We start from the raw sequence: 72,089 nt of genomic DNA, 5'->3' as shown, positions 1-72,089 counted from the left end.
GCCACAAAACAAGCCTCAGTAAATTTAAGAAGACTGAAATCATATTAAGCATCTTTTCCAACCACAATGTTACAAGACTAGAAATCAACTACAAGAAAACAAAACTGCAAAAAACACAAACACGTGGAGCTTAAACAGTATGCTACAAAACAACCAATGTATCATTGGGGAAATCAAAGGAGAAATAAAAAAATAGAAGGAGACAAATGAAAATGAAACACAATAATCCAAAGTCTATGGGGACACAGCAAAGCAGTTTGAAGAGTGAAACTGATAGCAATACAAGCTTACGTCAGGAAACAAGGAAACAAACAACCTAAAAGAACTAGAAAAAGAATAAACAAAACCCAAAGTTAGAAGGAAGGAAATAATAAAGATCAGTACAGAAATAAATGAAATGGAGACAAACAATAGAAAAGATCAATGAGGGGACATTCAAGATGGCAGAGGAGTAAGACGTGGAGATCACCTTCCTCCCCACAAATACATCAAAAATACATCTACATGTGGAACAACTACTACAGAACAGCTACTGAACACTGGCAGAAGACCTCAGACTTCCCAAAAGGCAAGAAAATCCCCACGTACCTGGGTAGGGCAAAAGAAAAAAGAAAAAACAGAGACAGAAGAATACGGATGGGTCCTGCACCTCGGAGAGGGAGCTCTGAAGGAGGAAAAGTTTCCACACACTAGGAAGCCCCTTCACTGGTGGAGACGGGGGCGGGGGGGAAGCTTTGGAGTCATGGAGGAGAATGCAGCAGCAGGGGTGCAGGGGGCAAAGCGGAGAGATTCCCACAAAGAGGATTGATGTCAACCAGCACTCACCAGCCTGAGACGCTTGTCTGCTCACCTGCCAGGGTGGGTGGGGGCTGGGAGCTGAGGATCGGGCTTCGAGGTCACATCCCAGGGACAGGACAGGTGTTGGCTACGTGAACACAGCCTGAGGGGGCTAGTGCATCACAGCTAGCTGGGAAAGAATCTGGGGAAAAGTCTGGAACTGCCAGGAGGCAAGAGATCATTGTTCTGTGGTGTGCAAGGAGAGGGTATTCAGAGCACTGCCTAAATGAGCTCCAGACATGGGCATGAGCTGCAGCTTTCAGAGCGAACTCCAGAGATGGGCATGAAATGCTAAGGCCACTGCTGCAGCCACCAAGAAGCCTATGTGCAAGCACAGGTCACTATCCACAATCCCCCTCCCAGAAGCCTGTGCAGCCCACCACTGCCAGGGTCCGGTGATCCAGGGACAACTTCCCCAGAAGAACACACGATGCACCTCAGGCTGTTGCAACGTCATGCTGGCCTCTGCTGCCACAGGGTTGCCCTGCATTCTATACTCCGCCCTCCCCCTGGCCTGAGAGAGACAGAGCTGCCTAATCAGCTGCTACTTTAACCCCGTCCTGTCTGGGCAGGGAACACACGCCCTCAGACAACCTACACACAGAGGCGAGGCCAAAACAAAAGCTGAACCCCAGGAGCTGTGCGAACAAAGAAGAGAAAGGGAAATCTCTCCCATCAGCCTCAGGAGCAGTGGATTAAATCGCCACAATCAACTTGATGTACCCTGAATCTGTGGACTACCTGAATAGACAAGGAATGATCCCAAAATTGAGGTGGTGGACTTTGGAAGCAACTGTAAACTTGGGATTGGCTTTCTGCGTCTAATTGGTTTCTGGTTTTATTTTTATCTTAGTTTAGTATTTAGAGATTATTGTCATAGGTAAATTTGTTTATTAATTTGGTTGCTCTCTTCATTTCTATATACATATATATAATTTTTTTTCCATTTTCTCTTTTTGTGAGTGTGTATGTGTATTCTTTGTGTGATTTTGTCTGCATAACTTTGCTTTTAATATTTGTCCTAGGTTTCTGTTGGTCCATTTTTTGTATAGTTTTTAGTGCTTGTTATCATTGTTAGATTTGTCTTTTGGCTTGCTTACTCTCTTCTTTTATTTATTACATTTTAACTTTTATTTTTAATAATATTTTTAATTTAATAACTTTCTTTTCTTTCTTTCTTTCTTTCTTTCTTTCTTTCTTTCTTTCTTTCTTTCTTTCTTTCTTTCTTTCTTTCTTTCTTTCTTTCTTTTTCTCCCTTTTCTTCTGAGCCATGTGGCTGACAGAGTCTTGGTTCTCCTGCCAGGTGCCAGGCCTGAGCCTCTGAGGTGGGAGAGCCAAGTTCAGGATATTGGTCCACCAGAGACCTCCTAGTCCCACATAATCTCAAAGGGCGAAAGCTCTCCAAGAGATCTCCACCTCAATGCTGAGACCCAGCTCCACTCAACGACCAGCAAGCTACAATGCTGGACACCCTATGGCAAACAACTAGCAAGAAAGGAACACAATCCCAACCAATAGCAGAGAGGCTGCTAAAAATCACACTAAGTTCACAAACACTCCAAAACACACCACCGGATGTGGTCCTACCAACCAGAAAGACAAGATCCAGCCTCATCCACCAGAACACAGGCACCAGTGCCCTACACCAGGAAGACTACACAAGCCACTGTATCAACCTTACCCACTGGGGGCAGACACCAAATACAACGGGAACTACGAACCTGCAGCCTGCGAAAAGGAGACCCCAAACAGACTAAGTTAAGCAAAATGAGAAGGCAGAGAAATACACAGCAGATGAAGGAGCAAGGTAAAAAACCACCAGACCAAACAAATGAAGAGGAAATAGGCAGTCTACCTGAAAAAGAATTCAGAGTAATGACTGTAAAGATGATCCAAAATTTTGGAAATAGAATGGAGAAAATACAAGAAACGTTTTACTAGGACCTAGAAGAACTAAAGAGCAAACAAACAATGATGAACAGCACAATAAATGAAATTTAAAATTCTCTAGAAGGATTCAATAGCAGAATAACTGAGGCAGAAGAATGGATAAGTGACCTAGACGATAAAACAGTAGAAATACCTATCACAGAGCAGCATAAAGGAAAAAGAATGAAAAGAATTGAGGACAGTCTCAGAGAACTCAGGGACAACAATAACACACTAACATTCGAATTATAGGGGTCCCAGAAGAAGAAGAGGAAAAAAAAGGGAGTGAGAAATATTTGAAGAGATTATAGTTGAAAACTTCGCTAAATGGGAAAGCAATCATTCAATCAAGTCCAGGAAGTGCAGAGTCCCATACAGCATAAATCCAAGGAGAAACATGCCAAAACACATATTAATCAAACGATCAAAAATTAAATACAAAGAAAAAATATTAAAAGCAGCAAGGGAAAAGCAACAAATAATATACAAAGGAATCCCCATAAAGTTAACAGCTGATCTTTCACCAGAAAATCTGCAAGCCAGAAGGGAGTAGCAGGACATATTTAAAGTGATGAAAGGGAAGAAACTATAACCAAGATTACTCTACCCAGCAAGGATCTCATTCAGATTTGATGGAGAATTTAAAACCTTTACAGACAATCAAAGCTAAGAGAATTCAGCACCACCAAACCAGCTTTACAACAAATGCTAAAGGACCTTCTCTAGGCAGGAAACACAAGACAAGGAAAAGACCTACAATAACGAACCCAAAACAATTAAGAAAATAGTAATAGGAACATACATATTGATAACTACCTTAAATGTAACTGGATTAAATGCTCCAACCAAAAGACATAGACTGGCTGAATGGATACAAAAACAAGATGCATACATATGCTGTCTACAAGAGACCCACTTCAGATCAAGAGACACATACAGATTGAAAGTGAAAGGATGGAAAAAGATATTCCATGCAAATGGAAATCAAAAGAAAGCTGGAGTATCAATTCTCATATCAGACAAAATAGACTTTAAAATAAAGACTATTACAAGAGACAGAAAGGGACAAAACACAACGATCAAGGGATCGAACCAAGAGGAAGATATAATAATTGTAAATATTTATGCACTCAACATAGGAGCACCTCAGTACAAAATGCAAATGCTAAGGGCTATAAAAGGGGAAATCGACAGTAACACAATAATAGTAGGGAACTTTATCACCCCATTTTCACCAATTGACAGATCATGTGAAATGAAAATAAATAAGGAAACACAAGCTATAAATGATATATTAAACAAGATGGACCTAATTGATATTTATACAAGATTCCATCCAAAAACAACAGAATAAACTTTTCTCGCAAGTATTCATGGAACATTCTCTGGGATAGATCAAATCTTGGGTAACAAATCAAGCCTTGGTAAATTTAAGAAAACTGAAATCATATCAAGTATCCTTTCTAACCAAAAAGCTATGAGACTAGATAAGAATAATAGGAAAAAGTCTGTAAAAAATGCAAACACACAGACTAAATAACAATACACAACTAAATAACCAAGAGATCACTGAAGAAATCAAAGAGGAAATCAAAAAATACCTAGAAAAAAATGCCAATGAAAACACTAAAACGCAAAACCTAAGGGATGCAACAAAGCAGTTCTAAGAGGGAAGTTTATAGCAATACAATCCTATCTCAAGAAACAAGAGATATCTCAAGTAAACAACCTACCCTTACACCTACAGCAATTAGTGAAAGGAGAATGAAAAATAAAAAAAGTTAACAGAAGGAAAGAAATCATAAGGATCAGATCAGAAATAAATGAAAAAGTAAGGAAGGTAACAATAGCAAAGGTCAATAAAACTAAAAGCTCCATCTTTGAGAAGATAAAATTGATAAACCATTAGCCAGACTCATCAAGAAAAAAAGGGAGAAGACTCAAATCGATAGAATTAGAAATGAAAAGGGAGAAGTAACAACTGACAATGCAGAAATACAAAAGATCATGAGAGATTACTACAAGCAACTCTATGCCAATAAAATGGACAACCTGGAAGAAATGGACAAATTCTTAGAAATGTACAACCTGCCGAGACTGAATCAGGAAGAAATAGAAAATATGAAGAGACCAATCACAAGCACTGAAATTGAAACTGTGATTAAAAATCTTCCAAAAAACAAAAGCCCAGGACGAGATGGCTTCACAGGCGAATTCTATCAAACATTTAGAGAAGAGCTAACACCTATCCTTCTCAAACTCTTCCAAAATACAGCAGAGGGAGGAACACTCCCAAACTCATTCTACGAGGCCACCATCACCCTGATACCAAAACCATACAAGGATGTCACAAAGAAAGAAAACTACAGGCCAATATCATTGATGAACATAGATGCAAAAATCCTCAGCAAAATATTAACAAACAGAATCCAACAGCACATTAAAAGGATCATGCACCATGATCAAGTGGGGTTTATTCCAGGAATGCAAGGATTCTTCAATATACGCAAATCAAACAACGTGATACACCATATTAACAAATTGAAGGAGAAAAAAATATGATCATTTCAATCGATGCAGAGAAAGCTTTTGACAAAATTCAACACACATTTATGATAAAAACCATCCAGAAAGTAGGTATAGAGGGAACTTTCCTCAACATAATAAAGGCCATATATGACAAACCCACAGCCAGCATTATCCTCAATGGTGAAAAACTGAAAGCATTTCCACTAAGATTGGGAACAAGACAAGGTTGCCCACTCTCACCACTCTTACTCAACATAGTTTTGGAAGTTTTAGCCACAGCAATCAGAGAAGAAAAGGAAATAAAAGGAATCCAAATCAGAAAAGAAGAAGTAAAGCTGTCACTGTTTGCAGATGACATGATACTGTACACAGAGAATCCTAAAGATGGTACCAGGAAACTCCTAGAGCTAATCAATGATTTTGGTAAAGTAGCAGGATACAAAATTAATGCACAGAAATCTCTGGCATTCCTATACACTAATGATGAATAATCTGAAAGTGAAATCAAGAAAACACTTCCATTTACCATTGCAACAAAAAGAATAAAATATCAAGGAATAAACCTACCTAAGGAGACAAAAGACCTGTATGCAGAAAATTATAAGACACTGATGAAAGAAATTAAGGATGATACAAATAGGTGGAGAGATATACCATGTTCTTGGATTGGAAGAATCAACATTGTGAAAATGACTCTACTACCCAAAGCAATCTACAGATTCAATGCAATCCCTATCAAACTACCACTGGCATTTTTCACAGAACTAGAAAAAAAAATTTCACAATTTGTATGGAAACACAAAAGACCCCGAATAGCCAAAGCAAACTTGAGAATGAAAAACGGAGCTGGAGGAATCAGGCTCCCTGACTTCAGACTATACTACGAAGCTACAGTCATCAAGACAATATGGTACTGGCACAAAAACAGAAATAAACATCAATGAAACAGGATAGAAAGACCAGAGATAAACCCACGCACATATGGTCAACTTATCTTTGATAAAGGAGACAGGAATGTACAGTGGAGAAAGGACGGCCTCTTCAATAAGTGGTGCTGGGAAAACTGGACAGCTACATATAAAAGTATGAGATTAGATCACTCCCTAACACCATACACAAAAATAAGCTCAAAATGGATTAAAGACCTAAATGTAAGGCTAGACACTGTAAAACTCTTAGAGGAAAATATAGGCAGAACACTCTATGACATAAATCACACTAAGATCCTTTCTGACCCACCTCCAAGAGAAATGGAAATAAAAACAAAAATAAACAAATAGGACCTAATGAAACTTCAAAGCTTTTGCACAGCAAAGGAAACCATAAACAAGACCAAAAGACAACCCTCAGAATGGGAGAAAATATTTGCAAATGAAGCAACTGACAAAGGATTAATCTCCAAAATTTACAAGCAGCTCATGCAGCTCAATAACAAAAAAACAAACAACCCCATCCAAAAATGGGCAGAAGACCTAAATAGACATTTCTCCAAAGAAGATATACAGACTGCCAACAAACACATGAAAGAATGCTCAACGTCATTAATCATTAGAGAAATGCAAATCAAAACTACAATGAGATATCATCTCACACCAGTCAGAATGGCCATCATCAAAAAATCTAGAAACAATAAATGCTGGAGAGGGTGTGGAAAAAAGGGAACACTCTTGCACTGCTGGTGGGAATGTGAATTGGTACAGCCACTATGGAGAACAGTGTGGAGGTTCCTTAAAAAACTACAAATAGAACTAGCATATGACCCAGCAATCCCACTACTGGGCATACACCCTGAGAAAACCATAATTCAAAAAGTGTCATGTACCAAAGTGTTCATTGCAGCTCTATTTACAATAGCCAGGAGATGGAAACAACCTAAGTGCCCATCATTGGATGAATGGATAAAGAAGGTGTGGCACATATATACAATGGAATATTACTCAGCCATAAAAGGAAACGAAATTGAGCTATTTGTAATGAGGTGGATGGACCTAGAGTATGTCATACAGAGTGACGTAAGTCAGAAAGAGAAAGACAAATACCGTATGCTAACACATATATATGGAATTGAAGAAAAAAAATTGCATGAAGATCCTGGGCGTAAGATGGGAATAAAGACACAGACCTACTAGAGAATGGACTTGAGAATATGGGGAGGGGGAAGGGTAAGCTGTGACAAAGTGAGAGAGTGGCATGGACATATATACACTACCAAACGTAAAATAGATAGCTAGTGGGAAGCAGCCTCATAGCACAGGGAGATCAGCTCAGTGGTTTGTGACCACCTGGAGGGGTGGGATAGGGAGATGCAAGAGGGTAGGGATATGGGAACATATGTATATGTATACCTGATTCACTTTGTTATAAAGCAGAAACTAACACTCCACTGTAAAGCAATTATACTGCAATAAAGATGTAAAAAAAAATAAAAATTGAACACCCGTTTATGATAAAATCCCTCCAGAAAGGAAGTATAGAGGGAACTTTCCTCAACATAATAAAGGCCATATATGACAAACCCACAGCCAACATCATCCTCAATGGTGAAAAACTGAAACCATTTCCACAAGACCAGGAACAAGACAAGGTTGCCCAGTCTCACCACTATTTTTCAACATAGTTTTGGAAGTTTTAGCCATGGCAATCAGAGAAGAAAAAGAAATAAAAGAAACCAAATTGGAAAAGAAGAAATAAAGCTATCACTGTTTGCAGATGAAATGATACTATACATAGAGAATCCTAAAGATGCTACCAGAAAACTCCTAGAGCTAATCAATGAATTTTGTAAAGTTGCAGGATACAAAATTAATGCACTAAAATCTCTGGCATTCCTATACACTATTGATGAAAAATCTGAAAGTGAAATCAAGAAAACACTCCTATTTACCATTGCAACCAAAAGAATAATATATCTAGGAATAAACCTACCTAAGGAGACAAAGGACCTCTTTGCAGAATATTATAAGACACTGATGAACAAAATTAAAGATGATACAAATAGATGGAGAGATATACCATGTTCTTGGATTGGAAGAATCAACATTGTGAAAATGACTCTACTACCCAAAGCAATCTACAGATTCAATGTAGTCCATATCAAACAAGCACTGGCATCTTCCTCAGAGCTAGAACAAAAAATTTCACAATTTGTGTGGAAACACAAAAGACCCTGAGTAGCCAAAGCAATCTTGAGATCGAAAAATGAAGCTGGAGGAATCAGGCTCCCTTACTTCAGACTATACTACAAAGCTACAGTAATCAAGACAGTATGGTACTGGCACAAAAAACAGAAAGATAGATCAATGGAACAGGATAGAAAGCCCAGAGATAAACCCACACACATATGGTCACCTTATCTTTGATAAAGGAGGCAAGAATATACAGTGGAGAAAAGACAGCCTCTTCAATAAGTGATGCTGGGAAAACTGGACAGGTACATGTAAAAGTATGAAATTAGAACACTCCCTAGCACCATACAAAAAATTAAACTCAAAATGGATTAAAAACCTAAATGTGAGGCCAGAAACTATCAAATCCTTAGAGGAGAGCATAGGCAGAACACTCTATGACATAAATCATAGCAAGATCCTTTTTGACCCACCTCCTAGAGAAATGGAAATAAAAACAAAAATAAACAAATGAGACCTAATGAAACTTCAAAGCTTTTGCACAGCAAAGGAAACCATAAACAAGACCAAAAGACAACCCTCAGAATGGGAGAAAATATTTGCAAATGAAGCAACTGACAAAGGATTAATCTCCAAAATTTACAAGCAGCTCATGCGGCTCAATAACAAAAAAACAAACAACCCCATCCAAAAATGGGCAGAAGACCTAAATAGACATTTCTCCAAAGAAGATATACAGATTGCCAACAAACACATGAAAGAATGCTCAACATCATTAATCATTAGAGAAATGTACATCAAAACTACAATGAGATGTCATCTCACGTGGGTCAGAATGGCCATCATCAAAAAATCTACAAACAATAAACGCTGGAGAGGGTGTGGAGAAAAGGGAACCCTCTTGCACTGCTGGTAGGGATGTGAATTGGTACCGCCCCTATGGAGAACAGTATGGAGGTTCTCTAAAAAACTACAAACAGAACTAGCATATGACCCAGCAATCCCACTACTGGGCATATACCCTGAGAAAAGCAAAATTCAAAAAGAGTCATATACCAAAATGTTCATTGCAGCTCTATTTACAATAGCTCAGGGATGGAAACAACCTAAGCGTCTATCATTGGATGAATGGATAAAGAAGATGTGGCACATATATACAGTGGAATATTACTCAGCCATAAAAAGAAACGAAATTGAGCTATTTGTAATGAGGTGGATGGACCTAGAGTCTGTCATACAGAGTGAAGTCAGAAAGAGAAAGACAAATACCATATGCTAACACACATATATGGAATTTACAATAAAAAATGTCATGAAGAACCTAGAGGTCAGAGGTGAATAAAGACACAGACCTACTAGAGAATGGACTTGAGGATATGAGGAGGGGGAAGGGTAAGCTGTGACAAAGAGAGAGTGGCATGGGCATATATACACTACCAAATGTAAAATAGATAGCTAGTGGGAAGCAGCCGCATAGCACAGGGAGATCAGCTCAGTGGTTTGTGACCACCTGGAGGGGTGGGATAGGGAGATGCAAGAGGGAAGGGATATGGGAACGTATGTATATGTGTAACTGATTCACTTTGTTATAAAGCAAAAGTAACACACCATTGTAAAGCAATTATACTCCAATAAAGCTGTTAAAAAATATGGGAAAAGGACCTGGATAGACATTTTTCCAAAGAAGATATGCGTATGGACAACAGATACATGAAAAGATATTCAACATCACTAATTACCAAAGAAATGGAAATCAAAACCACAATGAGATACCACCTCACATCTGTCAGAATGGTTATCATCAAGACACAAACATGACAAATGTTGGCCAGGATGCAGAGAAACAGGGACCCCCATGCACTGTTGGTGGGACTGTAAACTGGTGCAGCCACTATAGAAAACGTAATGAAGATTCCCTTAAAGATTTTTAATGGAATTACAATATCATCCTACAATTTCTCTTCTGGATATTTACCAGAGGAAAACAAAAACACTTATTTGTAAAGATATATGCACCCAATGTTCATTACAGCACTACTTACAAAAGCCATGATGTGGATTCAACTGAAAATGTCCATCGATTGATGAATGGATAAGGAATATGTGATATATATACATATATATGTATATACATATATATGCATATATACACACAATGGAATATCACTCAGCCATAAAAAATGAAATCTGGCCATTTATGACAACACAGATGGACCTAGAGTGTATTATGCTAAGTGAAATAAATCAGACAGTGAAAAAGTACCATACGATCTCTCTTGTATGTGGAATCTAAAAACAAAACAAACAAAACTGTATGAAATATTCTTAGATAGAGAGAACAAACAGGTGGTTGACAGAGGGGACATGGGTGGGGAAATAGATGAAGGGGATTAAGAGGTATAAACCACAGATTCAAAAGAAATAAGCCATTTGGATATAATATACACCATAAGGAATACGGTCATTAATATTTTAATAATTTTGTATGGGGACAGATGGTTATTAGACTTATTGTGGTGATCATTTCATAATGTATGAAAATATCAAATCACTTTGTAATACTCCTGAAACTAACAAAATATTGTACATCAACTATGTTTCAATTTTTTAAAAAATGACAGGTAATTCTCCAAAAAAGATATAGCAAATAAGCATATGAATATTACCAGCCATCAGGAAAGGGCAAATTGAGACCACAATGAGATATCACTGCACACCAATGGCTAAATAATAAATAAATGGCTAAAATAAAAATAGTGACAACACCAAATGCTGACAAAGATATGAAGCAACTTGATCCCTCTGGTGGGAATGTAAAATTGTACAGCTACTTTGGAAAATAGGCAGTTTCTTAAAAAACAAAACACAACCACCATATGACCAAGCAAATGTACTCCTGAGATATTCCCCAGAAAATGAAAGCTTGTGTTCAAACAAAAATCTAAACATGAATGTTTATAGTACTTTGTTTACAATAGATAAAAGCTGGAAATAATCCAGATGTCCTTCAATGGGTGATTGAATAAACTCTTTTACATCTATTTCACTGAATACTACTCAGCAATAAAAATGAACAAACTATTGATATGGTCAACATCTTGGATGAATCTTCAAAGAATTATACTGAGTGGAAAAAAGCCTGAAGCTTACTCACTGTATGATTCCACTTTTATAGCATTGTTGAAGTGATAACACTAGAAATGTAGAACAGATTAGTGGTTGTCAGGGTCTAAGGAGAGGCAGGAGGGAAGGGGGTGTGGATACAAAAATTCAACAAGAGAGGGATACTGTGGTGATGGAAACTTTCTATATCTTAATTGCATTAATGCCAACATTCTGGTTGTGATAGTATACTAAAGCTTTTCAAGATATTACTAGTAGAGGAAACATAGGCTCTGTCTGTATTATTTCCTGCAAGTGCATATGAATCTACATTTATCTCAAAATAAAATACATAATTTTTAAAAAGGAGTTTAAACAGGTATTTTTCAATTGCATTGCACAAGCCTTATATACACATGGATTCAAACAAAAATTTATGTCAGTAGTGACACATTTGGAAATTTGAACACAGATTAGACATTTGATTATATTAAGAAATTATTAAAAGATATAGATGTGATAGTTCTTTTTATGTTTAAAACAATTTTTATCTTTAGAGATCCATACTGAAATACTTATGGATATAAAGATATAATGCCTGGATTTTGCTTCAAAATAATATGTGATGAGAGGCAATGGCTGACATAAGATACAAGGTTTACCATGAGTTGATGATTGCTAAAGCAGTACGATGGATACTTGGGGAGTTACCATATTTTTCTCAATACATTTTTATGATTAAAAATTTCCATAATAAAAAACACAGTTTTAATGAACCATAAGCAAAACATTTGATTCTTAAAACCAGGAGGGTTTTTAAAGTAATCATTGATTAGGCTTTGCTTTACCTCTAATGAGTCCTGCCTTGTGCAAAATCAAGCACATACTGGACAGAAAAATATATTTAAGATGAATGTTGATTCTAAAGGAAAATCTCCTCCCTATTTCTGGTATTTACCATGTCAGTTCCAACTATACATAAGTTATTTTGCCACCTCTAATATTATTCCGCTTATCAGGTTGCCAATTATCCAAATTCTAACCATCTTTCTTCACTTAATAAAGAGCAAATAAAATTTTTATTGATAATATTCATAATTAGTTTAATAGTAAACTAACAACAACAACATAAATCTATATTGGAACTTTATCACCAAAGAACACAGTAGCTTTGCAGCCACCAAGAATCCTGCATGCAAGCACAGGTCACTATCCACAAACCCCCGGGAGCCTGTGCAGCACGCCACTGCCAGGGTACTGTGACCAGGGACAAGTTCCCCTGGAGAACACACAGTGTGCCTCAGGATGTTGCAACGTCCCATAGGCCTCTGCCACAGCAGGCTTGCTCTGCATTTCAATTATGCCACAGCAGGATTGCTCTGCATTTCAATTATAACTACCATACCCCTCCCTCCACCAGGCATGAGTGAGCCAGAGCCCCCTAAACAGCAACTCCTTTAAACCCACCCTCTCTGGGTGGGAACAGATGCCTAAGGGTGACCTACATACAGAGGTGGAGCCAAAAACAAAGCTCAACCCCAGGAGCTGTGCAAAAAAAGAAAAGAAAGGGAAATTTCACCGTGCAGCCTCAGGAGCAGCAGATTATATCCCCACAATCAACTTGATAAACCTGCATCTGTAGGATATGTGAATAGACAATGAATCATCTCAAAACTGAGGTGGTGGACTTTGGGAGCAACTGTAGACTTGGGGTCTGCTGTCTATGACTTATTGGTTTCTGATTTTTATGTTTATCTTAGTATACTTTTTAGCGCTGCTATCATTGGTCGATTTGTTTATTGGTTTTGTTGCTCTCTTCTTTTTATTACTATTTTTTATTTATATATATTTTTAAATAATTTTTTTCTTTCTTTTTTCTCACTTTCCTTGTGAGCGCTGTGGCTGACAGGATCTTGGTGCTCCATCCTGGTGTCACGCCTGAGCCTCTGAGGTGGGAGAGCCAACTTCAGGACATTGGACCACCAGGGACCTCCCAGCTGCACATAATATCAATTGGTGAGAGCTCTCCCAGAGATCTACGTCTCAACGCTAAGACCCAGCTCGGCCCAACAGCCAGGAAGTTCCAGGGCTTGAAGCCTCATGTCAATCAACTAGCAAAACAGGAACACAAGCCCACCCATTAGCAGAGAGGCTGCCTAAAATCATAATAAGCTCATAGACATCCCAAAGCAAACCACCGGACGCGGTCCTGTCCACCAGAAAAACAAGATGCAGCCCCACCCACCAGATCACAGGCACCAGTCTCCTCCACCACGAGGCCTACACAACCCACTGAACCACGTCACCCACTGGGGGCAGACACCAAAAACAATGGAAACTACAAACCTGAAGCCTGCAAAAAGGAGATCCCAAACTCAGTAAGTTAAACAAAATGAGAAGACAGAGAATTATGTAGCAGATGAAGGAGCAAGGTATAAAACCACTAGACCAAACAAATGAAGAGGAAATAGGCAGCCTACCTGAAAAAGAATTCAGAGTAATAATAGTAAAGATGATCCTAAACATTGGAAATACAACAGAGAAAATGCAAGAAACATTTAACAAGGGCCTAGAAGAACGAAAGAGCAAACAAACAATGATGAACAACAAAATAAATGAAATTAAAAATTCTCTAGAAGGAATCAATAGCGGAATAACTGAGGCAGAAGAACGGTTGAATGACCTGGAATATAAAATAGTGGAAATAACTACCACAGAGCAGAATAAAGACAAATGAATAAAAAGAATTGCAGACAGTCTCAGAGACCACTAAGACAACATTAAATGCAGCAACATTCGAATTACAGGGGTCCCAGAAGAGGAAGAGAGAAAAAAAGGGTCTGAGAAAATATTTGAAGAGATTATAGTTGAAAACTTCCCAAACATGGGAAAGGAAAGAGTCAATCAAGTCCAGGAAGCACAGAGAGTCCCATACAGGATAAATCCAAGGACAAACACACAAAGACACATATTAATCAAACTATCAAAAATTAAATACAAAGAAAAAATATTAAAAGCAGCAAGGGGAAAGCAACAAATAACATACAAGGGAATCCACATAAGGTTAACAGCTGATCTTTCAGCAGAAACTCTGCAAGCCAGAAGGGAGTGGCAGGACATATTTAAAGCAATGAAAGGGATCTTCTCAAGTGTGCATGGAACATTCTCCAGGATAAATCACATCTTGAGTCACAAATCAAACCACAGTAAATTTAAGAAAATTGAAATCATATCAAGCATCTTTTCTGACCACAATGCTATGAGATTAGATATGAATTACAGGGAAAAAAACGTAAAAAACACAAAAACATGGAGGCTAAACAGTACCTTACTAAATAACCAACAGATCACTGAAGAAATCAACGAGGAAATCAAAAAATACTTAGAGACAAATGACAATGAAAACACAATGATCCAAAACCTATGGGATGCAGCAAAAGCAGTTCTAAGAGGGAAGTTTATACCTATACAAGCCTACCTCAAGAAACCAGACAAATCTCAAATAAACAATCTAAACATACACCTAAAGGAACTAGAGAAAGAAGAACAAACAAAACCCAAAGTTAGCAGAAGGAAAGAAATCATAAAGATCAGAGCAGAAATAAATGAAATAGAAACAAAGAAAATGATAGCAAAGGTAAATAAAACTAAAAGTTGGTTCTTTGAGAAGATAAACGAAATTGATAAACCATTAGCCAGACTCATCAAGTAAAAAAGAGAGAAGACTCAAATGAATAGAATTAGAAATAACAAAGGAGGAGTAATAACTGACACTGCAGAAATAGAAAGGATCATGAGAGATTACTACAAGCAACCCTATGCCAATAAAATGGACAACCTGGAAGAAATGGACAAATTCTTAGAAAGGTATAACCTTCCAAGACTGAACCAGAAAGAAATAGAAAATAGGAACAGACCAATAACAAGTAATGAAATTGAAACTGTGATTATAAATCTTCCAACAAACAAAAGTCCAGGACCAGATGGCTTCACAGGTGAACTCTATCAAACATTTAGAGAAGCGCTAACACCCATCCTTCTCAAACTCTTCCAAAAAATTGCAGAGGAAGGATCACTCCCAAACTCATTCTATGAGGCCACCATCACCCTGATACCAAAACCAGAAAAAGATACTACAAAAAAAGAAAATTACAGACCAATATCACTGATGAATATAGATATAAAAATATTCAACAAAATACTAGCAAACTAATCCAACAGCACATTAAAAGGATCATACAACATGAACAAGTGGGATTTATCCCAGGGATGCAAGGATTCTTCAATATATGCAAATCAATCAATGTGATACACCATGTTAACAAGTTGAAGAATAAAAACCATAAGACCATCTCAATAGATGCAAAAAAAGCTTTTGATAAAATTCAACACCAATTTATGATAAAAACTCTACAGAAAGTGGGCATAGTGGGAACCTACCTCAAGATAATAAAGCCCATATATGACAAACCCACAGCAAACATCATGCTCAATGGTGAGAAACTGAAAGCATTTCCTCTAAGATCAGGAACAAGACAAGGATGTCCAAACTCACCACTAGTATTCAACATAGTTTTGGAAGTCCTAGCCACAGCAATCAGAGAAGAAAAAGAAATAAAAGGAATACAAATTGGAAAAGAAGGGTTAAAACAGTCATTGTTTGCAGATGACATGATACTATACATAGAGAAACCTAAAGATGCCACCAGAAAACTACTAGAGCTAATCAATGAATTTGGTAAAGTTGCAGGATACAAAATTAATACACAGAAACCTTTTGCATTCCTATACACTAATGATGAAAAATCTGGACGAGAAATTAAGGAAACACTCCCATTTACCATTGCAACAAAAAGAATAAAATACCAAGGAATAAACCTACCCAAGGAGAAAAAAGACCTATATGCCGAAAGCTATAAGATACTGATGAAAGAAATTAAAGATGATACAAACAGATGGAGAGATATACCATGTTCTTGGACTGGAAGAATCAACATTGTAAAAATGACTATAATACCCAAAGGACTCTACAGATTCAATGCAATCCCTATCAAACTCTCAATGGCATTTTTCACAGAACTAGAACAATAAATTCTACAATTTGTATGGAAACACAAAAGACCCCAAATACCCAGAGCAATCTTGAGATGGAAAAATGGAGCTGCAGGAATCAGACTCCCTGACTTTAGTCTATACTACAAAGCTACGCTCATCAAGGCAATTTGGTACTGGCAAAAAAACAGAAACGTTGATCAACGGAACCTGATAGAAAGCCCAGAGATAAACCCACGCACCTCTGGTCAACTAATCTATGCCAAAGGAGGCAAGGATATACAATGGAGAAAAGACAGCTTCTTCAATAAGTGGTATATAAACATCTCATGAAGCTCAATATTAAAGAAACAAACAACCCAATCCAAAAATGGGCAGAAGACCTAAACAGACATTTCTCCAAAGAAGACAAACAGATGGCCAAGAAGCACATGAAAAGCTGCTCAACATCACTAATTATTAGAGAAATGCAAATCAAAACTACAATGAGGTATCACATCACACCAGTTAGAATGGGCATCATCAGAAAATCTACAAACAACAAATGCTGGAGAGGGTGTGGAGAAAAGGGAACCCTCTTGCACTGTTGGTGGGAATGTAAATTGATACAGCCACTATGGAGAACAGTATGGAGATTCCTTAAAAAACTAAACATAGAATTACCATACGACCCAGCAATCACACTATTGGGCATATACCCAGGGAAAACCATAATTCAAACAGACACATGCACCCCAATGTTCATTGCAGCACTATTTACAATAGCCAGGTCATGGAAGCAGCCTAAATGCCCATTGACAGACAAATGTATAAAGAAGATATGGTACATATATATAATGGAATATTACTCAGCCATAAAAAGGAATGAAATAGAGTCACTTGTTGATACGTGGATGGATCTAGAGACTGTCATACAGAGTGAAGTAAGTCAGAAACAGAAAAACAAATATTGTATATTAACACATATATGTGGAACCTAGAAAAATGGTACAGATGAACTGGTTTGCAGGGCAGAAATTGAGACACAGATGCAGAGAACAAACGTATGGACACAAAGGTGGGAAAGTGGAAGCGGGGTGGTGGTGGTGGTGTGATGAATTTCATGATTGAGAATGACATGTATACACTGATGTGTATAAAACTGATGACTAATAAGAACCTGCTGCATAAAAAAATAAAATATAATTTAAGAAATCAAAAACAAACAAATAAACAAAAGTGATGAAAGGGAAACACCTACAACCAAGATTATTCTACCCAGCAAGGATTTAATTCATATTCAACAGAGAAATTAAAACCTTTACAGACAAGCAAAAGGTAAGAGAATTCAGCACCACCCAACCAGCTTTACAACAAATGCTAAAGAAACTTCTCTAGGCAGGAAACACAAGACAAGGAAAAGACCTACAAAAACAAACTCAAAACAATTAAGAAAATGGTAATAGGAACATACATATCGATAATTAACTTAAATGTAAATGGGTTAAATGTTCCAACCGAAAGAAATAGACTGGCTGAATGAATACAGAAACAAGACACATATATATGCTCTTTACAAAAGACCAACTTCAGACCTAAGAACACACACAGACTGAAAGTGGGGGATGGAAAAAGATACTCCATGCAAATGGAAATCAAAAGAAAGCTGGAGTAGCAATTCTCATATGAGATAAAATAGACTTTAAAATAAAGACTATTACAAGAGACAAAGAAAGACGCTACATAATCATCAAGGGATCAATCCAAGAAGAAGATGTAACAATTGTAAATATTTATGCACCCAGCGTAGGAGCACCTCTCAATATATAAGGCAAATGCTAACAGCCATAAAAGGGGAAATCAACAGTAACACAATAATAGCAGGGGACTTTAACACCCCACTTTCACCAATGGACAGATCATCCAAAATGAAAATAAATAAGGAAACACAAGCTTTAATGGCACATTAGACAAGATGAACTTGATTGATATTTATAGGTAATTCCATCCAGAAACAACAGAATACACATTTTTCTGAAGTGCTCATGGAATATTTGCCAGGATAGATCATATCTTGGGTCACAAGTGAAGCCTTGGTAAATTTAAGAAAATTGAAATCATATCAAGCATATTTTCTGCCCACAATGCTATGAGACTAGATATCAATTACAGGGAAAAATCTGTAAAAAATACAACCACATGGGGGCTAAACATTACAATACTAAATAACCAAGAGATCACTGAAGAAATCAAAGTGGAAATCAAAGAATACCTAATAACAAATGACAATGAAAACACGACAACCCAAAGCCTATGGGATGCAGCAAAAGCAGTTCTAAGAGGGAAGTTTATAGCAATACAATCCTACCTCAAGAAACAAGAAACATCTCAAATAAACAACCTAACCTTCTACCCAAAGCAATTAGAGAGAAAAGAACAAAAAAACCCAAAGTTAGCAGAAGGAAAGAAATCATAAAGATTAGATCAGAAATAAATGAAAAGGAAACGAAGGAAACAATAACAAAGAGCAATAAAACTAAAAGCTGGTACTTTGAGAAGATAAAGAAAATTGATAAACCATTAGCTAGACTCATCAAGAAAAAAAGGGAGAAGACTCACGTCAACAGAATTAGAAATGAAAAAGAGAAGTTACAACTGACACTGCAGAAATACAAAGGATCATGAGAGATTACTACAAGCAACCCTATGCCAATAAAATGGACAACCTGGAAGAAATGGACAAATTCTTAGAAAGGTATAACCTTCCAAGACTGAACCAGGAAGAAATAGAAAATACGAACAGACCAATCACAAGCACTGAAATTGAAACTGTGATTTTAAATCTTCCAACAAACAAAAGCCCAGGACGAGATGGCTCCACAGGCAAATTCTGTCAAACACTGAGAGAAGAGCTAACACCTATCCTTCTCAAACTCTTCCAAAATATAGCAGAGAGAAGAACCCTCCCAAACTCATTCTATGAGGCCACCATCACCCTGATACCAAAACCAGAAAAAGATGTCACTAAAAAAGAAAATTACAAGACTATATCACTGATGACCATAGATGCAAAAATCCTCAACAAAATACTAGCAAACAGAATCCAACAGCACATTAAAAGGATGATGCACCATGATCAAATGGGGTTTATCCCAGCCCAGGAATGTAAGGATTCTTAAATATATGCAAACCAATCAATGTGGTAAACCATATAAACAAATTGAAGGAGAAAAACCATGTGATCATCTCAATAGATGCAGAAAAAGCTATCAACAAGTTTCAGCACCCATTAATAATAAAAACTCTCCAGAAAGTGGGCATAGAGGGAACCTACCTCAACATAATAAAGGCCATATATGACAAACCCACAGCCAACATTGTTCTCAATGGTGAAAAACTGAAACCATTGCCTCTAAGATCAGAAACAAAACAAGGTTGCCCAATCTAACCACTATTATTCAACATAGTTTTGGAGGTTTTAGTCACAGCACTCAGAGAAGAAAAAGAAATAAAAGGAATCTATATCACGAAAGAGGAACTAAAAGTGTCACTGTTTACAGATGACATGATATTATACATAGAGAATCATAAAGACACTACCAGAAAACTACTACAGCTAATCAATGAATTTGGTAAAGTAGCAGGATACAAAATTAATGCACAGAAATCTCTTGCATTCCTAAACACTAATGATGAAAAATCTGAAAATGATATTAAGGAAACACTCCGATTTACCACTGCAACAAAAAGAATAAAACACCTGGGAATAAAACTACCCAAGGAGACAAAAGACCTGTATGCAGAAAGCTATAAGATACTGATGAAAGAAATTAAAGATGATACAGACAGATGGAGAGATATACCATGTTCTTGGATTGGAAGAATCAACATTGTGAAAATGACTATACTACCCAAAGGATTCTACAGATTCAATGCAATCCCTATCAAACTCTCAATGGCATTTTTCACAGAATTAGGACAATAAATTCTACAATTTGTATGGAAACACAAAAGACCCTGAAGAGCCAAAGCAATCTTGAGAACAAAAGACAGAGCTGGAGGAGTCAGGCTCCCTGACTTCAGACTATACTACGAAGCTACAGTCATCAAGACAATATGGTACTGGCACAAAAACAGAAACATAGATCAATGGAACAATATAGAAAGCCCAGAGATAAACCCACGCACATATGGCCACCTTATCTTTGATAAAGGAGGCAAGAATATACAATGGAGAAAATACAGCATCTTCAATAAGTCATGCTTGGAAAACTGGACAGCTACATGTAAAAGAATGAAATTAGAACACTCCCTAACACCATACACAAAAATAATCTAAAAATGGATTAAAGACCTAAATGTAAGGCCAGACACTGTAAAACTCTTAGAGGAAAACATAGGCACAACACTCTTTGACATAAATCACAGCAAGATCCTTTTTGACCCACCGCCTAAAGAAATGGAAATAAAAACAAACAAAAAAATGGGACCTAATGAAACTTCAAAGCTTTTGCACAGCAAAGGAAACCATAAACAAGACCAAAAGACAACCCTCAGAATGGGAGAAAATATTTTCAAGTGAAGCAACTGACAGAGAATTAATCTCCAAAATATACAAGCAGCTCATGCAGCTCAATATCAAAAAATACAAACAACCCAATCCAAAAATGGGCAGAAGACCTAAATAGACATTTCTCCAGAGAAGATATACTGATTGCCAACAAACACATGAAAGGATGCTCATCCTTACTAATCATTAGAGAAATGCAAATCAAATCTACAATGAGGTATCACCTCACACCGGTCAAAATGGCCATCATCAAATCTCTACAAACAATAAATGCTGGAGATTGTGTGGAGAAAAGCAAACCCTCTTGCACTGTTGGTGGGAATGTAAATTGATAGAACCACTATGGAGAACATTATGGAGGTTCCTTAAAAATCTAAAAATGGAACTACCTTATGACCCAGCAATCCCACTACTGGGCATATACCCTGAAAATACACAATTCAAAAAGAGCCATGTACCACAATGTTCATTGCAGCACTATTTACAATAGCCAGGATATGGAAGCAACCTACGTGTTCATCGACAGAGGAATGGTTAAAGAAGATGTGGCACATATATATGATGGAATATTACTCAGCCATAAAAAGAAACGAAATTGAGTTATCTGTAGTGAGATGGATGGACTTGGAGTCTGTCATACAGAGTGAAGTAAGTCAGAAAGAGAACAACAAATACTGTATGCTAACACATATATATAGAATCTAGAAAAAAAAAAGGTTCTGATGAACCTAGGGGCAGGACAGGAATAAAGACGCAAACACAGAGAATGGACTTGAGGACATGGGGAGGGGGAAGGGTAAGCTGGGATGAAGTGAGAGAGTGGCATGGACATATATACACTACCAAATGTAAAATAGATAGCTAGTGGGAAGCAGCTGCATAGCACAGGGTGATCAGCTCCATGCTTTGTGACCATCTAGAGGGGTGGGATAGGGAGAATGGAGGAAGGTGCAAGAGGGAGGGGATATAGGGATATATTTTTCCATATAGCTGATTCACTTTGTTATACAACAGAAACTAACACAACATTGTAAAGCAATTATACTCCAATAAAAATGTTAAAAAATAATAATAATGAGAAATAAACAGAAAGAACACAACAGCTTGAAAACAGTCTCCATGTTGCTAGGGCTATGGAAGGACCTAGACCCAAGACATTCTGAATCACCCAGATCATATTCTTTTCAGACTCTGGAAAAATATGCCTGCCTATCACACTGAGAGCCAAATTCACCTGAATCATATTTCAAATCCTATAGAGAGAAATGCAGAATTTTATTTTAATCAAATGCGTGTATTTGGATAGGAACATTTATCAATATTTGATCCATTCTTTATTGTCTTATTTGAGATAATAAGAATCTTAATATGGATATTAAAGAATAAGACAGCATGGTCTCTGCATTCAGGGTTAGTGATTCCTCCAAAATGATTGGAGATTTTGAAGATGTTGAGTCACTCTAGTCATATTTCCATAGAGAATTTAATTTCTAGCAATTCTCTTCATTGTGCAACAATGATGAATGAAGTTCTCCAAATGTTTTACATTCTGAAAAACACTAACCTAGCCAGAGTTTTAGGAAGGAGTGCCAAGGGAAGTAAAAATCTTGGAAACAGATTCTATTAAGCAAGAAAATCCCAAAAAAGAGTAAGCAAAGAATATAAGGGGTAAAAGGCCTCAATATTTCCCCCCAAAATGGACCTAGCAATAGTCAGCCATCTCTACTATGGTAAAGAAATCCATTGATGAAACCTGGAGAGTGCTAGCTAAAACAGACACTACTAATTACAAAAATTAGCTGATTCCTTATAGGAAAGACAAAGAAGAGACACTGAGTTTGTGAAAAGTAATCACAAAAGATCAGCAAAGATGATAAGGAGTAAAGTACATGTACCTGTTTCTCCCAAGGGATTATGTAGAGTTATGCACATGTCACACTGTGAGGACTCTCAAGAAGTGAGTTTTGATAACTCAGTTAATTAACCACATCTCTAATTATTTATATTCTTTCAATGCACTTTGCCATCTCTATTTGATGCACTCCCACCATCCCCCAACTGTGTAATGTGGTGTAAAAGATTTATCAAATTTTAAAAATAAATGTTTGAAAAAATATTTAGCAACAATTTATATTGGTTCCAGTCTGAGTAGATACATATTCATTCAATGGGTTCTCGGTGCCTGAGCATATTAGGCTATTCTGCAGTGAATTTATATATCTTTGGGCCCTTGTATCCCATACCAACCCACTTCCTACAGTCAAAATCACATAATTAGATTAAAACTCCTCCTCTATATAGGGCAACAAATTTTGTGACGTTCAATTCATTCCATGCAACATTATCAAAGCAGAAAAATTTCCAATCTGTATATCTGTTTATTGTACTTCAGAGCCTAAGTCATCCCTTCTTACCTCCAGTGTGAAATAATTAAAAAATAATAGCTCTTGTGGCTTTTAGACTTCTTTCAAATCACCTACATAAACATGACAAATGTTAATCCATGGATTAAGGTGCAAATCTCTTTTCAGCACATTATCCATTTATTTTTGATTAATTTCTCCAGTAATAGACATTCCAGTGTGCAACTTTTAGTAACAGCGAATGTTAATACTATAAATTTTTCTGAGTTTTTTCTTGCATCAACTGTGACTTTGTCAAAAAACTGAATAAAAAGGAATAATATAAACAAAATGTGAATTAGTTAAAGGATAGTTTTGTGTGGAAGAAAAGGAACAAATCCTGAGAGGGGCAGTGCAGGCTGACGTTAGGGCACCCAGCATCAGTGTCAGCATCTCAGCATTCTATGCGTGGATATTTACTAACTAGTTTTTTGAACCCAAGCCAGTGACATCTCCTTTCAGGATCTGAGGTTCTGCATTTGGAAAATAACAGAGCTGAATCTCCAAACTCTAAAATTCTCTAAGTTTGGAAATATTATATGTTGACAGTATCTGATCTGGTAATTCTAAGATAGAAAATATGCCGTTTTTTAAAAGCCACAAGGCACTATCACTTGTTGTATCATCCATGTGCTTGAATACTTTCACCTGAAAATAGTTATTAAAAATCTACTGTTTGCTTGCCTGTGTGATAGATATTATAGAGAAAATAAAAAGATGCATGAGACAGAGAGCCTTCCTTTAGGGAAGCTTACTTGGTAGAATATAATAGAGGAATATATTTATATTTATAATATATTTATATTATATATTTATAATACATTTCTAATAACAGAATAAAAGAGGATAAGCATCATGAGACAATTAGAAATAAAATGCTATGGAAATAGATAAAATGAAGAAGTTCCTTTCACCTACTAATGTCATTAAGGGCTTTATGAAAACGGTGGTATTTGAGATGGGTCCTGAAAGATTGTATATATGGAAAAATGGAGAAGAAAGAGGGAACTGGGTAAACAGTTAAGAGGGTTAAAAAACAGGATTTCATGGGATGCTGTGAAGATTTTAGTTTAGTGTGTTGAAATTGTTATAACAGTGAGAAATTGGAGGCAGGGAGAGTAGTTATTTTTTTATTGGAAGCCACAGTTTTTGCTTTGTGGATTCTGACTCAGAGATTCCCTACAGAGCATACTCAATTATTCTGAGCACTCTTATGTTAGCCTTTTCTTTATTTGTATACATTTCACTATGCTGTTTAAAACAAACTCTACTTGACATTCATACATCTATTATTATAAAAATAAATATGAATTTTTGAATAGACATTTTTTCATTTAGTCCCTCAACAACAAAGTGTATGGATAAAATAAGTATGTGAAGGCAATTTGAATACCAGAAATGCTTTATATAGAAAAAGTATAATGATCTATTTTCCATGACAAAAGTTGTCTCTCTATGTTGTCATGTGGAGTGTTATTTAGTGAAGTATATAGTTAAAAATATAATTTGCTGTTTTTTCTATTTTAAAATTTGTTAGCCCTCTTAGGTTAACAGTGGCACAGATTTTCTGAAGCAGTTTGCAACCTAGGAGACCTAGTCATTCTGTCCCCTAGTACACAAAAGTGTTTTACTCACTTAAGTGAAGCAGGCCACCCCAAATATTAGAGAAAAGCAATCATCTAACTGAAGTTTAAACAACATCCTACACATGATTAATTATGTTTTGCCTTGGTTTCCATTGGGCCTAGAATCCAGGAAGATGTCCCTTCCCATTATCCCTATTCTCCAGAGTCCTTTTGGAGAACTGTCATTCTACAAATATATTAACTAGGAATGAGCCTATTCTAAAGCTCATACACTTTTGTCCCACTCTCTTTAAAAGTGAATTAGGGGGCTTCCCTGGTGGCACAGTGGTTGAGAATCTGCCTGCTCATGCAGGGGACATGGGTTTGAGCCCTGGTCTGGGAAGATCCCACATGCCGTGGAGCAACTGGGCCCGTGAGCCACAACTGCTGAGCCTGCGCACCTGGAGCCTGTGCTTCGCAACAAGAGAGGCCGCGATAGTGAGAGGCCCACGCACCGCGATGAAGAGTGGCCCCCACTTGCCACAACTAGAAAAAGCCCTCGCACAGAAATGAAGACCCAACACAGCAAAAATAAATAAATTAATTAATAAACTCCTACCCCCAACATCTTCTTTAAAAAAAAGTGAATTAATATTGCTTACTTTATTCTGGTTGCCAGGTCAAAGAATTTTGTGGAAGAATATGATAAATGCCATTTTCTCTGTGTGTGTGTGTGTGTGTGTGTGTGTGTGTGTGTGTGTGTGTAAGGTACATGGCCCTCTTTGATCACCTCCTTCCTTTCATTTAACTCCAGAACCTAAAGTCTGGTTTTCAAACAGTACAACTTCAAAATTCTGAACAGGTTTATTTGGATGAAACAGTGGAACATTCAGCACAAAAAGGAACAAGAGGGGCTAAAGGGCGCTGGTATCTATACAGAATGGATATTACTTTTGTGGCCCAAACATGAGGTCTAAATCATTTGATGCTATAAACAACAGAGATTTGGAGAGCAGAGTCTTCCAGAAGAAACTGCCTTAGAGTGGCTTTCATTTTTGACTTGTATGAAAATCCAGGCTTTCAAGAATGAGTGATCTAAACTTAAATGCCTCTAAGCATTTGATAGCCCACATGCTGTAGCCAGAACGGTTTGAATTTAGGCCAGGGCCTCTTTTTGAGCAAGGATACATTTGGTGTGTCTCCTTCATACAGTTTTGTCAGAACTAAAAACTGTTAAAATACTTAGAATTTAATGTGGCAGATGTTACAGAAGCAGCTTCTGAGGAGCTCATGTATCTTCTTTAAAATCACTGTCTCTTCTAACTTAGATTGTATTCATTGTTGTATTGAGATGAATGCTTACTGCTCTATGGATTTATTGGAAGAGTTCAGAGTGCTACATTAGCGACAATTTAGAAATTATTGAATTCCAATTCAGTGTACTTCTCAGGTCCCTATGGCAGTTTTTAAAGGTTTAGCCACAGAAACAGGTACTTACTGAATGTCAGCTAAGTGAACAGCATTGATCTGAACACTGAGGTAGAGTGGTACAAGATGAACTTGAGATGCGCTATGCTCTTACATTCTGAGTAAGATAATAAGGCAAGCATATCTGAAAGGATTTCTATAATTTTGGGTACTACATGCTAAGTATCCAGATAAGTACTTACTATAAGTTCTGTTGGAGCTCTGAGGAGGCAAAAAATAATATTCGATAAAGATGGGCAAGGCTTCAAAGAGAAAGAGAAGTCTAAGATGAGCCTTGAAGCATTTGTCAAGGCCATATAAAAGGATGAGTCATCCTTGGTGGTAGGGGAATTGTGATAGACAGTCTCTACAGTGGTACCTAATGATCCTCATCTTCTAGTTTTCACACCGTTATGTAATACTTTCCCCTTGAGTGTGTGCTGGACTTATTGACTCATTTATAATTAATATAATATGGCAGATGTGATGGCATGTCACTTCCAAAATTAGGTTAAAATAAGACTATGTCTTTCATCTTTGACACCCACACTTGCTCTGTGGAAAGTTACCTTTCGTGTTGTGAGAAGACCTGCATCTACAAGGCAAGAACAAATATCTCCAGCCAACAGTTAGTGAGTAACTAAGACCAGCCAACAGCCACATAAGTGAACTTGGGGGTATATCCTCCCCCAGTTGAGCCTTAAAATATTGCCTGGCCAACATCTTGACTACAGCCTTGTGAGATACCTTGAGCCAGAGGCACTCAGCTAAGCCACACCCAGATTCTTGACACAAAGAAACTTAGATAATTAACATTTGTTGTTTTAAGCTCTAAATTTTGGAATAATTTGTTACACAGGAGTAGATAACTAATATAGGACTGGGTTTGCAATGGTTTAAACTAAGGTTCAGAGGTTTAAAAAAAAGAAAAGAAAAAAAGAGAAAAATAATTTCCATGACTAGGCTTGGCACTTTCAGTATACCAGTATTTTTGTTTGTTTGTTTTTACTTGTTTGCTGTTTTGGCTGGGTCATTCCAGGTAAGAGAAAAACATAAAGTAGAACTAAATCTCTTTGTCCTAAGGATGATTTAAGAAAATGGATTGGCAATTCAAGCCATGCAAAAGTAATGAACTTAAAATGGTAGTTTCCAATTTTGTAAGCACTTAGATAAGTAAAAATATCAAGTTTGCAAATACTGAGGCCCAGAGTAAAGGATGATTACAAGGCATAGAAAAGCTTTACTATTTTCGAGCAGCTTGTTTTTGAGCAGTTTATTTTTGTTCATTATGGAAAAACTGGATTTTCTTACCTTTATCTGAAAAAATATTGATAAACCACATTGTTTCATATTGATGATTATTTTTTGCTAGCACCGACAAATGAACAGGTAAATGAAATGCTTCACATTTTCTTCAGTGCTGTCTCTTAAAGGAATTAAACAACTAGCCCCAGGATAAGAGTAAAATTTTAAAGAAGGCTCTTTGACTAAGTTGAGTTAACTTTTTGAATGAAATCTCTTAGGCAGTCAAGAATTCAGTTCTCTCACCAGCTTGAGATAATCCTCTAGTACATGGCCAGCACCATAGCCCAAGTTCAGATTCTATCTGCTTGGCAAAATGTGACTTCATCAAAGGTGATCCCATTAAAACTTCTAGTATACCTGGCAAAGTTTCAGCCCAGTCATTTTTGGGAGAAGTTGGGGATAGGTAGGTATTTACTGAATTCTATTTTTGTCTTACTACCTGTTGATGGTGTCACGTTTTCCTGACCCAAGTAAGGACATATTAATTTTTATGTTTTGAACTAGCTAATCCTCACAGACAGAACAGCGTGACAAAAATTCAATTATGTTTCAAATTGATGACATACTTTTGGAGAAAGTCATGGAGACATGCCTTATTTGTCTCAGAAGCAACACGTTACAGGGAATGTAGAAGTGTTAAGAAAAGGCTCTCCTTGTTGAAAGAACGTGTCCCACTCAGTTTAAAGACACTTTTATTTATTTAAATTTCAGACTTGAACAAGATTTTTTTAGTGTATCTAGTGCTGCTGCTGTAATTCTTTAAAAAAAGAAAAAGTTTAGCTCAGTTATCTCCAAATACATGCTTCACTAAAAGGTCAGCTATTGCTAAAACTTAGAAGTAACATAACTTTAGCTCTTTCTTTCAGTCCCTAGGTACAGGAAAAAGCCCAAAGATAAAGGAAAGATTGTTAAAATACAATGTTCATTTTTGCTTCATTTTTTTTCCCTTTAGAACTAACTGATAAATCCTTAACTGCAGATACTGTATCTTTTCTGAAAGCTAGAATACACTGTGGATATGAAGAGTGGTTATTGTGTTAAAATTGCATGTATAGGGCTTCCCTGGTGGTACAGTGGTTGAGAGTCCACCTGCCGATGCAGGGGACATGGGTTCGTGCCCCGGTCTGGGAGGATCCCACATGCCGCGCAGTGGCTGAGCCCGTGAGCCATGGCCGCTGAGCCTGCACGTCCATTGCCTGTGCTCCACAACGGGAGAGGTCACAACAGTGAGAGGCCCGCGTACCGCAAAAAAAAAAAAAAAAATAGCATGTATACAATGTCTGATGTATATACATAGGTTTGCATTATATCACTACTCTTCTCATCCCTGAGAATGAACAAGAAGAGAGAAAAAGGTCCTTATCCTTGTATTCATATACCTGCCATCACCATGACATCTAATTCATGGTAACTTATGATGAAACATAATATCATAGAAAGTAAGTTTTGAGAGCTTGCTGTCAAATAATTTCCTTTAAAAAAGGCCAAGTGATCTTCCTAAGGGTTACGGAGAGAAAAACTGAGTGTTTTTGGCCCCCAGTCTACAACACATTTAATTACATTATTTTGCATTACAAAATATTTAGCAGTTAACTAATTTAGAATTCATGATATTTTCAGGAAACATATTCCATTCACAACTTTCAGCCTGACTTCCCTCAGGCTACTTATTAAATGGAAGTACTCGCCAGTTTTCTCATTTAAGCATGCATTATGCCACAAATATTTATTAAACTACAATCTATGAGATAGACAAAGCTTCTGATACAGGAATGAGCAAGGCATACTCCCCTATCCTACGTATCTTTGATAGTAAATGAAATGGTTGTTTCATTCAATTTTCCCACCATATTTTAAAGTGGATTGAAAAAATTAACGTTCTGGGAGCTTATAAAATCCTAGTTGATGTGCTTGCCTTTCTTCTATGTTAGAGTAGCTAGTATCTTTCTTGCCAAGAAACACTATGAAGGTAGAATAGAAATATAACTGGCTATTTGAAGGTGTCAGAGAAAATAAAGTTAGAACTTGAGGGGTCACATCCCAGAGAGAAGTAAAACACATTAAGGTGATCACTGAATGCTCAGTATATTTTTTCCTCAAATTATTTTCCACTTAAGTGTGTGGTAGATAGAGGCCAAAGAAAAAGTCCTAGATTATATAGCAATCTTACTGATATTTGAGATTATGTCATCAGTGTCATATAAGATAACATAAAGGATAGAGACTGAACAAATTGTCAAGGAATTATTATTGTCAAGAAATAATAACATAAAACTTCTCAAATTCAACAAAAGACATAAACCTACAGATTCCAGGTGCTGAGCAAATTTCAAACAGGAAGAATCCAAAGAAAGACACACCAAAACACATCATAGTAAATTTATTGAAAACTAAAGACAAATAAACACTTTAAAAAGCAATAAGGGAGAAACAACATCTTACTATAGGGGAAATAAAACAATCTGAGAGACAATGGATTTCTCACTGAAAACAATAGAGACCAGAGGAAATGGCACAACAGCTTTTAAATGCTGAAAGAAAGGAACTGTCAAGCCAGAGTCCTATATCAAGTGAAAATATCCTTAATGAATGATGGAAAATCAAGATATTCTCAGATGAAGGAGAACTTAAGGGAATTTGTCACCAGCAGGCCTATATTAAAAGAATGTCTAAAGGAAACTCTACAAAGAAAAGAAAGTAAAAAAGGCAAAAACTTGGAAGTTAAAACAAAGATTAAAAAAACATGGTAAGCAAAATATGTGTTAAGGGCTTCCCTGGTGGCGCAGTGGTTGGGAGTCCGCTTGCCGATGCAGGGGACACGGGTTCAAGCCCCGGTCCGGGAAGATCCCACGTGCCGCGGAGCGGCTGGGCCCGTGAGCTATGGCCGCTGAGCCTGCGCGTCCGGAGCCTGTGCTCCACAACGGGCGAGGCCACAACAGTGAGAGGCCCGCGTAACGCAAAAAAAAAAAAAAAAAAAAAAAAAAAAAAAAAAATATGTGTTAAAAAGAATAAACTTTCCCCTCCCACTTGAGTTTTCTAAGGTATGTTTCAGTGTTGAAGCAAAAATTATAACACTATCTGATGTCATTCTAAATTTAGATACAGGAAATATTTAAGACAAATATAAACAGGGAAGGATGAATTTGTCAAATGACACCAGTAGACTATAAGTTGTGTATATAAAGTGAATAACTACAGCAACTACTAAAACGAGCTATAAAAATATATAAACTTGAAACACTACAGATAAATCAAAATGACATTCTAAAAATTGTTCAAGTAACCAAAAGAAAGGCAGGAACAATAACAACAAAAAGGAAAAAAAATGAAGTGGAAACCTCAATTCCTAACTTATCAATAAATGCGTTAAAAATAAATGGTCAAAATATACCAATAAAAAGATAGCAATTAAATGAGTATGGTAAAAGATGACCCAAGTTTATGCTGTCTACGTTAAACTCACTTCAAATATAACCACGGAGGCAGAATGAAAATAAATGGATTTAAAAACATATATCATGAAAATATTAATCAAAAGAAAGCAAAAGGGAAAGACTTCTGTAATAGTTATCATAAAGAGCATCATGGGCCTTCTCATCAGTGTAAAAACCATAACTCATGAAAATTTAAAAAAAAAAAATCTGAAAATTATCCTAAAGGCATATAGCAAATGAATGAATAAGCAATTGTTCAGTGGTGACATCAGCAAGATGGCAGAATAGGAGATTTCAGTCACCATACCCCCACAGAAATGTTGGTTTTAACAACCATCCATGGGCAAGAACATCTCTGTGGGAACCCAGGAGTCCAGTAGAAAGATTCCAGCATTCTGTTTGAGCAAAAACTCTGAGAATACATATAAGACTTCAAGGAACATGAAAAAAGGAAGAACAGACTCACTTTACCCATGTCACCTCTCCCCCAAGGCAGCATAGCTCAGTGCCAAGAGAGATAAATTTGGCCTGCAATTTCTTATACAGGAAAAGTGAGACCAGTATAAACACGGGGCTTCACCAGCTTCATGGAACATTGCCTAAGAAGCCACTTTTGCCTTGCCCCACCCAGATCGCTGTGGGGATTGGCAAGGCTGAATAGCCTGAGAAGAGCTAGGAGCAAGTAGCAGGGACAGGGTCTCACAGCAACCACAACATGGATCTGAAAAACAAACCACAAATCCTACTAACTGGTTCACAGATTCCACCAAGAAGAGGCCCTCCCATGAACCTCATGGGACACCTCACCTGCAGCTCTCCATAATTGGCTGACATGTGCCCCCAGCACTCTGTGTGTGCCCTGAAACAGCACAAGCAAGCCTCCGCATTCATTGTGCACAAGCCTTTACAGATGGTGAGTACCAGCTCTGCAGAGGGCGAGCACAAACCCACACAGAAAGCACATTGATATCAACAGTCAGTTCAACACTGCAAGATTGTAAGAAGGCACACAACCTTGAACACTTCAGGGCACTACCTTGGAAAAAAAAAGAAACGGGAAGCTCTCAGCAACTAGCCTCATTTTGTGGGATTGAGAGAAGGGACACAATCTCCCCACAAGAGAGAACAAGAAAACTGGGACAGACGCATCCATAGAAAATGTGACAAAAAGGAATCACTTTCCTAAGCATAAACATTTAAAAGAAATTCACCTGAGCCACTCTGAATTTATGCCTTCAAGATTTTAGCAGATAATCTGCAAAAGCATCTTGTTATTGCAACATGCAAAAGAGGATTATTACTTTCCAAGAGATGCTTAAAATATTTTTGGATACACTAAGTGGAATTTATATTTGGAATCTCCATCACTCTTAATTGAAAACTCCAGTTTATTAGAATGGTTTTAAAACGCTAAAACCCAAACATGGTTAGCCCTGGTAAATTCATTTCCTGAGAATATAAGATTAAAGAATGTTCTCCCTCTTTTCTACTCAAATCTCAATTCTTTTGATTTTGGCTATAATGGTTTGAAAGAATAGGCATTTCATTGACCAGGTTGTTCATTTAGTCCAATCTCTAATACCCTTAGCTCTTGACAATATATCATACTGTCCTGCCCAGTTGAAAATGATTATCTGGAAATGCTCTAAACATCTAAACAAGATAAGCCTGCATCACAGTGGTAAATAAGAAATTGGAGTTGAATTCTGATTGAGGTAATTACTTTGGGTCCATTGGGCATAATTCATCTTTGGATGATTCTCAAAATTTTTGGATTTACAAGCCTTCTGCAGCTCATGAATTTCCTAGTCCTGAACAAATTACAATAGTAACTCATATGAATCTATTACAACTTGATGTGCCATCCACTCAAGAATTATTCCAGTCAGGTTCCAATGAGGCAAGTTAAAATACAAGAAGAGATTAGGCAAAAGCAAGAGAACAAACAAGGTCAGATCACAAGGCAGTACCACACCCAATTGATGGTGGTAGTACCAGGTGGTAGTGTTTGGCTTTCTTCATTTATATTTCTATAGATGATATGATATGATATAATATAGTAGTTCCCATAGAGAAACCTGAAGTCATAGTCACTCTGAAATGGTAGTCTATGATGTAACCCTTTGTATATCCTTGGTGAATTCTTTTTTAAAGTAAACATATAAAATTTGTTAATGATCACCCTCTGAGTTAGACAATTGGGTAAACCATAGCCCACTGACATCAATTTACATGTCAAAATCATGTGCCTGATGAGTTAGGCCTTCTAATTCCCAGTTTCCTATTTTTTTCTGTTATTCTACCTACAAATATTTTGTTTTTGCATTGCTGTAAGAGACTTTCAAATATGGCCTATTCATTTGAGCACTTGCTATTAATGATAGACGTATAATGCCTGGCAATGGTAGAATAATAGAAAACTATTTTCCAGGAGTATAATTACTTCTTTCAAAAAGATGCATAGGGCTTCCCTGGTGGCACAGTGGTTAAGAATACGCCTGCCAATGCAAGGGACACGGGTTCGAGCCCTGGTCCGGGAAGATCCCACATGCCATGGAGCAAATAAGCCCGTGCGCCACAACTACTGAGCCTGTGTTCCAGAGCCCGCGAGCCACAACTCCTGAAGCCCGGGCACCTAGAGCCCATGCTCTGCAACAGGGGAAGCCACTGCAACAAGAAGCCCGCTCACCGCAACTAGAGAAAGCCCGCACACAGCAACAAAGACCCAACGCAGCCAAAAATAAATAAATAAAATAAATTTTAAAAAAAAGATGTGTATATCATTCAATACAAAAATTCAAGGCATATACATCGAATTGGATAAACTTGAATTATGACTAATTAGAAAGCATTAAAAAGTAATCCACAGAAATTAGTGGTGGAGAGTTTGTGCAAATCCATTGAACCCCATTTTGTCTCTGCCTTGACTGTTTTTGGAAACTGAATTATGAGTTTTGTGTTGATTCATCGGCAGACCACAAATGCTTCCCTGGGAAAGCCTGTGTACCACTCATGCTGAGTTTTGAAATGTTAACAGGTCTGTCCATTTCATTTTGAGTAAACAGAAAGCTAAGAAAGTCAACTAAAATTACCACTCACAGAAAATGCAGTCAGCAAGGCTGATGAACTGTGAGAGGGCCAAAATTATTAAAATGGAATGTATTTAACAGGGTTGGCTAAGGAAGAAAAAGGTAATACCAATTTTTAAAAAAATAAGTATATGAATTGGCAGAGAGTACTACCATGTAGCACTAGGCAAATGGTATAGAGAATTCAACATTTCCCATGGTGTTTTCAATTGCAGCCTTTTAAATATGGACATTATTTTGCTTGGACTGATAGTTACAGGCTATCACTAGTAGTGAACATTGAAGTAGCTTTCTCCTGGACCTCCTTACTGGGGGCATATGTTCCCATAGTCACCAGTGTTGTGCATACTGTTGATAATAATCTCATTAACAGAACACTCTAACTGGGCAAGGAGAAAAGCCTAACCGATATGTATGCGGGATTGCTATATGGACCACTAGTTCTCAGAAGATTCTTACTTAGTGTAATTGATTAGATGCAACCTTGCAATTGGACATATCAGTTGGATAATGAGGACCTGTTCATTCGTTCCAAGTAAACTACAATTTAATATCAAAGAGAGCTTTCCTGTAAAATAGTGCTTTGAAATCAGATTATTGATTTTAGGAAATTATTAGTAAGGCATTTATCTAATTCTTCCATTTAATAAGCTAAATAAACTAGCCCTCAACATGTAGTAGATCACATGATTAGATTGATTTTTACGTAACTCTGTCCCAGATTGTGTGGTGGAACAATGAATTTTGTCTCTATTCATTCCTAGCCTGGCACACAAAATGGAAACATGCTATAAGGCAAATAAATTTAAAGAAGAAAAAATGTGTACATGTTGTGTGGTCTAAAGTATACTTTGTAGAATAAGGAATCTGAGTTACCCAGGACCTCATTTTGGAATACGCAACAGAAAGGTATGGATACTGCCAAAGTCATCATTTATTATTTTTAAAAAATTACTTGCACCAAATGTATAATTTCTTAAGATTTTTTTTAAATTGCAAAGCCTTACACCTCGTTGTTTCCAGTTTATAGGTGGTTACCAACAGAATGGTTATCGTACATACAAAAAGTCAGAAGGAAAAATCAAAGGTCTGGTGACAACTGGTCTCAAGGCCTGAACAGATTTTATTTTTCTTTGTTTCACATATGTGGAAAAGTTGGCTACATAAAATAGCCAGAGTTCACAAATGTGCTGTTAAAGAAAAGAATGGCACCAGTCTCTGTGTCTATTTTCTCTATCTCTGTCTTTCTCTCTCTCACACCCCTCACCCCAACACATGCACACAAACACACACACATTCATCACCATGATCACACTCATGGAACAATAATTTAAAAGAACAAATTCTATGATTCTGTATTTACAGGAGATTAATATGGCACTGTGCTATTTTCTTTGGTACTGCAAAACTAAGCCAAAATTGTTGGTTTTTAAAAATCAGTTTAGAAAATTAGTTCACATTACATAGTAAATACTGTTATATCAATATCAATACACTAAAATAGGAAAATTAATCTTGATTTATCTTTATCACCAAGATAAATCTCATTCTATAAGGACTTTGGTATCCTACTGTCACACTTTCAAAATATACTGTCCAGGGCTTCCCAGGTGGCGCAGTGGTTGAGAGTCCGCCTGCCGATGCAGGGGACACGGGTTCGTGTCCCGGTCCGGGAAGATCCCACATGCTGCGGAGCGGCTGGGCCCGTGAGCCATGGCCGCTGAGCCTGCGCGTCCGGAGCCTGTGCTCCGCAACGGGAGAGGCCACAGCAGTGAGAGGCCCGTGTACCGCAAAAAAAAAAAAAAATATAATATATATATATATATATATATATATATATATATACTGTCCAAATGTCTTGGGATTTCTATGGGATTGCTTACTTTTGGTGGCTCAGATAACTGAATGAATGAATGAATACTTATAGTAGGTCACAGTTTTCCCTCTAATAACTCAGAATAACTATATGCTCCTAAATCTATTACCTAATGCTTTACTTTATCTAGATGTAGTACATAATCTGATTCTGCTCCCACTGTGAAGAAAACCCAAATTCATCTGTTTCTAAATTAAGTGTGTCATAGTTATTTTATATGGTGCCCTATCTAAAATTTCAAAATCATCAGCACTACATGATGGCAAAGAAATATTTAAGGGATATATTAACAATTTTAAACAGATTCTGATAATAAAAATTAAAATGTGGAATTTGTTTCACAACAGTTATGTGATGTTAAGAGGAATGTCTCAAAAATTTTAACTGATGTGGTTGTTAGTAAGCAAAGTAATGTTCACATTCTGAAATATTTTGGTTTTACTCCAGGTAAAGAAACAATAATGAGAGAGAAAATTAGATTAGTCAGATAAAGCAATTTTGTTAGAATATGTTTACTTCCTATCAAAAAGCTAAATCATATAAACTCAGATCCCAGTACTTAATCTATAGATTCTCCTGTTGCAAATATTACCAGTTGGACTTGGAAGATCTTGATTTTTAAAATCCTATTTGCAATTATTAAACTAGAGGCTTATTCAGGTGAAAGATATGTTTTGAGGAGAGTAAATCTCCTGGGTTTTTTTCTCTCTGAACTTGTGATTAATTTTTTGAAATGCCTAGCTTGGTTCAGACAGAAAAATACTGGCTATGTGGGAAAAGGCCAAATGATCACCCCAAGAAGATGTCATAGGGACTCAAGCCAGAGCTATAGGCAGGGGGGAGGAATGCAAAACAGAAATAAAACATCAGGTTTTACTGTTTAGCTATCTTATGAATAATTAATGTAGACAGCCACAAAATCAATATGGATCTAAGAATTCCTGATGATCTTAAAAATTAGCTAATAGAGGTACAATATTTTGATACATTAAAAAAAAACTTCTAGTTTTCTAACCAGAGATTCCATTTTTCCCAAGCGTTATTTCCATCTGTTTATTTATTTATTTATTTTTCCCCAGGAGAATCAGAGTACATTTATTCTTAGTATATATATAAGGCTACAAACTTGTTTACTTTCTTCCAAGGCCATTGTGGAAAAGAAATAAACAACCATAAAGAGCAAAAGACATGCTATAAGTAAACACACCAAGGTATCAAGAAGTAATAGCTGAATGCTCTAAGGGAAACACATGAAACTATAAAAATCAGATAAAAATCTTGACAGCTTTAACTATCTGGGACCATTTAAATCTAGTATCGATAGTCTTTTGCTCTGTGGATTGTGAAGGCTGTATTTTACTACAATAAGAGCACTCACAGATTTTATCAAAAACATATTTAGCACTTTTTATAAGCCAAAAAACAACCTTGTTCTTTTTTAAAAAAAAATCTTTATTGGAGTATAATTGCTTTACAATTGTGTGGTAGTTTCTGCTTTATAGCAAAGTGAACCAGCTATACATATACATATATCCCATACCTCCACCCCCACCTCTTGCATCTCCCTCCCACCCTCCCTATCCCACACCTCTAGATGGTCACAAAGCACCAAGTTCATCTCCCTGTGCTATGCAGCTGTTTCCCACTAGCTACCTATTTTATATTTGGTAGTGTATATATGTCCATGCCACTCTCTCACTTCATCCCACCTTACCCTTCCCCCTCCCCATGTTCTCATGTCCATTCTCTATGTCTGCATCTTTATTCCTGTCCTGCCCCTAGGTTCTTCAGAACCATTTTTTTCAGACTCCATATATATGTGTTAGCATACGGTAATTGATTTTCTCTTTCTGACTCACTTCATTCAGTATGACAGACTCTAGGTCCATCCACCTCACTACAAATAACTCAATTTCGTTTGTTTTTATGGTTGAGTAATATTCCACTGTATATATGGGTCACGTCTTCTTTATCCATTCATCTGTTGATGAATACTTAGGTTGCTTCCACGTCCTGGCTATTGTAAATAGAGCTGCAATGAACATTGTGGTACATGACTCTTTTTGAATTATGGTTTTCTCAGGGTATATGCCCAGTAGTGGGATTGCTGGGTCATATGGTAGTTCTATTTGTAGTTTTTTGAGGAACCTCCATACTGTTCTCCATAGTGGCTGTACCAATTCACATTCCCACCAGCAGTGCAGGAGTGTTTCCTTTTCTCCACACCCTCTCCAGCATTTATTGTTTCTAGATTTTTTGATGATGGCCATTCTGATGGGTGTGAGGTGATACCCCATTGTAGTTTTGATTTGCATTTCTCTAATGATTAGTGATGTTGAGCATCCTTTCATGTGTTTGTTGGAAATCTGTATATCTTCTTTGGAGAACTGTCTACTTAAGTCTTCTGCCCATTTTTGGATTGGGTTTTTTGTTTTCTTGATATTGAGCTCCATGAGCTGTTCGTATATTTTGGAGATTAATCCTTTTTCAGTTGCTTTGCTTGCAAATATTTTCTCCCATTCTGAGGGTTGTCTTTTGGTCTTGTTTATGGTTTCCTTTGATGTGCAAAGGCTTTTAAGTTTCATTGGGTCCCATTTGTTTACTTTTGTTTTTATTACAATTTCTCAAGTAGGTGGGTCAAAAAGGATCTTGCTGTGATTTACGTCAGAGAGTGTTCTGCCTAGGTTTTCCTCAAAGAGTTTTATAGTATCTGGCCTTACATTTAGGTCTTTAATCCATTTTGAGTTTATTTCTGTGTATGGTGTTAGGAAGTGTTCTAATTTCATTCTTTTACAGGTAGCTCACCAGTTTTCCCAGCACCACTAATTGAAGAGGCTATCTTTTCTCCATTGTATATTCTTGCCTCCTTTATCAAAGATAAGGTGACCATATGTGTGTGGATTTATCTCTGGGGTTTCCATCCTGTTCCATTGATCTATATTTCTGTTTCTGTGCAAGTACCATACTGTCTTGATTACTGTAGCTTTGTAGTATAGTCTGAAGTCAGGGCGCCTGATTCCTCCAGCTCCGTTTTTCTTTCTGAAGATTGCTTTGGCTTTTTGGGGTCTCTGTTGTTACAACAAAAGTTGCAAAATGTTTTGTTCTAGTCCTGTGAAAAATGCCATTGGTAGTTTGATAAGGATTGCATTGAATCTGTAGATTGCTTTGAGTAGTATAGTCATTTTCACAACGTTGATTATTCCAATCCAAGAACATGATATAACTCTCCATCTGTTGGTATTATCTTTGATTTCTTTTATCAGTGTCTTTACTTTTCTGCATACAGGTCTTTTGTCCCCTTAGGTAGGTTTATTCTTCAGTATTTTATTCTTTTTGTTGCAGTGGTAAATGGGAGTGTTTCCTTAAATTCTCTTTCAGATTTTTCATCATTAATGTAAGAGATTTCCGTGCACTAATTTTGTATCTTGCTACTTTACCAAATTCATTGATTAGCTCTAGTAGTTTTCTGGTAGTGTCTTTATGATTCTCTATGTATAATATCATGTCATCTGTAAACAGTGACAATTTTACTTCTTTTCTGATTTTCATTCCTTTTATTTCTTTTTTTCTTTGATTGCTGTGTCTAAAACGTCCAAAAGTATGTTGAATAATAGTGGTGAGAGTGGACAACCTTGTCTTGCTCCTGATCTTAGAAGAAATGGTTTCAGTTTTTCACCATTGAGAACGTTGTTGTCTGTGGGTTTTTCATATATGGCCTTAATTATGTTGAGGTAAGTTCCTTCTATGCCCACTTTCTGGAGTGTTTTTATCATAAATCGGTGTTGAATTCTGTTGAAAGCTTTTTCTTCACCTTTTAAGATAGTCATATGGATTTTCTCCTTCAATTTGTTGACATGGTTTATCACATTGATTGATTTGCATACATTGAAGAATCCTTGCATTCATGGGATAAACCCCACTTGATCATGGAATATGATCCTTTTAATGTGCTGTTGGATTCTGTTTGCTAATATTCTGTTGATGAATTATGCATCTATGTTCATCAGTGTTATTGGCCTGTAGTTTTCTTTCTTTGTGACATCTTTGGTTTTCGTATCAGGGTGATGGTGGCCTTGTAGAATGAGTTTGGGAGTGTTCCTCCCTCTGCTATATTTTGGAAGATTTTGAGAAGGACAGGTGTTAGCTCTTCTCCAAATGTTTGATAGAATTCGCCTGTGAAGCAATCTGGTCTTGGGCTTTTGTTTGTTGGAAGATTTTTTAATCACAGTCTCAATTTCAGTGCTTGTGAGTGGTCTGTTTATATTTTCTATTTCTTCCTGGTTCAGTCTCGGAAGGTTGTGCTTTTCTAAAAATGTGTCCATTTCTTCCAGGTTGTCCATTTTATTGGCATATAGTTGCTTGTAGTAATCTCTCATGATCCTTTGTATTTCTACAGTGTCAGTTGTTACTTCTCCTTTTTCATTTCTAATTCTATTGATTTGAGTCTTCTCCCTTTTTTTCTTGATGAGTCTGGATAATGGTTTATCAATTATTTTTGCCTTCTCAAGGAACCAGCTTTTAGTTTTATTGATGTTTGCTCTTATTTCCCTCATTTCTTTTTCACTTATTTCTGATCTGATCTTTATGATTTCTTTCCTTCTGCTAACGTTGGGTTTTTTTGTTCTTCTTTCTCTAATTGCTTTGGGTATAAGGTTAGGTTGTTTATTTGAGATGTTTCTTGTTTCTTGAGGTAGGATTGTATTACTATAAACTTCCCTCTGAGAACTGTTTTTGCTGCATCCCATAGGTTTTGGGTCTTTGTGTTTTCATTGTCATTTGTTATTAGGTATTCTTTGATTTCCCCTTTGATTTCTTCAGTGATCTCTTGGTTATTTAGTATTGTATTGTTTAGCCTCCATGTGTTTGTATTTTTTACAGATTTTTTCCTGTAATTGATATCTAGTCTCATAGCATTGTGGTCAGAAAAGATACTTGATATGATTTCAATTTTCTTAAATTTACCAAGGTTTGTTTTGTCACCCAAGATACGATCTATCCCGGATAATGTTCCATGAGCACTTGAGAAGAAAGTGTATTCTGTGGTTTTTGGATAGAATGTCTTATAATTATCAATAAAGTCCATCTTGTTTAATGTATCATTTAAAGCTTGTGGTTCCTTATTTATTTTCATTTTCGATGATCTGTCCATTGGTGAAAGTGGGGTGTTAAAGTCCCTTACTATTATTGTGTTACTGTCAATTTCCCCTTTTATGGCTGTTAGCATTTGACTTATGTATTGAAGTGCTCTGATGTTGGGTGCACAAGTAGTTACAATTGTTATATCTTCTTCTTGGATTCATTCCTTGATCATTATGTAGTGTCCTTCTTTGTCTTTTGTAATAGTCTTTATTTTAAAGTCTATTTTGTCTGATATGAGAATTGCTGCTCTAGCTTTCTTTTGAGTTCCATTTGCATGGAGTACCTTTTCCTACCACCTTACTTTCAGTCTGCATGTGTCCCTAGGTCTGAAGTGGGTCTCTTGTAGACAGCATATGTTATGGGCTTCTTTTTGTATCCATTCAGCCTGTCTATATCTTTTAGTTGGAGCATTTAATCCATTTACATTTAAGGTAGTTATCAATACGTATGTTCCTATTACCATTTTCTTAATTGTTTTGGTTTTGTTATTGTAGGTCTTTTCCTCCTGTTGTGTTTCCTGCCTAGAGAAGTTCCTTTAGAAGTTGTTGTAAAGCTGGTTTGGTGGTGCTAAATTCTCTTAGCTTTTGTTTGTCTGTAAAGGTTTTAATTTCTCCGTTGAATCTGAATGAGATCCTTGCTGGGTAGAGCAACCTTTGTTGTAGGTTTTCCCCTTTCATCACTTTAAATATGTCCTGCTACTCCCTTCTGGCTTGCAGAGTTTCTGCTGAAAGATCAGCTGCTAAACTTATGGGGATTCCCTTGTACGTTATTTGTTGTTTTTCCCTTGCTGCTTTTATTTTTTCCTTGTATTTAATTTTTGATAGTTTGAGTAATATGTGCTTGGTGTGTTTCTCCTTGGATTTATCCAGTATGGGGCTTTCTGCCCTTCCTGAACTTGAGTATTTCCTTTCCCATATTAAGGAAGTTTTCAACTATAATCTCTTCAAAAATTTTCTCAGTCCCTTTACTTTTCTCTTCTTCTTCTGAGACCCCTATAATTCGAATGTTGTGCATTTAATGTTTTCCCAGATGTCTCCAAAACTGTCCTCAGTTCTTTTCATTCTTTTTCTTTATTCTGCTCTGTAGTTTTTTCCACTATTTTATCTCCTAGGTCATTTAACCATTCTTCTGCCTCAGTTATTCTGCTATTGATTCCTTCTAGAGAATTTTTAATTGCATTTATTGTGTTGTTCAACAGTGTTTGTTTGCTCTTTAGTTCTTCTAGATCCTTGTAAAATGTTTCTTGTATTTTCTGCATTCTATTTCCACGATTTTGGATCATCTTTACTATCATTACTTTGAATTCTTTTTCAGGTAGACTGCCTATTTCCTCTTCATGTGTTTGGTCTGGTGGGTTTTTACCTTGCTCCTTCATCTGCTGTGTGTTTCTCTGTCTTCTCATTTTGCTTAACCTACTGGGTTTGGGGTCTCCTTTTCACAGGCTGTAGGTCTGTATTTCCCGTTGCTTTTGGTGTCTGCCCCCAGTGGGTGAGGTTGGTTCAGTAGGTTGTGTAGACTTCCTGGTGGAGGGTACTTGTGGCTGTGTTCTAATGGATAAGGCTGGATCTTGTCTTTCTGGTTGGCAGGATCGTGTCTGGTGGTGTGTTTTGGGGTGCCTGTGGCCTTATTATTATTTTAGGCAGCCTCTCTGCTAATGGGTGGGTTTGTGTCCCTGTTTTGCTAGTTGTTTGGCATAGGATGTCCAGCACTGTAGTTTGCTGGTCTTAGAGTGGAGCTGGGTCTTAGCGTTGAGATGGAGATCTCTGGGAGAGCTTTCGCCATTTGATATTGTGTGGAGCCAGGTGGTCTCTGGTGGACCAGTGTCCTGAACTCAGCTCTCCCACCTCAGAGGCACACGCCTGACACCCGGCCAGAGCACCAAGACCCTGTCACCCACACCGCTCAGAAGAAAAGGGAGAAAAAAGACAGAAATAAATAAATAAAATAAAGTTATTAAAATATAAAAGTTTTAAAAATTATTAAAAATAAAAAATTTTAAAGTAATTTAAAAAAACAAAAGAAAAGAAAGAAGGAAAGAAGAGAGCGACCACAACAAAAAAACAAATCCACCAATGATAACAAATGCTAAAACTATACTAAAAAATACAAACAAAAAACGGATAGACAGAACCCTAGGACAAGTAGTAAAAGCAAAGCTATACAGACAAAATCACACAAAGTAGCATACACATACACAGTCACAAAAAGAGAAAAAGGAAAAAAAATATTATATATATATATATATATAAAGAAAGGAAGAGAGCAACCAAATCAATAAACAAATGTACCAATGATAATAAACTCTAAATACTAAACTAAGATAAACATAAGACCAGACACAAATTAGATGCAGAAAGCAAACTTCAAGTCTACAGTTGCTCCCAAAGTCCACCTCCTCAATTTGGGATGATTTGTTGTCTCTTCAGGTATTCCACAGATGCAGGGTACATCAAGTTGATTATGGAGGTTTAATCCGCTGCTTCTGAGGCTGCTGGGAGATATTTCCCTTTCTCTTCTTTGTTCGCACAGCTCCTGGGGCTCAGCTTTGGATTTGACCCCGCCTCTGCATGTAGGTCGCCTGAGGGCATCTCTTCTTCACTCAGACAGGACTGGGTTAAAGTAGCAGTTTATTCGGGGGCTCTGGCTCACTCAGGCCAGGGAAAGGGAGGGGTACAGAATGCAGGGTGAGCCTGCAGTGGCAGAGGCCAGTGCGACATTGCAACAGCTTGAGGTGCCCTGTGTGTGTTCTCCTGGGGAAGTTGTCCCTGGATCACAGGACCCTGGCAGTGGCAGGCTGCACAGGCTCCCGGGAGGGGAAGTGTGGATAGTGACCTGTGCTTGCACACAGGCTTCTTGGTGCCTGCAGCAGCAGCCTTAGCTTTTCATGCCCGTCTCTGGTGCCCACGCTGATAGCCATGGCTCGCGCCTGTCTCTGGAGCTCGTTTAGGTGGTGCTCTGAATCCCCTCTCATTATGCACCCCGAAACAATGGTCTCTTGCCTCTTAGGCAGTTCCAGACTTTATCCCGGACTCCCTCCAGGCTAGCTGTGGCACACTAGCCCCCTTCAGGCTGTGTTCACGCAACCAACCTCAGTCCTCTCCCTGGAGTCTGACCTCCGAAGCCCGAGCCTCAGTTCCCAGCCCCCGCCCTCCCTGGCAGGTGAGCAGACAAGCCTCTCGGGCTGGTGAGTGCTGGTCAGCAACGATCCTCTGTGTGGGAATTTCTCTGCTTTGCCCTCTGCACGCTTGTTGCTGCGCTCTCCTCCATGGCTCTGAAGCTTCACCCCTGCCATCCCCCGTCTCCACCAGTGAAGGGGCTTCCTAGTGTGTTGAAACTTTTCCTCCTCCACAGCTCCCTCCCAGAGATGCAGGTCCTGTCCCTATTCTTTTGTCTCTGTTTTTTCTTTATTGTTTTGCCCTACCCAGGTACGTGGGAGTTTCTTGCCTTTTGGGAGGTCTGAGGGCTTCTGCCAGCGTTCAGTAGGTGTTCTGTAGGAGTTGATCCACATGTAGATGTATTTCTGATGTATTTGTCGGGAGGAAGGTGATCACCACGTCTTATTCCTCCGCCATCTTGAAGGTCTCTCCTCCACCTGTTTAAAACAGTTTCTGGGGCTTCCCTGGTGGCGCAGTGGTTGAGGATCTGCCTGCTAATGCAGGGGACATGGGTTCGAGCCCTGGTCTGGGAGGATCCCACATGCCGCGGAGCAACTAGCCCCGTGAGCCACAATTACCGAGCCTGCGCGTCTGGAGCCAGTGCTCCGCAACAAGAGAGGCCGCGATAGTGAAAGGTCGGCGCACTGCGATGAAGAGTGGCCCCTGCTTGCCACAACTAGAGAAAGCCCTCGCACAGAAACGAAGACCCAACAGAGCCATAAGTAAATAAATAATTTTTTTTTAAAAAAAGGCAAAATTCCTTAAAAAAAAAAACCAGTTTCTGGACTAGTAAGGATAACATGGTTGACACTGTTTCTGATGAAATGTCTTGTCTGTGGTCTATTTGTGTGTATGTGTGTGTGTTTTTTGTTTTGTCTCCATAATCACTCAGTATGAGTTGGCAGCCACAATGAAATGCTGCCAACCAAACTGTTTCCAGTCAGTCTTAACTTATGTTCTAGCTGACCAAAACCTTCAAAACCTTTACATAGTTTTCAAAATCATCGATCCGCAATTACTTCATGCTATTCATTAATACAAAAATTCAAAAGAAGTTCAATATGTTTTAAAATTACCAGAATTCCTTTGTATGTGATAGCAATACTGGGAGTAACTCTCAGTGTTTCCTAATGTATGTTTAGAAGCTGATAGTGTCTACTTGTGACTCACAACAGGAAGAAGTCAAATACCAGGCTCAGTGCTGGTGCCAACTGCAGTGGGCGGGGGGCGGGGGTGGGGGGGGTTCTGTTAACATTTATGAAAGGAGTTTCATTTGTACTTCTCAACAGTTTAGGAGGGAATAGGCCTTAACAAAGGTTTTTAAGAAGGCCATATATCTTGGTTTTTGATTGATGGTTTGAAATGTGATGTTAACCCCTTTTAGGTCCTTGATCAGATATCACCCTTTTAGTTAATAGGACTGTATTGGTTGCTACAAACAAGCATGTCAATTTCCTCTGATAACATTTTGAATTTAGCAAATGATGACAGGGGTGAATTTAGGGAGATTCAAGATGTGTCACGTGGTAAAGAATAATTTGAGAATCTGCATATATAAAATGACCTTTGAATAATGGTGAATAAACAATTTCTCCTTTAGATAAAAGGTATTTATGGAATGAATTTTGTTTTGTTAGAGAAAAAAATGAAAATTGAATATCTATTAGGAAATAATTTGAATCTTCATTTCTCACTAAAAGTAAAAATCACAAGTTCTTAACTAGACAGTTTCCATTTTTCTATGCATAACCCAAACCACATAAGTGAGTGAACAGTGGTTGATTCAGGTTTGTCTTTAGATATTCTGGTCAAAAATAGTCAATTTATTTGTTTTTTTTTCCTTTGTGCAATAATACACTTTTATTTTCCTTTCACCTTTGTAGTCATCTTTCAATAATTGTGTAAACAATAGAATGGAATGAAATTACATTAAATTGTATGCAAATGGCTCTAGAACACCTTAACAATTGTCTAAAATTCTACGATTATTATTAGTTCAGTATTGTGGAAGTGAGGCTTCAGAAAAATTGGCTTAGGTTCCTATTTACAACTTGTGAATTACATGCAAGCTATTTAATCACTCTAAACATGAAATTGCCTTATCTGCTATGAGAATCAAGGGAGGATATTATATGTAATCATTTTTTGCAAAGTGTAAAATGTAACAAAAATGTATGTCTGTGTTACCATTATTCTTTTGGGTTAAGATATTTCAATTCCCAGAGTTTTAAATCCTGGCAAAAGAGTCACATTTTACTATTACTGGTCATTAATAATTACTACTATTATTAACTTATTCATCTTGATACCAGGCTCAATACATACATTATTACATTTAATCTATGTAATCATCACCACAAGTGCATGAAGTTATACTATTATTATTGCCATTTAAACATGAGGAAATCAAGGTTTTGAAACATCTGGCCAGATAGAGACCTGCATTTGGATTTCAGCTTCATTATAGTGGTCTGATGCTAACAGTCATTTAAGCTTTCCTCAACTTTAAAATATATTTAGCAACACCAGCATTGCAGCATTTTTGGAAGAATTGGAAATAAAGACATCCAGTGGTTTTTAAGAACTGAGAGACAATAAAAGTAGTAGTAGCAGTAGCAGTAGTCAATTGCATAAGGGCTAGCCCTTTTGGTCCCTTCTCTCTTCCCTGTCAAAGAATCTAGAAGCAGCACTGTCCAATAGAACTTTCTGCAATGATTGAAATGTTCTATATCTGTGCAGTCCAATACAGTAACCATTAGCCACATGTGGCTATTAAACACTTGACATATAGCCAGTGCCACTAAGGAATTTTAAAATTTTAGTAATTTCTATTTTAATTTTAATAGCCACATGTAGGTAGTAGCAACTATATAGGACAACACAGCTCTAAAGTATATGAGATTCATTATTTCAGGAACAAATGAATAAAGGAACTCAGTTTTCTAATAAAATATTTGAAAGAGCTTGTATACATTGCAGACACAATAACTGATATATTATACTTTTTTCTTTTACTTCATCCAGATAAATAAGTCACCATCATATAATGAAAAGGGCAGTGGACCAGAAGGAAAATTCCTGGATCCTACTCCCAGATCTGGCACAAAGTAGCTGTGTGACCTTGAGCAAGTATCTCACTTTTCTAGGCTTTAGTTTTCCCTTTTTACTTTTCTAACTAAATGAAGATCCTACCAGGACCAAATTTTATAGTTTTTTGGACTAATTACATATGGATTGGTTTTCTTTTACAAAATACTAATACACATTGCCTTTTCCTCTTTTAACCAAGCAAAAAACACCACTACTTAATACTCAAAAAATAAATGTCTCAGTTTTGTTTCTATTGACATCTGGAGTAATAAGTTTAATATCCCAAGCTCCTAGTGGGCTTATCAGACAGGCTTATCATTTTTACTGAGCATTGACTCTATTAACACAAATATTACTTAACTAGAGCTTATTCTTTTTTATCTCTACAAATAATTTCTTTCTAACACTCATTTATAAAACAAAGGCAGTAGGTCTCTATCAGATTCCTCTCTGGACATTGCTTACATTATTATTTCAAGGATATTAAAAAGTACCCTTAAAAAGGTGGCCAAGGAACAGAGGTGAACCCCATATAAAACCCTTCTTGACATCCACAGCTCATCTAATAGGCAGCTTATGTCTTGTCTGCATATTACCTCAATCAGGCTATTTTATTTTATCTAACACACAATACTGTTTAGTCTTCATTTTTGATGTGTCCTTGTCTAAACAGCAAGTACAGTATAGACATATCAGTATCATAAGGACATTACCTCAATATGCATTGCCTTAGAATATTTAGAATAATGACAATACGAAGCGTTGCCATTATTGTAATCTACCCATAGTGTCATTGGTAATTACACAAGATAGAATTTGGATAGACGATTAAAGTTTATAAAACAATTTGATTATTTCATAGATTTCTCTCAGCCTCTGAGGTAGGTTTTATCATTCCCATTTTTTTTTTTTTTTTTTTTTTTGTGTTACGCGGGCCTCTCACTGTTGTGGCTTCTCCCGTTGTGGAGCACACGCCCCGGACGCGCAGGCCCAGCGGCCATGGCTCACGGGTCTAGCCGCTCCGCGGCATGTGGGATCTTCCCGGACCGGGGCACGAACCTGTGTCCCCTGCATCGGCAGGCAGACTCTCAACCACTGTGCCACCAGGGAAGCCCTCCCATTTTTAAAATAATGAAATTACATACCAGAATGGTTAAATCTTTTGCATAAGGCCACATTGTTAGTAATTTTTGAAAGATAAATTAGAACCTAAGTCTATCTCATTTTACTCTTAATATGAACTCTTTCAGGAAAACATCAAATATCTCAAATGTTGCAAGATATTCTAGTCATGTATGACTTACCTTTAAGTTAAATGTAGGCAAGTGCATCTTCATGTCCTCAAACCAACAGACTTCTAAAAACATCTTTGTTTGATTTACCTTCATCTGAGAATCCAGTTTAATAGTTTTTACTGTATAAAGGATTTCTGTCCTTTGTATCATTTTCTCCTCTTCATCAAATGATTACAGCCCTCTTCATAAGTTTCTTGCTGAAAACTTTGATTGGACAACAGTTTCCCACCCTATCAAATGCGATCAAACGTACATAAAACATATATTTTTTATTTGCAGATACAGGCATACTTTAGGGAAGGAGTTAATTATGTCATTTTCAAGATGAGAAGTCAGGTGAGAGGGAAAATGTGGTATTAAATACCACGACCAACCACCACCATAACAACTATAAATATGTGCATACACGTTTGTGTGTGTGTGTGTGTGTGTGTGTGTGTACTTATGTATATCATAATCTCTGACAAGTCTCTAGGCTTATAACAAATGCTGGAAGCTACATAATAACTTGTGGTTCAATTTAGTTTACAAAAGAAAATAATGAAGAGAAACAGACAGAGGCATTAAAGCTCATCAGTAACATGAGATGAGTCTGGATTATAATTTTGACATTGTTTTTAATGTGCCAATAAAATCCTGTGAACGTTGGTTTCTTCTTGAACTTCAAGTTTGAGACACTTATTTATAATCCTAGAATAAAAGTAACTTTAATTTCAAATAAATAAAGATTAATATCTATTTTACATATTAATTGTATCTTGGTGTAATCTAATTTATGTGTAATTTCTTATAAACTTATTTCTTATTCTATGTAACAAATGTTACAAAATATACATACAGGGCCTTAAAGGCAAAGAATAAATGTTTTTAAGTTTAAAGGACAATTGAAAACTTTAAATAATTGAAATTTTTCCTCACTTATACTACTTGTGCTAAGAAAAATGGGAAATTAATTCCTAGGAAATTAATGTAAACTTTGACAAAATGTAGATTATAAATATTGGACATCATATCCTGTGGCTAGTCAGAAGCCCAAAGCAAGAAACAGAAAGTAAGACTAGCAGAAATAATATTCCTCTTTTATTTAGAATTCATTTTTTAAAAAGAGGTAAGGATAAAGAAAAAAATATCAGTGGTGAGCCAGACGTATTAAATCTTTTAATTTGCTTCTCTCATGCAGTCTGTAACCAGAAACCTGCCTTTTGTTGTGCCTTCAAGCTACTGACTTTTTAAAGCTTTTGTAAATTTTAAAAACAAAATGAGTTCTATTATGAATTTATTCTTTATTGAAATATAATACAATGTATTTTGCCCTATGCAGCGTTTACACAATATTTCTTATAGTTACATATTTGATGGCACTGTGGTATTCCACAGAGAACTATTCCAAGGTTTCTAATATTTGTATATCATTTTATAAGAGCTTTCATTTGCACTACCTCATCAAGTCCCTTGGCAACCTTATAAGGAAGGATAGTTATTAATTATTCTCATTAGCAGTTGAAGAAACCATGGCTTAGAGAGGTTATGAAATCCAAAATTATTTGATAAGTAAAAGAGTTGGAATTTAATGTGCATCCCTTTGAAGTTCAGCCTGAATCAGAAAAAGTCTGGATTATAGGTTATAGAAGATGTTTAAAGGCTTTTTTTTTAAGTTTTATGGAAATGTCCTTAGCCCAGTTGCTGATTTACTAGTTTTTAAAAATATAGGAATTTCCCCCCAGTTTCACTAGCTAAATAATGAATTTAATCACATTAATAATTCAAAACATTATGTTTGCCATACCTTAGAACCATGCACGTTATTTGTTTGTTTTTGTTTTTGTTTTGTGGTACGCGGGCCTCTCACCGCCGCGGCCTCTGCCGCCGACAGAGCACAGGCTCCAGACGCGCAGGCTCAGCGGCCACGGCCCACGAGCCCAGCCGCTCCGCGGCACTTGGGATCCTCCCAGACCGGGGCACGAATCCGCATCCCCTGCATTAGCAGGCGTACTCCCAACCACTGCGCCACCAGGGAAGCCCACCTTGCATGTTACTTTAATCTCTTCCACTGAGGTAACTTCTAAAACTAACTTTGACATATTATTGATTTCCTGTTGTTCGTGTAAATTTTTACCAAACTACTGAATGCAGTTGGGAAATCAAAAGAAGGCACAATAAAAATCTAAAAGTTAAAAAACAATGCAAAGCAACACAATATCTCTGAAGAAAAACATGATCACGTTGCTAATATCAAAGGTAAACTAATTATGATATAAAAGAAGGCAGTTGTAATTGACTCTATTTCCTCTATTTCTATAATGATAAATATTAGATATATATGTGTGCAGTTTTAGATACATGGCAAGATGACAAGATTCTGTAAGGTAAGAGGAAAAATAAAGGAGAAATAAGAGTTTCACTTCTGGTATGGCAGTATGAGAAGCTCTAAAGATTCACTACCCAGTAAAATAAGCATAACTGGTAAAAATTATTTTTAAAAATCTGTCTCATAAATTGTCCTAAGGGCCTACAGCAAATGAAAGAACATTTATTCAGGAAAAGCTACTAAAACTTAGTAATAATAGCAAGAGTCTGTTGCCCTTGAGTAGTAATATACTCCCTCCCCCTGCCCCTACCTCAGCTTAATAGAAACTCAAATATGGGCTTGTGCACCCAAGGGAATGATGCTGCTTCTTTCCTCAGTTCCCATTTAAGGGATAGAATATCTCACCAAGAGGAACTGGCTACCAACATTTCTTATCCTCTCCAAATTTAATTTGCAGAGGCTAAATTTCTAGAAAGTAAAGCCAAGAGATCAGGGGCTACCTCCCTTCACCCAGCTCCCAAGACCAAGAAATACCAGGGCACCAACTGCCATCACTACAACTTGCTAGTAGGGCAGGAGTTCCACATAGAATGAATCAATTCAGGAAGACTAGATCAGTGGCTTTGGAGATTTTGTTCAGGGGAAGGAGCAGTCCATAAGAAAAGAGAACTCCAAACTTTATCTGAACAGAGTTTGGGGAAGTTTGGGCTTAAGGGCACTTTCAAAAATAATAGCTCTTCTTAGTTAAGAGCAACAAGCTAAACTATATGCCAGCTAGTCCACCAGAGAGATCTACTGAAAGAGACAATTAATAAGAGCCTTTCTGAGGTCAGAAAAAACTTTAAAAATTACCCATGCACAAGTTTAGTTGTATCAGATTGTAGAGCAATTTATACCCCAAACATTGTCAACAGCAATAGAGTAATTGGCTGGGAATTAGTGGAAACTAACAACTGCATGTAATATCAAATGAAGCAGACAACTGAAAATGGAGATCAGTGAAAGAGACAGGGCTAAAACCACTGTCATCCTATGGTGACTGTGTGCATGCCCAAGGTTGTGCTCTCTGAGGAGTGACAACAAAGGTTTCACAAGCAAAGGAAATAAACTTCACTCAAATACTCTAACCAAGTAATTAAACAAAAAACAAGCAAACAACAACAAAAATATTCCCCTGATAGGATGGAAGGGAATCGGAATCCATACTTACCACATTACCTAAAGTGACTGGTTTTCAACAAAAAAATTGCAAGGTATGCAAAGAATCAAGAATGTATGACCCACAAAAAGGAAAAATGGCAATGAACATAAACTGCAAAAACCTGGACATAGGATTTAACAGAGAAGGCTTCAATGCAGACATAAGTATATTTAAAATCTAAAAGAAACTATACTTAAGGAAGTAAAGGAAGCCACTACAGCAACGTTTCATCAATTAGAGAAGATCAATAAAGGGAAATTATAAAAAGAATAGAAAATAGTGAATATAGCTTAAGGAACTTATAGGACAACATCAAGTTTACCAACATTCACATTATAAAGTTCTCAGAAGCAGAAGAGAGAGAAAAACTTATTTGAAGAAATAATGGGTGAAAACTTCTCTAACCTGGGGGAGGAAAATTATATAAATTTTATAAAAAATTATATAAAAGAACCAATGGAAATTTTGATGGTTAAAAATATAATAACTGGGCTTCCCTGGTGGCGCAGTGGTTGAGAGTCCGCCTGCCAATGCAGGGGACACGGGTTCGTGCCCCGGTCAGGGAAGATCCCACATGCCACGGAGCGGCTGGGCCCGTGAGCCACGGCCGCTAAGCCTGCGCATCCGGAGCCTGTGCTCCGCAACGGGAGAGCCCACAACAGTGAGAGGCCCGCATACTGAAAAAAAAAAAAATATATATATATATATATATATATATATATATAATAACTGAAATGAAAAATTCACTAGAGGGGCTCAAGAGTGGATTTCAACTGGCAGAAAAAAGAATTAGCAAACTTGAAGATCAATGAATAGAGATTATACAATCCAAAGAGCAGGAGAAAATAGAACAAAAAAAAATGAATAGAGCATCAGAGACATGTGGGATACCATTAAACCAATATGTGTATCAGAAGGTGAGGACAGAAGAGAGCAGAAATAATTAAAGAACTAATGGCCAAAAACTTCCCAAATTTGATATTTAAAAAGAACATTATTCTACACATTTACAAATCTCAACAAACTCCAATATTTTAAACAAAAAAAGACCCATACCAAGACACAACATTGTAAAAATTTTGAAATCGAGAAACAAAGGGAAAACCTTGAAACCAGTGATAGATGACCCACCATGTAAAAGGAACCCCAATATGACTGCCATTCTGACTTCTTGTCAGAATCAATGGAGGCAATAAGGCAGTAGGATGATATAATTAAAGTGCTAAAAGAAGGGGAAAAAACTTGCCAACCAAGAATACTGTATCCAATAAGAAGTATCTTTCATACATGAAGAATAAAATAAAGACATTATCAAATAAACAAAAACTGAGAGATTTTGTTGCTATCAGACCCATCTTATAGGAAACACTAAAGGAAGTGATTTAGGCTGAAAGCAAGTAACCCAGAGTGTAATTTGAATCCACATGCAAAAAACAAAAGGTACTGGTTAAGGTAATCATGCAGGTAATTATAAAAGACATTATAATTGCATATTCCTTATCCTTTTTTCTCTTAGCTGATATAGAAAGCAATTGCATTAAACCATATGTATATAAGTATATTTTGAGCCCTATAACATAAAAAGTGTAATATATTTACAATAAAAAGATTAATATAACAAATTATAACTATATAGTTATTCTCCTTTCTTCTCTCAGCTTTCTTAAGAGATATAAAATCATGTAAAGTGATAATGACAACAAGTAATTTGGTTTGTAACATATATAGATATAATGTGTATAGCAATAATAATACAAAAAGAGGGAAGGAAGCTAGATAGTAAAGTTTCTATATGTCACTGGAACTAAGTTAGTATAAGTCTGAAGTAGATTCTTTTGTTAAGATGTATATCAAGAGCACTAGAGCAACTACTAAGAAACTAACTGGAAAATATTGTGAAAAGGTCATTAAAGGAATTTAAATGCTACATTAAAAATATTCACTAAATGCAAATAAAGTAGTAAAGGAAGAAAGGGAGAGAAATAAAAAACATGAGACATATAGAAAACCAAAGATAAAATGGCAGACATCCAACTATATCATTAATAACATTAACAGTGAATGTTTTAAACAATTCAATTAAAAGGCAAAGATAGTCATACTGGATTAAAAGGAAATGCAACTATATATTGTCTAAAGAAGATATACTTTTTTTCAAAGATAGTAATAGGCTGAAAATAAGGATGGAAAAAGAAATATCATTCAACTAGTAACCATAAAAAAGCTACAGTAGCTATATTAATATCAGGCAAAATAGATACTTTGAATGTTATTAGAGATAAAAAGGGATGTCTCACAATGATAAAGCATTAACACAGACAATATATAGCAATTATAAACATATATGCATCTAAAAACAGAGCTCCAAAATACATGAAGCAAAAGCTAACAGATGCAAAAGGGAGAAATAGACAATCCAAAAATAATAGTTGAGAAGTTCAATACCCAAATTCCAATAATAGATAGAACAGCTAGGCAGAAGATCAACCAGGAAATGGAAAACTTGACAATACTATTAACCAACTATATCTAACAGGTATCCATAGAACACTCTACCCAACAACAACATAATATATATTCTTCTCAAGCTCACATGGAACATTCTCCAGGATACATCATATGCTAGGCCATAAAACAAACTTCAGATAAATTTTGAAAAATTGAAATAATAAAAAGTGTCATCTTTGACACAATGGAATGAAACTAAAAATTCATAACAAAGAAAACTGGAAATTTAGCAACACACACTTACACAACCAAAGTTTTTCTAAACTTTGGGCTAAATGAAAATTAAAGCAAGACAAACCAGAACATATGGAATGCTGCTAAAGCAGTTCTTAGAAAGTTTATAGCTGTAAATGCCTACATTAGAAAAGAGAAAGATCACAAATAAGCAATCACTTACTAGCAACAGCAGAATAAAAACACTTAACAAGTGTACACGGAACATTCTCCAGGATAGAGCATATGTTAGGCCATAAACAAACCTCAATTAATTTAAAAAGATTGAAATAATACAAAATATGCTCTCCGACCACAATGGAGTGAAATTAAAAATCAATAGCAAAGAAGTTTGAAAATTTAACAAATATGTGGAAATTAAATAACATATTACTAAATAACCAATGGGTCCAACAGTATATAAGAAGGATTAAAAATCATGACCAAGTGGGATTTATCACAGGAATGCAAGTTTGCTCTAGCATCCGAAAATCAATTAATATAATATACTATATCAATAAAATAAAGGACAAAACCACATGGTCAACTCAATAGGAGCATAAAAACCATTTGACAAAATTCAAAACCCTTTCATTGTAAAAATGTACAACAAACTAGGAAGGGAAGTGAATTTCCTTAACATGATAAAGTACATCTATGCAAAACCCACAGCTCACATCACAGTTAATAGTGAAAGGCTGGATGCTTTCCCCCTAATATCAGGAACAACACAAGGATAGTTGCTCTTGCCATTTCTATTCAACATTGTACTGAAGTTCCAGTCTGGGCATTTAGGCAGAGGAATAAGGAGAAGGAAAAGGAGAAGGAGGAGAAGAAGAGGAAGAAGGAGGAGGGGGAGGAGAAAAAGAAAAAAGCAACCACATTATAAAGGAAGAACACTATCTCTATTTGCACATGACACCATCTTGTATATAGAAAATCCTAAAGAATCCACTAAAAATTGACTCAAAATAATAGAGTTCAGCAAAGTTGCAAGATAATCAATACGCAAAAATCAGTTGTATTTCTTAGCAATGAACTAATAATATAAGTAATAAAACAATCCTATTTACAATAGCACCAAAAAGAATAAAATACCTTTTATTTTATTAAGGGTTAGGAATTCTTCCTAAATTGCTCTACAGATGCAATGCAATCCTTATCAAAATTCCAATGGCCTAATTGGAGAGATTGACAAGCTGATCCTCAAATTCAATTGGGAAAGGAATAGCCTGTTCAACAAATGGTGCTAGCTCAACCGGATATCCTCATGAATAAAGCTGGAGCTCCTACCTCACACTACATACAAAAGTAAACTCAAAATGAATCAAAGCCCTTAGTTTAAGAGCTACAACTATAAAATTCTTAGGAGAAAACATAGGTGTAAGTCATCATGACCTTGGATTATGCAACAGTTTCTTCAATATGATATCAAAGGACAAGCAACAGAAAAAAAAAATAGATAAGCTGAACATTATCCAAAATAAAAACATTTGTGCCTCAAAGGACACCATCAAGATAATGAAAATCCAACCCACTGAATGTAACAAAAAATGGAAATCATATACCTGATGAGTGTCTAGTATCCAGAATATATAAAGAACTATTTCAACCCCAAAATAAAAACACAAGTAACCAAGTTAAAAATGGATAAATGACTTGAATAGACATTTATCCAAAGAAGATAGAGAAAAGGCCAATAAGCACACAAAAAAATGCTCAACATCATTAGTCACCAGGTTATGCAAATCAAAACCACAATAAAATACCACTTCACAGACATGAGGATGTCAAAAAAAAATTTTAAATGGAAAATAGCAAGTGCTGAAGTGAATATGGAAAAAATTAGAACCCTAATACACTGCTGGGAAATAAAATGAGGCAGCCACATTGGGAAACAGTCTGGCCATTCTTCAAAAGATTAAACAGAGTTATCATATGATCCATCAATTCCACTTCTAGGTACACAACCAAGAGAAATGAAAGCATATTTCCACTCATAAACTTGTACACAAAAGTTCATAGCAAAATTATTTGTAATAGCCAAAAAGTGAAAAGCTAAATGTCCATCAAATGATCAATGTTATATCCATACAATCAAATATTATTCAGACATAAAAAGGAATGGAGTTCTGATATGTGCTACAAAATACATGAATCTTGAAAACTGTGCTAAATAAAACAAGCCAGTCACTCACACACACAAAACTAATGTATTATTCCATTTATAGGAAATGTCTAAAATAGGCAAATGTAGATTGACACTACATTAGCTGTTGCCTTAATATGGGAATGGCTTATACATGGGGTGATGGCTAAAGGATACAGCGTTTCTCTTTGGAGTGATGAAAAGATTCTAAAATTGATTGTGGTGGTGGTGGCATGACTGTGAACATACTAAAAAAACATTGACTTATACTGTTTCAATGGGTGGAATACATTTTGTATGAATTACATCTCAGCAAATCTGTTTTTAAGGGGAAAAATAAAAACACTATCCAAAGAATGAAATAGATTAATGAATAGAAGAAATAAAAAAGAAATGCTGAGTAGCGTGTAGGATGCCTTAAAAATCATTCAAATCTTTCTGAGCTCTGATTTACAAACAACTAAAGAACTTAAATATATTTGCATGCCATAAAAATTTAGACATAATTTCTAAGATATAGACTTACATGATTGACAGTGCACTTCTTCTCTGGTATCTGTAAAATCTGTTGTTTACTTATCCATATTTTTGCTTAGATCTTTGAATTTTCCCTCATCACTTCACCACCACTACCTTTATACCTCCATAGTCGGTACATGGCAAATTAGCAAAGACAGCTATTATAATATTTAAAAATATTAAATTTAAAAATCATTTTACATTTAGGATTTGAGAAGTACTAGAGCTGAGTTACTTATAAAACAATTACATCCTCATTAGTGTTAACAAGGGCATCCCAGGCAAAAATGGTAGCTAATGTTTAAAACGAGAGTCTCAGCACACAGTATTAATGTCAGGTCACAAAATATTTGCTGCTGCTGCTCCTAGCAATTTATGATTATTTACTAAGTCCCTATAAATTTTTTATAAACTATTCAACTCCTCACTCCTTTTATCTGAGACAATAATGGAGCACTTTAAATATATTTAACTAGTATTTAATGACAAGTTTTAATTCTGAGTACTCAATAACCGTATGCTACTTCAACTCATTCCCAAATGACCGCTACTGTTCCACTCATATATCCTATTTTAATTTGGCTAAAAATTCATATTCTCATTCTTCTATGCGCATGGGAAAAATAGCAGGTGCACATTTTATAGGCACTTGTAAAAGTCATTTTAATTGGCTTGTGTATCTAGTGAGTTGATGGTGCATAGTTTTTTGTTTTTTGTTTTTAATCAGTGCCTTTTTGACACAGACAAATATTTATTGAACTATAACAACACAAAATGCAAATTCATTCTCTTTTTAGGAGTAAATATGCCATGTTTGGTGTCACACTAACAACTAATTTGGCTGGCAAGAAGTCACTTCAGAATCTTAACTTATTTTGATTTTACTACCATAACATTTTGTCTAAATTCACTGTGTTCCAGAGGCATGTTTCTTTGTCAGAGACATCAAATCCTGAGGGAAAAATAATCTAGCAGTCAGTTAGGGCATGAAAAGTTGTTAAATTCCCACAAAAGCAGTCACAAGGTGTCCGTAAAACTCAAAGATGTGCCTGAGAATTTTTGACAGAGAGAGGGACAGGAAAGGACTGAGGTAAATTTGAGGATGTGGGGAAAAGTAGCCAATTTAAGTTCTAAGCCAGAAAGTGGAGAAAGGAGTAGGACAGCTAGGGAGAATTGGATTAGCCTTACAGTACATAGGGATCTAGGCCCTTTATGGAAGAACCTGTGATAAGGGACTCAGGTTCTGCCTCTCCAGGAAACTCTTAAATCGAGGCATCTTGTCTTCCCCAGAGAATATGGATTAAAATGCCTAAAATGCTTAGAAAACTTTGAAGCAGAAAATGACAAGCTATATAATGAAGCAGCCCAACAGCATTTAAAGTGTCAAGCAATTGCAAGAAAATGAAGAAAAATAGTGACAGCAAATCATGAAGCTTTGTGTCAAACTCATCAAAGAAACTGTATCAAGCACCAGAAGCACAAAAATCAATGAGGGGAAAAAAGATGGAGGGAAGTGATCATACATTTTAAAAGATTAAAATGAACAATAAATGGTAGAGTGCAATTTATTTTTAAAGTTTACAAATTTGATAAAGAGAAGTTGTATATTCTATGATGTCACCTAATAATAATTTCTTTCTCATATCTAAGATACAAAGAAAATACTAGCAACCCATTCTTATTAGGGCAAGCCCTTTGACCTATTTTCCAGCAGTAGTAAATTACTTGTACTTATCTCACCAAAATCTTTTGCTCAATTGCCCTAGTACCTCCTTTTAAGGAAGTTGGTCAGAGTTTCATTTCAACCTGGAGTCCAGGGTTACTATAGATCTTACATTTATACCACTTGATTGGCAATTTTTATACTGCTAATGATTGTTATAATTTTACACATATTTTGTCTACCTAACTATGTTGCTGAAGGACAGACAATGTATTTTATCTAGTATCTTTGAGACCTGGATATAAGGCCTTAATCAACATTTGGTAATGGTGATGAGGAATGATGAAAGAGAAATGTAGAAATTAAAACCATGATATTTCATCAGTCCCATGATCTAAATAGTGAATTGAACAGGCACAGATAAGCTTATGACTGTTCATATGAAAATCCAACCCACTATCTCAGGAAATTCAGGCTCTCTGGGCCAACAATATGTTTTTTAAATATCTGCATACCTTACTTTCCCTTAAAGCATATTTTATGATACAGAATCATCATTATATTTCTCATTACATCATATGCATAAAAAAAGTTCATCCTAGGCATGTACAATAAAGATGAAGCATTATGGCCAAAAGAGTAAGCCTCATAAAAATATTAGTATTAAATCTGAGATAACTTTTAGGGCAGTGACTTGAATCTCAGTCTGCTCAATAATATCTTTCAAATGAGTATCTGATTCAGAGTTACATGTTGTAATTTGATGCCTCAAAAAGAAACAAGTTTTCCCCAGAACACCTTTACTTTAACCTATAAATAGAAGCAGTTATTTACCAGTTAATGCAATAGATGTCAGTGGGTAATATCAGCTAATGAAATGTGCTTTTGTGCCAGTCAATCTATGAATAAAAAGAGCAGTGCAAATCATCCACCAACCAACCTGACAGAGGGGCCAAGAAAGTTGAATTGTCTCGAAACTGTGCATCCCTTGCAGCTAAGTAGCAAATGTAGATTATGTCATTATTTTTCTGTCCTTCTGCCTAAATAAAATGCTGCATTTAGAAAAAGATATGAATCATAAATATGGGTGATCACCCTTAGATCATGATTTTCTCCTTTATAATTCCCATGGAAACTGGATGTCATTTACCCAGTCGACTGCTTCATCAGCACCTTGAAACTAACTTTAAACATATTCTCTCCATAGGCCATTCAGCTGAAATGTATCTATTGATGTAGTTGGACACCATTCATATTTCCCCACTCATCAAATAATACCCAGTAGTCATACTAATATATTTAGAAGGGATCCTTCCACTAAGCTCTAGCTGTATATTGCTTGGGCAAAGTTCATGTGACTGAATCAATTTGCTTTCAGATATGATGTTAAGCAAAGAAAGTATAATGAGTGAGTTTTGACATAGTTGAAGAAAGCTGTCACCATAATGAAGTCTATGGTACATTCTATAGACAGCTTAAGTTTTTACTTTTGAATAAATTCTGATGTTCAAAGCTTTCTACTTTCTATTTGCATTCTATTGCAAAAAAATTTTTAATTTAAGTTATTTATTTTTACATAAACCCTGGTGGTTCACAAAAGTAAGAAGTGATTAAGATATCAGAAATCAAAGGCTGAGGTAGTGAAAGAGTTCATTTATTCTATATCACATCCTCAATTTCCACCCCTAGATAATGGAAACACAAATAAAAATACTTCTCACTCTAATTTTGCTGGAACATAGAAACTTACATTTTCTGTTAAACTACAATAACAAACTTCTCATATGACCAAGAGAATAGAAATATGATTTCTGAATATTCACATGTTAGATATTTGACTCAAATTTTGGAATAAAACTTATCCTTTCAACTCCATGGCACTGTCTGTAGCTTGGAAAAAATTGTTCTCAAATGCCTTCTGCACATATTTTCTCCTTCATATAGAGAATCTTAGTCAGTTTAATAAGAAAAGCTTCTATTATTACTTTTTCATGCTTCCCTACAACTTTGGTGGTTGAAATCAAGAAAGAGTGACCATCTCCTTTCCAGATTATTCTAGATATATCTACATAACAAACATTCGTTGAAAGAAATATCACACTAAGGCAACAGTTGTTGTCTTCTTTCTCTTTTTACTCATCTATGCATTATCACAAAGTTCTTTGTCATTGACACAATTAAATTTAACAAATATTTATTGAGTACTTACTGGGTATAAGGTTCAACAAATGATGTAAAGACGAATAAGATATAGTTCCTGTCCATGTGATACTTCCAATCCTATAAAGTAATAAGACAAGTAGGCTATGGACTACACAAAATGTTAGGTAAATATGAATAGAAAGGTAGGGGCAAGTTTCCAAAGGGAATCAAAGAAGCAAGTGTGATGCTTGGGGTTAGTCTCAAAAGGTAGAGAAATTTTGTTAAGAGACAATCCCTATCAAATTACCAATGGCATTCTTCACAGAATTAGAACAAAACATTTTACAATTTGTACGGAAACACAAAAGACCCCAAATAGCCAAAACAATCTTGAGAGAGAAAAATGGAGCTGGAGGAGTCAGGATCCCTGACTTCAAACTATACTACAACGCTACAGTAATCAAGACAGTATGGTACTAGCACAAAAAGAGAAAGATAGTATCAATGGTACAGGATAGAAAGCCCAGAGATAAACCCTGCACATATGGTCACCTAATTTATGACAAAGGAGACAAGAACATACAATGGAGAAAAGACAGCCTCTTCAATAAGTGGTGCTGGGAAAACTGAACAGCTACATGTAAAAGAATGAAATTAGAACACTCCCTAACACCATACACAAAAATAAACTCAAAATGGATTAAAGACCTAAATGTAAGACTGGACACTATAAAACTCTTAGAGAAAAACATAGGAAAAACACTTTGACATAAATCACAGCAAGCTCTTTTTTGACCCCCCCCAGAGTAATGAAAATAAAAACAAAAATAAACAAATAGGACCTAATAAAACTTAAAAGCTTTTGCACAGCAAAGAAAACCATAAAGATGAAAAGACAACCCTCAGAATGGGAGAAAATATTTGCTAATGAAGCAACAGACAAAGGACTAATCTCCAAAATATATAAACAGCTCATGGAGCTCAATATCAAAAAAACAAACAACCCAATTGAAAAATGGGCAGAAGACCTAAATAGACATTTCTCCAAGGAGGACATACAGATGGCCCAGGGGCACAGGAAAGGATGCTCAACATCACTAATTATTAGAGAAATGCAAATCAAAACTACAATGAAATATCACCTCACACTGGTCAGAATGACCATCATGAAAAAATCAATAAACAATAAATGCTGGAGAGGGTGTGGAGAAAAGGGAACCCTCTTGCACTGTTGGTGGGAATGTAAATTGTTACAGCCACTGTGGAGAACAGAATGGAGGTTCGTTAAAAAACTAAAAGTAGAACTACCATATGACCCAGCAATCCCACTACTGGGCATATACCCTGAGAAAACCATAACTCAAAAAGACACATGCACCCCAAAGTTCATTGCAGCACTATTTACAATAGCCAGGACATGGAAACAACCTAAATGTCCATTCACAGATGAATGGATAAAGAAGATGTGGTACATATATACAATGGAATATTACTCAGCCATAAAAAGGGATGAAATTGGGTCATTTATAGAGAAATGGATGGGCCTAGAGTCTGTCATACAGAGTGAAGTAAGCCAGAAAAGAAAAACAAATATCGTATATTAACGCATATATGTGGAATCTAGAAAAATGGTACAGATAAACCTATTTGCAGGGCAAGAATAGAGACGTAGATGTAGAGAACGGACATGTGGACACAGTGGGGGAAGGGGAGGGTGGGACGAATTGGGAGACTGGGGATGACATATATACACTACCATGCATAAAATAGATAGCTAGTGGGAACATGCTATAAAGCAGAGGAAGCTCAGCTCTGTGTTCTGTGACGACCTAGTTGTGTGAGATGGAGGTTGGTGGGAGGAGGTCCAAGAGGGAGGGGATATATGTACACATATAGTTGATTCACTTCATTGTATGGCAGAAATTAACACAACATTGTAAAGCAATTATACTCCAATATAAAAAAAGAAATAAAGATAGTGAAGGCAGGTGGAACTGCATGAGTCAAAACATAAAGATGGGAAATTGGAAAGTGGGTGTGAAAACTAGAAGTGGAGACTAGCAATCGAGATTTGGGAATAATATTCTGAGTGATAAGGTACGAGGAGGGAATCCTGGGAATGTCAGCCCATTGGCACAGATGCTTTCACCATAAATTCATGCCTCATTCAGAAGCAATACTGTATGGCAAATCATGATGGTGACTAGGGTATGCAGTAAGCTCATGGACAGTGATGCTGGCAGAAGTATAGCAAGCACTGAAGGAAAATCCATATCCAAAAAATCTTTCAGTGAAGACAACTCTGTCCACAACCCCTCCCCACCATGATGGAGGGTAGCTGACAGATTCTCCAAGGTACAGAGCAGGCTAAGGATTGATCACTGCTATAGATTGACTGTGGATACACAGTGATGATAGAAATATCTGGGGGAGAGAAAGTATATATAACTGAGCACATGCATAATCTCCATCCTTGCCACCAAGACCATTTTTTCATGAGTTATTTTGAATAACCTCTGGAGTTGCTGGGGATAGAAGTTGACTGACATCTACTATGGGTTATTTTGTCTGCTTGATTATTGAAAATCACTTCTGCAGTAAGTGACTTTTAGGGAAAATTCATACAAGACACAAATATCAATATCCACACATTTGAGATCATTTTGAGAGTCCCATCCAAATTCCTCTCTCCCAAACCTCTTGTTATCAACCCTTTAATCTTGTTCCTGTTAAGCCCCTGACCATCTGGTCATTCTAATAGCTATTGTTCATGAATTGTGTGGATCCATACTTTAGGTAAAGTATTTTACTTTAGGTAAAATACTTTAGGGCATTTTACCTGCCCTTCAGGTAAAATGGACCTCCAGATAAAAACTGGAGCTTGGAGCTCTGCCCATGTGGAGGATTGGCCTTTCCCATTACCCTTTAAGGGATGCTCCCTGAGTGGGGCTGTAACATGACAATAATCCACTTCTGTCTTGATAGCACACTGTCTGACAGCAGAAGCTTCTATAAATCAAACATGAGGGTTTTTTTCTCCTAGGTCAAATTATCATGGTAATTTCCTCAAGAGGCCATAGAAACGGATTGAGGGAGAAGTGGCAGTCAGGAAGAGTAAGTGCTGTTGGAATCTAAGTAGCATGCTTGTGCATTTATTTGTGACTTTAGGACCAACTTGAGAGTGACTACATATTTCACTTCCATTTGATATTGGAAGAATGGTGTGCATACCTAACTTCATGGCTTGATGGATCAACTATTAGCATTTTTAATAATGGGAAGCTACTTGTGCATACTTAAATAATTACTTAGTTATGTCCCATAGTCAGGCATTCCACCTCTATCAAAGCATGGATGTTGTAATGGAAGTCCTGGGAGTGCCTTTAAAGAAGTTCCTTTTAAGTGTTTAGCAAACCAGTAAAATATAATACAGCATTACTAAAGCCCTTCCATTATTTGAATACCTTTTCCTCTAAAATTTTTATAATTTAAAATTGGAAATAGACTATTTCCTTATGTCAACAACAAATAACCAACTCAAAATCCCTATATTCACAAGAACACAATGGGTTTTACTTAATGCACTAGCCTACATAATTGCTTTCATAGATAAAGCAAAGTTGATGATGAAGATTACCTTCATGGAATCTTCATGGAATCATGAAATGGAAACACCAACAATGTCTCAGCCTCTCAAGAGTATTCTGTTCTGAGTAGCAGTCTCCTAGAATAAATTTAATTCACCACAATGGACATCACTAGTTAATACTCAAAACTTGACAAGTAATATATATATTCTTCTGGATGGATGTGTGAGTTTTCTAAGACTTTTGATTGACATTTATCCATCATGAAATGCTGAGGAAGGCTCCCTCATGTAATAAAAGAGAGTAAGAAGCATATAGGACAAAACATTCCATGAAAACAGCTGGAGTCTTAAGGATGATGTAATTCAGGAAGTACTATTGGTTTTTCTTATTTACAGCCATTTTCATATTTTACCTTCACATGTAGCTCTATTTTCTAAATGAAAGATTCTGGTTTTGAAAGCCAATCTTCATCCTAGTATTTCCCAAATCTTGTTTTAATGTGTGGAAGCAGAAGAGGAGTAAGCAAAAATTTAGATTTGTGACACCACTCTAAAAAACTGGTCTCACCCAAGTTTCTCCAGTTCTTCTATCTCGTTTTGCCTTTATGTGTGAAATGATTTATTGATGTGTGAAAGTAGAAAAGTCATCAGCAGCAGTCATTCTGATATCCAGACTGGAAGACATGGCTATTTGGGCAGCCCCTACATTTTTTCGTAATTTTTACCAACTTCCTTGCAAAGCATATCACACTGTAAAAACCGAGTGGGTTGGCTTCCCTGGTGGCGCAGTGGTTGAGAGTCCGCATGCCGATGCAGGGGACACGGGTTCGTGCCCCGGTCCGGGAAGATCCCACATGCCGCGGAGAGGCTGGGCCCGTGAGCCATGGCCGCTGAGCCTGCGCGTCCAGAGCCTGCGCTCCGCAACGGGAGAGGCCACAACAGTGAGAGGCCCGCGTACCGCAAAAATAAAAACCCAAAAAACCCAGTGGGTGTAAATCTCTTGTGAGAGCTGGAAAACTCCCACTGGCTCAGTGGATGTTTGTTTGCAGATAGAAAATTGGCTAAGGAAAAATATCTCCTCTACTAAGCGACTTCGCATCAAGGAGACTAGGTGATGCAGAACAAAAAAATTGTATATTCATTGGTTGTGTCGGTACAAATGAAAGAGTCAAACTTATCTTTTGGCAGTGTTAATTTACTCCACAGGCAAATAAACTGAAATAATATCAACAGGCCTCACATAAACTGGAGAGATTTGCCTTCCTAGAGTCATATATGCTAACCCTGATTCAGAACATGGCACATTGCATCAGAATTGTTTTTATCTATGAGTGTCCTTTACTCATAAAGGTTAGATGCAGGTACACTTACAGCTACTCCTCAGTAAGTGTGCAGGGACACTAAATGATGAAACAGGGAGCATGATTTATGGATCAAGTCAAATAACTTAATTTTACTGGAATGCTAAGAAAATAGTGTGCTCTGAATTAATTTCTGATTAATAAACAATGGAATAAAACCTGTTTGATGTGGGCCTTATAGCTATAAAGCTTTCTGAAATATGCTGGTTCACATTCCCACCTAGCAGATACATGGTTGGGGTTCTGCAAAGGACTTCCTGATTTCTGTCAGTGATTCAATAATTTTGTCAATCACCCTTTTTATACTAACATTTCCTTCTAGGAACATTACATATATTAATTCATTTCATCTTTACAAGGACTTTATAAGGTAGACCTTTCAATAAACTACATTCTACAGTTGAGGATACTGACAACAGGGAGAGGCTGAACTTGGCACTTTAAATGTAGAGCCCACATTCTTAACCACCATATCATGCTGCCTCAAAGACTAGCATACAGTCACTTGGATGTAGAATATTACATATTTTTGTTTCTTTCTCCCTTGGTTTCCAAAACCAGTTTTCAAGTCATAATCAATCCCGTACCATCCTTTAAATTGCCATTGCTTCTTACTACCCAATTCCTGGACACTGTCATATGTTCACAGAACAAATAGAGTATTCTAACTGACTGTTCTATCCATCTTCATTCTTCGCCTCTAGTTCATCACATACAATGCTACAAAATTAATCTTTCTGGAGCACAACCTGAATTTTGTGCCTATACACCTGTTTCTTGCTCTAATACAAAAATCCTTCATTCTAGTCAAACCAATATCCTCATTCTACCCTTGCATTTTTTTTTTTTTTTTTTTTTTTTTTGCGGTACGCGGACCTCTCACTGTTGTGGCCTCTCCTGTTGTGGAGCACAGGCTCCGGATGCGCAGGCTCAGCGGCCATGGTTCACGGGCCCAGCCGCTCCGCGGCATGTGGGATCTTCCCGGACTGGGGTACGAACCCGTATCCCTTGCATCGGCAGGCAGACTCTCAACCACTGCGCCACCAGGGAAGCCCTACCCTTGCATCTTTAACAGTCAACCCATTTGTATCACTACACTCAATTGGAATGCCTTCCTCTTCCCTTTCTACCTATAGGAAACCAATACTCATATTTCAGGTCACATTTAAAGGCTTCTCTGAGCTCCATAACGAGTCTCAGCCTACAGTTAGTATCTCATTACATACCCCAAACATTTGGCAGCCATTCAGCATAAGATCACTCACCGCTTTCACTTTGTAGGTAAAAGCTCATTTTATAATTGATGGTAGAGTTCTGGGATTATAAAAGGTTTAGGTAATGTTGAACTGAATATTAACTGACCCCAAAATACTCAGCAAAATTTTTCCCATTACCCAAATTTCTTCTTCTGAAAGAGAACAGAAAATTCAGGTTAATTTACATTTATGTTATTTTGAGTCTTGTTAAGTAGAAGGATTACTGGTTTACCCATCCAGAGCCCATTTCTCTATTGCATAAAAATTATTTAGTGCTAGGAATTATTTGTGTTTAAAAGTCTCCTTTAAAAGTTTAACCAGACATTTAAACATTTTAAAATTACCAGCAGTAAATTCACTCTGTGCTATGAAAAATACTCATTCCTAGAGAGAGTGGAATCTAGAAGTGTACAAAATTTCAGATTTGAGAATGACCATAATCATGGATATTTCAATGTGTGTGTTTGAGGGAGGGATAGGGAATTGAGAGAAGTGATGATAAATGGACTGACTAAAAATCCAAAATATAGCCAAAATTCATTTCCATCCTGTGCACATAGAAGAATTGTTTTTTTACTTGCATATGCCATAATAATTTACCACATTTCATCCAATTATAAGCAAGGTATCCACAAACTTATAAGACTGGCTTGTGAAGATCAATAATATAGAAATCAGGGCAGTATTTACTGTCTCAAAAATAATTTACCAGAAAAGGTTTTGATCCTGGGAATAGGTGAAGTAAATCTTATAAACATTTGAGAGAGAGATCAATACAATGAAACACCACTTTCAATGAAAAGTTGAAATGTAATTGCAAAAGCTCTCTTTTAGGGGAAGCTTTAACTTACAGTAAACATATGCAGTTAATAAGCTTGAATTATTTGATATAAGAGGTTATCATAGAAACGTTGACAGAACATTGAAATGTCACGAAAGGCACCACTATTATCTAATGCGGTCTTCATACCTCGTGACAAAAGAAGTAATGATTAAAGTTACATTCTCAAAATCATCTGTCACTCCAACGGGTTAACAATTTTCTAATGTAGTAGAAAATGCCTGTGATAAACAGATATGTCACATGTCAATTAAAAAAAAAATGAAGATAAAAGTTCTCCAATAATGTGCTGGGGGAAAAAAGTAACATGTTTTGATATTTTAACATAACTAAAGTTCACATTTCATTTCAGAACTGCCAGGAAAATAATGAAAAATACTGTGTGAAAAACATGGTCTTTAAATTCAATTTCCCACTGATGTGTTAATGAACTTGAAAAAATATCAAAGTATAATATAAAAGGCACCAGGTGGGCTTCCCTGGTGGCGCAGTGGTTGAGAGTCCGCCTGCCGATGCAGGGGACACGGGTTCATGCCCCAGTCCGGGAGGATCCCACATGCCGCAGAGCGGCTGGGCCTGTGAGCCATGGCCTCTGAGCCTGCGCATCCAGAGCCTGTGCTCCGCAACGGGAGAGGCCACAACAGTGAGAGGCCCACGTACCGCAAAAAAACAAAGGCACAAGGCAAGTTACAAGTGGGGAAAGATATTTTTAATAACATACTTCAGTAAAAGTAGACATTACTCTTTTAATATTTTCATTACTGAAATGTTTACAAAGATATTTTTCAATTAACAGCAAATCTACCTTCTCTGTCCACTATATTCTTAGAATTTAGAAAAATTTACCAAGAGTCCAAACAGAGCTAACAGTAGTCAGTATGAACAGGCTTTTCTAGGATGAATAGAAATCTCATGTAGATATTCCTTGCTTTGTGTCATAAATGTGAAACTAAGAACATAGAATTTTTTTTATTTCTTACTTTAAAAAAATCAAGAGAAAGTATGTAGCATATTATTTTGTAAATCAAATAATCAGACATTGGGCTACTTTTCTTTCTAGTCAGTTGAGATTTTCATATAAAACTATATCCTTTAACAAGTAGGAGGTGTTTCATGGATAGAAATTTTATTGTCAAACTTTATTGTCAAAGTTGAAATAACATAGGAAGTAAAGCGATTCATAGAATATTTTCTGTGGTAGATGCAAACATAGGCATTATATTTTTAATTTAATTATTAAATCAGGTACATGGTTCTGCTTAAGAATTAAACTGCCTCAACCTATGAGGCTACTTCTCACTCTATCCTTAGTTAAGAAAGCAAAATTCTCTTCTCCTAGTAATACTTCTCTATGTGGCAGCTATTTGCTTGCTGTTGTTGGACATTTAAATTCTTCTTTGCTTACCTTAAGCTTCTTTGCTTATTTATTCCTTTACAGGTTGTTGATACAATAATGGGAAAGTTTTCACAAGGTGCTGAATCAGCAGGAAAACTTCAAAAACTGTTTTAAAATATCTTGAACACTGGTAAAGTGGGGAGGGGAGGTTCATCAAAACAGTGTATGGAGTTTTAAAGCGAGCTTATGAAACAGATTAAAACAGTCAGAACTTGCAATAGTGGAAATTAATTAGTTTCAGATTTAAGGAAAAGTTCTGTAAGAAAGTGTGAAAGAACTTCAAATAGGAACTAAATGAGTGAAAGTGACCTACATTTCCATACATAAATCAAGTTGCATTCAAATATTTATTCTGAAATAGTCATACAAGTACCAGCTATTAATTCAAAAATTAGGCTTCAGTCACATATATAAAGTATCCAAATCATGAATTGCAAGAGTCCCACCACATGATAGTCAGATCACACTTGCAGTGGTATGTGAAATTCTTGGCACCATGTTTTAAAAACAAGTATTTCCAGAAGCAGGCAACCAATATTGTGAGAAACCTTGAAACCCCACAATGTTTATAGTGGAGAAACTTAGGGGACAACTGATCTCCATTTTCAAACAACTTGACTTCCATATAAGAGAAGGAATCATTTACTCTATGAAGCTCTGGAGGATGAATCGGAGAGAAAAGATGTATCAGTGTAAGGAAACATCTTATGAAAGTCAAAAGGAATAGGCTGCTTCCTAAGGTAGCCAGCAACTCACCACTGACCATGATCTAGCAGAAACTAAAAGACAATCCATGAGAGATGCAATGTTTCAGTAAGATTAATTACCCTTATTTGTTGTTTTAAATAAGGAAAATTCATAGGACAACTACAGAATTGCTACAAAAAGTTCAAAATGATCTCATACGGTTTATTAACCTATCAAAATTTCAAAATGCTCTTCCACTAACAGAGTAAAAACTGCAGTTGATGAAAATGAGCATAAGTAATTTCCATAATTACTCTATGAATCTTTTTTTTCCAAATTTGCTTATAATTCTTATTTTGGTGAAATCTGACTTTTTACATTTAACTCCTTTTTTAGGCCATGGGCCATTGGGCCATGAATTAACTATATAATTTAATAATATTAATTTATATTAAAAATTTATTAATTAAGAATATACAACGGGGAAAGGATAGTCTCTTCACTCAATGGTGCTGGGAAACATGGATAGCCACATGCAAAAGATTGAAATTGGACTCCTATCTTACACTACACACAAAACCCAACTCAAAATGGATTATAGACTTGAATATATGATCTGAAAGCATAAAACTCTTAGAAGAAAACATAGGGGGTCGTTTCCATCTCCTGGCTATTGTAAATAGAGTTGCAATGAATATTTTGGTACATGACTCTTTTTGAATTATGGGAGGGAGGGAGACGCAAGAGGGAAGAGATGTGGGAACATATGTATATGTATAACTGATTCACTTTGTTATAAAGCAGAAACTAACACACCATTGTAAAGCAATTATACTCCAATAAAGATGTTAAATAAATAAATAAATAAATAAAAAGAAAACATAGGGGGTAAGCTCCTTCATCTCAGTCTGGCAATGATTTTTTGGATTTGACACCAAAAACAAAGGCAACAAAAGCAAACAAGTGAGACTAGATCAAATGAAAAAGCTTTTGCACAGCAAAAGAAATCATCAACAAAACAAAAAGGCAACCTATGGAATGGGAGAAAGTATTTGTAAACCACATATCCAAAATATCCAAGGAACTCACACAGCTCAATAGCAAAATCCAAAACAAAAGAAAAAAACAAAGAACCCAATTTTAAAGTGGACAAAGGACTTGCACAGACATTTTTCCAAAGAAGACATAGAAATAACCAACAGGTAAATGAAAAGGTGCTCAATATCACTAATCATCAGGGAAATGCAAATCAAAACCACAATATCATCTCACACCTTTTAAGGTGTCTATTAGCATCAAAAAACCCAAGAGATAAC

The sequence above is a fragment of the Delphinapterus leucas genome, chromosome X, assembly GCF_059928025.1.
Source record: "Delphinapterus leucas isolate spDelLeu-1000000601 "Yukka" chromosome X, BTC_Dleu_Yukka2, whole genome shotgun sequence".
In the NCBI taxonomy this organism is placed as follows: domain Eukaryota; kingdom Metazoa; phylum Chordata; class Mammalia; order Artiodactyla; family Monodontidae; genus Delphinapterus; species Delphinapterus leucas.
The sequence above is the reverse complement of the archived record's forward strand: the minus strand, read 5'-3'. Positions refer to the sequence as shown.